This window comes from Oryza brachyantha, chromosome 3 (genome assembly GCF_000231095.2).
Source record: "Oryza brachyantha chromosome 3, ObraRS2, whole genome shotgun sequence".
Lineage (NCBI taxonomy): Eukaryota > Viridiplantae > Streptophyta > Magnoliopsida > Poales > Poaceae > Oryza > Oryza brachyantha.
In genome coordinates this window covers 8,962,574-9,033,302 of record NC_023165.2, presented here as the reverse complement: position 1 = coordinate 9,033,302, position 70,729 = coordinate 8,962,574, and the positions used below count along the sequence as shown (strand labels likewise).

The window sequence follows — 70,729 nt, the reverse complement described above, 5'->3', positions numbered from 1 at the left end:
TCTAATCCGATGGTTACAAGCTACAACGGTTTATCGCTATCCATCATGCATAAGCCCGACTCTGATAGAATGTGGCGATAAACAAGTGAAATCGCAAGGTTATCGTGTTGATTCGTCCTATAATTGTGGGACTCATGGTCGTGCCTTCCTCCGCAACACACCGGCGGCCGCGGTCTTCTCTCCCGTGATTAACTCGGCTTACCGAGCGGCTTTGACACCTGAGCTACTGGAGCGCGGCGAATCTGGTGGCAAAGGAGTTGCGAGAGCAACTTGCGTCCCACAGGCACATCACAGGCTATGGGAACTTTGGGTTTATAGTACCGTTTGACCATTTTTGGCTTGTTACGGTCATGGAAAATATTATCCTCCAAATTGGGTTGTATTGGACCTCATGAACAATGCGACATTTTTTTTCCCAATTAACGCAGGTAAAATCACTTTCCAACCATTTTTCCGAAAATTTTAAATTCGAGCGATATTTGTCAAACCCTAACGCAAAAAATTGTTACTGTGCCATGACGATGGATAAGATTATCACGATAATCATGATTTTGTGAACCTTAGTTGAGCCTCGCACATCCCCAACAAACGCGGAGCCATGCTCGCACCCTCAGCTCTCCCCGGCCGCCCATTTGAACTATCCAAATCCATGTGGAGGAGGAGGTAGCAGTGCTTCATCCCAACGACCATGGTGGTAAGGTCACTAAGGAACAGTGGCATCGATAGTGTATGCAAACATCGTCCATCCTATCCCTTCCACGTACCTTTCATCAAACAAAAAAAATATATATTTCAATAAATTATTTAAACCAAACGAATAGCCGAAACTATCTCATAAAAAATAAAAATAGACCTAACCCACCCCATATCATCACCAAACCAAACACATCCTAAAAGACTTTAAATATCTATGCCAACAACATATTTGGTGGGTGAGCTAATTCCACCTAAAATATCTTACTCCTTAAACATGCTACTTTTTAGATAATGCCTTAAGCAAGCTACTCCCTCTGTTTTTACACCGTCAAATTTTGAGCCTACGTTTGAATATTTATCTTATTTATAAAATATATGATTATTAATTATTTTGTTATTATTTGATTTTCTATCAAAGGAGTTTTAGGATAACTTATAATTTTATATATTTACACGAAAATTTTACTTATATGACACAAACGTTTCCTTTTTTATTCACGTGGTACAATACTCAACAAGTCTATGAAACACGTTGAAAATATATTTATACAGTACCACCACATGATTCCATATACTTCGGCTACTGGTCAGTACTAAACACGGATTACCGAACACGTATCACCGTGCGTGCAGAGATGTCACGTGTGCGGTCGCTTCGTACATCGACGCCAACCGACCATCTGACCTATATACCGCCATCTAGATCTCGTGGTGTCTACAAATGCTGACCTGAAAGCCTCAAGTGTAGCCGCGATTCCTCTGAGCCAGCTTTTTTTTTATGTGTATATTTTTAAATTACCAAATAGTATAATATTTTAAAAATGTTTCTACAATATAATTTTAACTCTAAATTTATTAACTTTATAGTTTGTACATTAAATAACTATGCACACTAATCTGAAAATCCCATCTTTCTTGGGCCACGTTCGGCAGAGCGAGGAGGTAAGTTAATTTATCCGGCACGAAAACGTAGTAATAGATTTATATATGATTAATTAATTATTAAAAATATAAAATAAATTAATATAATTTTTCAAAACAACTTTCCGATAGAAAATTTTTTTTAAAAAAAACATGCGCACGAAAAACAAAGAGTACTGTGGCAGGGCAAGAACAGCCTAACAAACAGGATCAGGATCACATGCAGTAGGCAGTGTGACTGCCAGTCTGCAACTTATGCAGTCCACTCTCAGCCATTGGATTCAAATCCAAAGGTTAAAATTTATTCCGGAACTGCAGCGTGCACAGTGGAGCACTGTAGCAGCATTAATGTGGCTCCTGATCTGGACCATTCATCACAAAATTGGATGGCCAATATGAGGTGCAGTAGCTTAGAGCCTGTTTGGATTAGACTTTTTTTTTAAGTCCCGTCACATTAAATGTTTAGATACTAATTAGAAATATTAAGTATAGACTACCCACGTCATACTTTGGACTATTTCGTGAGATAAATCTATTGAGTCTAATTAGTCTATGATTAGCTAATGTGATGCTACAGTAAACATTTGCTAATCGTGGATTGATTAGGCTTAAAAAATTTGTCTAATGAAATAACATTTATTTATGTAATTAGTTTTGTTATCAGTTTATATTTAATAGTTCTAATTAACATCTAAACATTCAATGTGATAAATGATTTAAAAAAAATCACTGGATCCAAACAGCCACTTAACTTGCAGTTATGTTGGTACTGCATGTGATCCTGATCCTAACAAATGCAACAGCTACCGGCTAATACCGATGCAGACAAAACCGACCTAATTACCGCATTTCAGCAACAAGAAACAGAGACGGTGCCCCATCGGCGACCGACCTCTCCATGCACGCACGATGACAAATGTCAAAAAATTTTTCACCGATCGCAGCTTTTCGGAAACCCGATTTCCCCCTTGTGTGGTGGTGACAAACGCCGCGACACCAACCATCCACCATGTCGGCTCTGCCGCAGTGCTGCTCGATCCAGACCTCCGGCGTAACGTTCTTCAGAGAAAGTGGCGGTTGGTGCGATGCAGACCAACATATGCATTTTCCATTTTGTTTTCTCCGTTCGTTCGACGTCGCCAACGTGGTGACGCCACTGGAAAATTGGAAACGGGAGTGGCCACCCACGATCCAAGGTTAGCACCACCACAAATTAATCTCATCGGCGAGTGATCGCCCCCACGAGTCGTAACAGTTCTTCACCTTAACTGGCTAATGGTTTTGCCTATGGGGCACTTGGCTCTACTCATCTCTGAGCTTTACCTAACAAGCGAAAGCGACGCATGTATACATAAATCTGGCTTGCATGTTCCAGCCCCGGTCACGGACCTAATTACTTTTGCTCGATTAAGCTAGGCCTAATTACTTTTCTTCTCGATTGTGCTAGGCTCCTCGTTAATTATTGGCAGGCAACGAGGCAAGTGAGTAGGCGAGCTTTTGACGAGGCCGTGCGTGCGTGCCTAGACTGCTTATTAGAGCAAGCGATCTAATGCAGATATATGGAGTAGATTAGTGGGAAAAGGACGCGCACTGGCTACATATAAATTGCATATATTGGGATTATCTTCTGCTTCATTCCTAAAAGAACGACAGTGTCAACGTGTCTTGTCTCAACTTTCTTTGCTTTGCTTTTTTCTATTTGTAGCTGACCACTGAATCACTCACTGATCAGTGATTATCTGACCGCACTGATGATCAGTGATGGGATGTTGTTAGTAAAAGGAGTTTCACAAAATGAGATCTGCTGTGTCTGCAGTCTGCATTATGTATGTACAGGGCCGTGGGCAGTTGGTATCGCCACTAGTAGGAACCCATGTCTGCTCGAATCTCTGTTCGTCTTTATGAAATTGGTGATTTTTCCCTCTGAGATTCCTGAGCACCTCTCCGGTGATTCGTAAGATGGTATTTTTGTACTTTGTTAATACTTAATTAGCACTTGTCGGAGTACAAGCTCCTCGAGCGGGAGTTCACTGAACCCCTTTTTGATTCGGCCCCAGGTGCTAGGTCAGGGTCTCTAGGAAAGAAGTAAACACAGTAGGGACTATACAAGTTCGGGCCGTCGGGAGGCGTAACACCCTACTCCCGTCGTTTGGTCACTATATAAAGACTTCTTTGGGAAGGTTTTTCTTGGATCGAGAGAGATTGGATCCCTTTCTAAGTAAGGCAGAGCCTTCTTTTATAGTAGCAAAGGGTCACCATAGCCGCCTCAGTCCTATGAACTACTGGTGGATAGGTCATCATTGTGTTATAGTAGCTGGCTTGCCGCCTCGCCAGGTCGCGGCGACCTGCCATTGTCACGTCGGTCTCGGTCCATCAGAGGGTAGGTGGGCGTATCAGCCGAGCTGTCCTTGTCCGGTCCCATCAGTCAGAAAGATGGCGGAGGGAATGACCATGCCTCTCCTGCCCGGTCCCGTCGGTCAGCGTCTTGACCTTAGGACTAGCACTCATTCAGACCTAGCGGTCCGGATGAGGTAGCCGCCCTTGCTTCTCCGTAGTTGTCCGTCGATTTAATGCGACAGTGACGAAGAGGGGACATGTCATCCTTGCGGTGACAGGGACGTCGCCACGCTGTCAGGGACCCATGTCTCCTTCTTTGCCTCTTTCTCTTTAGGGAGCGAACAGGGGCGCATGCCCATGCCTATCATATGAGCGTCGCGCACCTCAGGCCCCTTCCCATCGCAATAAATGCGGCAGTTGGGTGTCAGGGCTATGCCGGCCATGTGGTGGGCCCCGTGGTGCCTGGGCCGTGCACCGAGGGGGTTAGAGGCACCCCGACCCCTCCGCTTGGTCGACCCTTTCTGGCCCAACCCCCAGGGCCCGACCTCCCTTCCCTCTCGGTCTTGGGAGTTCCTGGGCCCACAGTTGTCTCGTGGCAACCATCAGGGGATAGCCCCAAGCTCATATCTACGATAACGGTATTTGGTAATTTTGTTTTTTGCAATAAAGATCACAATAATAATGACGATATTACCCATTCAAATTTATACTACATCTAATATTATTGATAGTATAATTTAATCATAGTCGTCCGATAAAAATAGATCAATGGTATGGATTAAATTATACTACCAGTAAAATGCATCGGAGTCAACCCTTAAACTATAGTTGAGAACAGTAGTCGATGGGTGTACTGGTGATTGGCTCGACGTGGCTTAGAATGTCTAACTTGTGATTCGGTGCCCTCCTTCACTGGAACTCTGGTATTTATACCGTGGTTAGCCCCTCTTCAACTACAACATGGGCAACCAATTTTGACATGGGTGGAGCAGTTCTTGCCATACCCTAACCGGACTATTATATTTGTTCAAATTCTGGGACAAACTTTTATCCCTATCCATGTTCATACCCCTGTCTAACTATACCGCCTTCTGTATATTCTTACATATACGGTATTTCTAACCCGGTTATACATGTGATAGTAAGGTATATGATATATATTATTCTGATACAGAGTGTGCCCTCTACTTGCTAAACATTGTAGAGATGACAAATAACTTTTAGAAAGTTGCACTAAATTGTATTTTGGGTCATACTTTATTGTTTAAGTTTCAAAAGTTGCACTAAATTGTATTTTGGGTCATATTTTATTGTTTAAGTTTCACTTTGGGTCACAATTGAATATGTCTTTTTACTTTAGATTAGATAAATTTATTGTTGTTGTAACTTGGACCATCCAAACAACTTTTTGAATACACATTAGTGACCTCAAATACATGGGCTCCCTTCTCCACCTATATATTGCCTATATGATTACCAGAGGAAGGCTATACATGTCTAAAAGTGAGAGTTACGTGGCTTAAACCATAAAAACGATAAATATATCTAGTCCAAAATGAAAAAAAAAGGTATAGGAATGGTCCAAAATGAAATTTAAGCAAGGTGACCCAATATGTAATTTACTCAAAAGTTTATCTAAATGAATTTGGGTAGAAAGTTTATAGATAAATCATACTATTTAAAGAGTGGTAGAAATAACCCTAGCTTCTATTATCTGTCCAGAACGCGCCCGTTAAGTAGCATGAACTGCATCCGTTTGAAATTTAGTGTCCGTTTTCCCTTCAGTATATAGATTAGCAGTATCAGAGATTCAGAATAGCACAAAATCTGGAAAATCGATAGCACTTGCGGCGCCTTTGCAAAGGAGGCGTCTGGTGGTGTTGACTGAAAAACTTTGAGCAGCTAGTGGAGAAGCACTTGCATTCTACTCCCACCGTTTCATAACATATTTAATTTTTTTTTACAAATTGTCTGTCTTATTTAAAAGATTATAGAAATATTATTTATTTTGCTTGTGATTACTTTATTATCAAAAGAACTTTAAGCACGATTTATTATTTTTTATATTTGTAATAAATCTTTAAATAAGATAAATAATTAAACGTTACAATAAAAAAATCAAACATCTTATATTATGAAACGGAGACCGTACACTTTTGCATTGCGGAGAAGTGGAAATCTAATCCATTTTGGCCGAGCAGCGAGCAGCCGCCGCTGTTACTGTCGCGATAGACATCGCGTCAAATATCCTGCAAAATTTTTTCTGCCCGTGAGACGATCAGACAAGCGCATGTTGCTGGCTTGACGTGGCTAATTGCATCCAGGTCGGATGCTCGCTCTCTGCCTATCCGCGCCCTGGACAAACCGTAAAGCCTCGAGAGCTCACGGGATAAAAAGGCCAAAAGGTAGCTAGCAAAAGTCCAAAGCAACAAGTGATATTCTGATGGTAAAGTGAAACAACATGTTTTTTTTTGTTTGTTTCATTTACGAAATCGACTTATTTGTATAAAAAGCATAGGAACAATCGTTAAAAAGATAGCATTTGATTCAAAGAATCATCGCGACATTGCCTTTCGCTGTTAACTGATCCCTACTTTGGTTACCACCACTAATATAGCCTACACAATAGAAAACAATTAACGTTATTGTATACTTGAGCAGTGCCAGTCAATACAAGGCAATCAAATTTCGGTAGCAGCCAAAAACAGTCGAGGATCGGCAATTTTTCAGTCAGACATCATGAATATGTTGACAGCTTTTTATCAGAATTTTTCCTAGATTTTAAAGTGACACAATAAAACGAGCTCACAGTGTACAATATACATCCCCCGATCAATTGTTTGTTTTACGCTATCAACACCAGCAGCACGCGAGAACGTTGGGGGGGTTGTACATTTGCACATGCTCCTATAAAACCGGTGAGAGAGACAAACACGGCTAAACAGCCCGGTGCACCGAGAAATTTTTATCCAGCACTACCAATGTTGTTTGAAAAAGATGCCTCGTCTGCTGTACTGCCTCTCAATATATAATTATTGGTTCTCTCTTCGTTGCATTTTATCGGTAAAAAAATTATAAGTCCATCTCCGATGTATTCTACTGGCAGGAGAATTTAATTAATACTATTGATCTATATAATCGGGCGACTATAATTAAATTACAAAATATTACTAATCAATTAATTAATAAATTATAATAATACTTTTTTAATCAATGATAACATTAGTTCTACTGTTAGTATAATACACCGGACAGAGAGCCTATTTATTATGTGTTGGGTATGATAGAGGAAAGAAATATTATACTCTTTAATAAATGACAAATGAATATGATTGAGAAGTGTGTGGAGATAAATAAAAAAATTGAATACAAAAGTGATTGATGAGAAACATAGGAACATAAATAATACTAAAAATAATTAAGTTTTGATACATTTTTTAAATCATATTAAATCTGCGTTTTGAAATGGATGGAGTTTATTAGTAAACTCCACCCGATATAAAATATCGTCCTTCTGAGGCCGCGTATATTTTTCTCCAACGTGCGGGCTTACCAACCAACCAGTGCGAGGGCGCGTGTGTTTTGGATTGGTCCCCTTGCTGGCACCAACCACGAGTGCGTTGCAGCGCAGTGCTCCCGGCCGGTCCAGGGGAAGGGATGGGGATGGCACCGATGCAGCTGCAGCGTGGCCGGGGACGAGGTGCAGCCTCCCCCGGTCGCCACGGGACCAACAGGTGACAAAGCCTTTGTTCTAGTAATATAGGTAGGTCCCATGATAACTTTATTTTTCGTTTTTTCGTGTCTGATCATTCGTTTTATTTAAAAAATTTATGCAAAAAATAAAAAAAATTAGTCACATATAAAATATTATTTATGTTTTATCATCGAGTAAGAATAAAACTATTAATCGCAAAAAAAATTCAAATAAGACGAAGAGTCAAAATAATATATCAAAAAACTGAAAAATAATCTTATTTTAGGACGGATGTAGTATTGTTGTAGTAATATTGAGTACTTTTTGGACATATTTTTTAAACGGTTAAACGGCTTTTTCTTAAAAAATCTCTATAGAAAGATATCATCTTGTTTTTATATTAATTAATTTTATTATTTATATTATTAAATAGCTACAGATAAAAATAAATAATATTTCATCTTTTAAGGGGGAAAAACACCCAGCCAATGAGCCAAACGGAACACCCATGCGCGTGATAGAGATGAGATCGGGCCACGAAACCGGCCCCCGGGGCCGCGTCCGCGGCGTGGGGTGGGGTGTGGGCGCGCGGTGACACGGCGGACTGGGGCCCGAATGAATGCAGACGATGACGCAGCGCGTGATGGCGCCGCGGGGCGGGGGAGGCGTTTGGTCGCGGATCGCTGGGTAGCGACCGCTCCGCTAGCTGCTTTCTCCTGTCCGTTTTAGCGCGCAACAACCGGAGGAGGGCACGCGCACGGGCCCGAGTCACGCCTTCCCCGAAGGGCACTTCCCCGTGACGTGGACTTGCCAAGGACAGTAGTGAGGGGCTGGCGAGTATGGTCGACAACTCATCTAAATTTTATTATATATATATCGCTATTTGAATGAGTATTTAAAAATATATTTTTTATTTGTATCCGTTATCACTCTAACCAAATATCTATATTAGATAATTAATACATATTTTATTAATATCTTATAACAATCTTCTCTTATATTGTTATCGATTTCTTCTCTTGGTGAGATAGAAAGGGAGAAGAGATATTTTGTGAATTATGAGATAGAGTATCTGCTACATTAATATTTTTTTCCTCATATATACTTTATTTTTACGATTTATTTTTAAAATTGACGATGGAATAGATTATCTATTTAGAATGCTCTGCCACCCCAAGCATTACCACACCGCTACAGTACTTCTGCTTAGGTCATGCACAGTGCGCCGACGTGGTGAGTAGCCACAGCCCACCACGTCGGCGCACACATGAAAGATGGCCATACATGTCTCCTCATAGAGCAGCGCGCAGTTTGCAGAAGGCATCGGAGACTTGTCAGACGAGCGTCAGAAGGTGGGACGGAGAAAAGAGGCCGCCAAGGTCGGTTCGTCGCCCGTGTTGCGGCTGTTGCCCGTCGAGGTCGTCGGTCGCCACCCGGACCGTGTCCATTGCCGCCGAGGTCACGGCCGTCGCCCATCGCCCGCCGCTAGCGCCGCCGTGGTCGCCCGGAGCTCGGTGGCCTAGATCCGCCGTCCGGGCCACGTCCGTCGTCGCCGAGGTCACGGCCGTCATCCGCCACCCAGGCCGTGGCCAGATCCGCCGCCGAGGTTGCTCCGAGCTCGGCGGCCCAGATCCGCCGCGCTGCCGCCGAGCTCCGCCACGGGCCGCCGAGGGGATGTGCCGCCGCTCCGAGGGGAGGCGCTGCTGTGCCGGCGTGCCGCCGTGCCGGTCGCCGGAGACAGCCTGGAGAGATCCGCCCCCATCGGGTCCACCGGCCGCCGCCGAGCTCCGTCCGCCGCGGCCGGAATCGATCCGCCGCCCACGCGCTTTGTCTGCCGCATCCCCGCGCCAGAGAGAGAGATAGAAGAGGGGACGGAGAGAGAGTGCGACGGAGAGAGGGGAGTGCACAACAACAGTGAAATAAAAAAGTTTCGGTCCCACCTGAAACCTTGTGCTGCACTGTGGGAATAGTTCTTTTTGAGTGGCTTAGTCCTATGTGAAAGACAGGGCTCCTCCTTACTATGCCTTAACGAAGAAATCCAGCATGTTTCAGTGGTTCACCTGGTATAAAGAGACATACCCGCGTTCAACAGGCCAAAGGTGTCGTCCGGTGATCCTATTTTAACTTAACGCGTTTAACTTGATGTACGGTTAGACAACCGAAGAATCGAGAATCGTACGCTTTGTCAGCTGACTGGCTGCTGGCTGATAGTACTAGTTTAACTGACTGGCTGCTGGCCAGCAATTTACACCGCGCTTAAGAACATAAAGCTATTATTAGGAGTCTTGTTGACTGATAGTACTAGTATTACATATGTCCCATAGCATATATATATCTATAAAATTCAAATTTATCATATAAAATATATTTGTGGAGTACTATTTGTCCTAACCTCATATTCAAATACCATGCCCATTTTGTCCTACTTATATCTCAGAGTATCTCCAATAAACTGGCTATTTGCATATACAAGCTAAAATTTGAAAAGTTTGGTGAAAAAAATATCTTCCAACAGACTTGTCATCTAGATGACCAAACCAAACTGTTCTCCACTTGCCAAACTTGCCAGGCAAACCAAAGGCTGCACTGGTACCCTACCCATCCCAAGCCGAAGAGGAGAGCAAGTCGTCACCGAGACGGGCTATCACAGCGCCGCCTCCCCGGTCGCCACCTGCCTCAGCCAAGAGAAAGAAAAGGAAAAATAAAGAGAAAGAAAGAGAAAAAGACAGAGGGAGGGAGAGAGAGGAAGAGGGAAAGAGAAGAGAGTGACACGTGGGGGAGGCTTTGGAATAAACTATAAATTTGAGTTGATAAATAAAATGAAGAGTGACCAAATAGCCAAATTACGGTGTATGTGTTTGTCCGATATGTTTTACACCTATGTTTATGCATATGTTTATAAGTCGAATGTGATTACTTATATTTTCTAGGTTGATTTTAGGTTTTTCTTTATTTTAGTTTATTTTCTACGTTTGGTTTTAAATAGTTAAAAATATGCATATGAAAATTTTATTCATAAATTTGTTTGCATATATATAATTTGGCTTTTTACGCTATAGTCCCCTTAATTACCCAAGCTTCTCTGAACTTAACGATTTATTGGCAAAGGGTGACAGTATTGGTCAAAGACGACGACGTGGACGTGGACGTGGACATACTGCTCGATGCGGGCAGTAAATAATATGGAGGCGGAGTAGCTAGAGAGCTGTGCGTCCGGCCGTTCGCTGGTTGCTCCGCCCCTATAAAATCCACCCGCGCGGCACCGTCGAACACTCCATCTATCCGCTTCGATCTCTTCCTCTCTCTCGACTTCGTGTCAATCGGTTTGCTCGGCTCGGCTCGCTTCCTCGACTTCGTGCCAAGAACCGCAGGAGCGGGAGGCCGATCGGAGCCTAAGCGGGGCTCGCGCCAGGAGCTGGCTAACCACAAGCAGGGAGCGGCGGCGGCGCGCGAGGCGTCGGCGTCGTCGGCGGAGCTGGCAGAGCTGGACGGTGCCAGGGAGCCAGACGAGCGGGACGCCAACTTCCTGGTGCTGAGGCTGTACGAGGCGCTCAACTTCGGGGACGCGCGCAGGGCGCAGGAGCTGCTCGCGCCGGACCTCGAGTGGTGGTTCCATGGGCCGCCGGCGCACCAGCACATGATGCGCCTCCTCACCGGCGCCGACCGCGGCAAGGCAAGGTTCCTCTTCGTCCCGCGCTCCGTCGAAGCCTTTGGCTCCACCGTCATCGCCGAGGGCACCGACGACTCCCGCCAGCTCTACTGGGTGCACGCCTGGACCGTCGGCCCCGATGGGGTAATCACCCAGCTCAGGGAGTACTTCAACACCGACCTCACCGTCACCCGTCTCTCCGCCTCCGCCGCCAAGAACACCGCCATTTCCTCCTCCGCCGCCCCGGCGCCGGCGAAGCCCAAGTGCCTGTGGCAGAGCCGCCGCGCCGACAGCGCGCACAAGTCGCTGCCGGGCCTCGTCCTCGCCATCTAAGACCAAATCCCAGAACGCATCAAGAACTCACGCGCAAGCTTCCCTAAAATTAATCACATAAAAAAACACTTATCATAGTGATTAGCTAAATAAATAAACCGGAAGCGCACGCACTGAGTGAAGTTCGCTAGCTAGTTTATTGCTTTTATGGGCTGAGTTGCATCGGGTTTGCGCGATTAATCCCACTACCTCCTCCGCCGCACTAGCCAGTTAAGTAGTGTTGCTTACTTGCTTTGCCTGCTTGTCTAAAATCTGAATCAGCAGTGTGACCAGTAGCAGCAGTTAGCTTTGGTCCAAGTCATTATGGGATATGGTGTGTACTACCTCTTCCACGGTAAAGCTAAACCGTGGCTGAATATGAATTATTGTCTGTTGTGGTTTCATAAAAAGCAGCTTGTGTTGTTGGACTCTCAAATCAACATGTGTGATTCTCGTCTTTTGTCCTATTTTATTATTACTGGCTATTGGATGTCTAATGAACCGAGCAATGAACTTACAGTATAATAATCTGACCAGAACAAGTTTTAATCTGACCATCAGACCACGAACTGGAACAAGTTTGAGCAAGTAACACATCTGCTTGCGTGAAGAAAGGTGCTGGACTAATTCGCCTCTTCCTTACGGAAGTCACGAGCTGAACGGCACCTCCGGAATTAATGATTAGGAAATGCATGGTTTAGAAAAACCACAGCGAAATCCAAGTTTAATTTGGATAAGCTATGAAGGATAAGTTGTCCATCCGCTCCGGAGAACCCCCAAATCTGAGGACAAGAATCTCTGAAATCCAAGGGGACAAGTTCAGGATGTTGCTTTCCAACATGGCAATGATAGCCCTCTTGATGTGAAGTTCCCTTCCGGCCTTCCCTATGGGATTCCCGGTAGCTCCGGAAGAAAAATTATAAATCACAAGTTTGGAATTTCTTCGCTCTCAAGCGATTGTCATTTCCTAGCCTTTGTTCTGTCTTCTGAGCTATCTTTTTTCCGAACGAACTGTCCCTGTCCCAATTTTCTTTGTGGCGGAAAAAAAGGGAGTTCTAGCCGTATTTCAGTCGACGTCCAGCCGGCCACACGTTCGCATTCTCACTGTATTGTATACTTGAATCTGAGTCAGCCGTAAAATGTTACCGGACTGTAGGCTTAACTGATTTGGCCTTAGCCATTCCTTCTGGCAGGTTAAGCCTCATCAGTTACCACAAAGCCATCACAATCGTGAACTCCGTCAGAATTTGCATGCGACTTCTATAATTTCTTCAGAAAGGCTCAAGATAACCGCTTAAAGTGTTTCAGAAGGAAAAAAAAAATGGTGACGCGAGATCATCGTCAGTAGCTTCTCTGATTGCTGCTCCCCTTCGCGCGCATGCATGCCACGTGACATGGAGGAGAACCAGGACGCAGCAGATCAGCAGAAAACTAACACGACAGCTAATTTCTCCACCAAGAGATTGACGTGGATTTCAGTAACTTTCAAATATAGCAGCTGGTCTGAAATGTGCAATGGTGCCAATGAATCACGGTGTATAGCTTAGGAATTGTCAGGACTTTCAGCATCAATCTGTACTCGTAGACATCTGTAGCATGAAGAAAATGTCGTTGCAAGTATGACACTACTAGTCCTATTAGGAAATGACCTTTTTATTTAACAACCTGTAAAGAAAGTTTATAAAAAAAAATGAAAAGTATTCATCTGCGGCGAACGGGTCCCTCCGAGGTTTAAGGCCTTTTGTTCTTTTCCTCTTTCTAAAGGAAAAGGAAACTAGCAAGTTTGGGATCCTAATAAATCCTACATGTTGTAATTTCTTAAAGACGAGCTCATGATTTCGGTGGTTTCCCTTGAAGCTCCCTCAAGGCCTCAAACAGGGGTTGTTTTCCCAACTAACAATGGAGTACTCCGTAACAGCTTCACGCATCCGGCAAATCGGCATGGCGAAAACTGTTGTGGCAGCTGGAATCTTCCTCATCCCCAAGCCACGAGTTTGGCGAGTGATGTCCAAGATAACAAAGCCTGAAACACGTGCAGAGTGTAGGGTACCAGCGTAGTGACGTGGAGCAGAGCAGCTTTGAACACTGCTTGGCATCGCCAACAGAAGCCCATGGTGACTGGTGCGACTGAACTTTCTCAGCGTCCAATCAAGCTAGCTCGGGTACTGTACTCTGTACTGGTACTCCGTAGCAATAGAAATTGTTATCGCCGCCGCGGGCATGAAAAAGCCATACCTTTTTCCAAGCCGAACGACGATGTGCATGAACTTTTTATTAGTAAGGCCTTCGTACCTGGGGCTGGACAGCTCCCTCTCTTATCTGATCCTGTGGCTGCGATGCTTGATTCAGCCAGTACCACCACCATGAGTCCATGACCAGTCGTGCTGTTCGAAGCTGACCTTTCACGCAGGAGTAGTAAATACTATCTAGGCAGACTAAAATCAAAGGTGGCTGCAGATATGAGAGCAATTAGACGTTGCCATGCCAAGCCAAAGCTTTGAAACGGCAAGTTCAGTTAATCAGTTCACTTGCGTCAGGTATCACGGTCTGTATGCACGCGTCAGGTTGATGTGGGGTGTCACTCCCGCAGCCTTACACCTGCCCACACACTTTGCATGCGAGCTGGGCATACAGACTCGGAGCAACAGACTGAAGATGTTAGCAGTATCCTTTCGTCCTGAATCATGTCCAAAACTACAAAAGTTTCAGAGTAGAAATATTTTCTTTACCTGACAGGACAAGTGATACCATTCCAAAAGATTGTTCGGCATATTAATTGATTCTCTTATCAGGGGCTGAAGGTTCTATGATCGAGTTGACAGTTTAGTGCAGCTCATTTATAGGGGTATCGCATAGCATAGCATAGCACGGTGCCACGATAAAGGACCTAGCATATGCCATGGTCAGCTCATAATGCTTGCATGTGTGTAAAGAAAATTTTCTCATCTTGCTTGATCCGTTGCTGATCAACTGGAAAAGGTTCTCGTGCAGGCGGTGACGAGAAAGGGAGTAAACGAACTGACCTGTCCACGAGTGGCGACAAGATCATCCAGCAGGCATCCGAAACTATTCCCTATATATCTCTGCTGGATTTGGCAGTGAAGGTTGCAACTAGCACATTCCAAGTGTAACCTTAGCCAAAAAAGGTTTAGCAGCAGCAGCAGCTCGATCAACACAGTGATAGAACCTGATACTGCTAACAGTGGAACATTCTTCTATACAATCTGCAGCTCACACAGGACGATCTCAATTTGCAACATCAGAAAATCTGGCATGTGAGAGCAGCGCATTATCAGAATGCTCCTTCTGAAACGTATGGTCAGAGTACATGCCCATGGAGCATAGTACTCTCATCTGTAATAAGTTACCAATAATGCTATAAAGATAGAAGCAAAAAAAAAAAATGAAGATCTGCAAATTATGTACGATTGATCTAATATGCATGTGATTCTCTGTAGCAATAGTGTTTAAAGGAGGAGCAATTTTTCCTTCTTTGAGATTTGGTAACTCTTGTTATCTTAGAGCAGGTACAATAGCAGACTATAAGCCAGCTATAAGCATATTTTAAAGAGATAAAAGAGGAGAGAAGAGAGATGAGCTACTAATTTATAGCCAGTTACACACGGACTCCAAAACATAGTGTGTGTATGATATGTGGGATCATGTACTAATGTTTTATAGGTAACTATTGTATGAATTGATTATTAGATTGACTATAGATAAATTGGAGCTAGTAGTTGGCTATACTAGTGAAGTTGCTCTTAGATACTAGAAGGTATCAAATTTTACATAGAAAACAGTGATACTTTCCTCAAGGACGAAAAAATGCTCAAACTTTTATATATGTATTCTTAATGATCTAAAAGCCAAAACTAAAATATAAAAGCATTTTTTTCATCCTTGAATAGGTAACATGAGATATCACTGTTTTCTATGTAAAAAACAGTGGTACTTTCTGGTACCTCCTCAAGGATGATAAAATTGCTCAAAATATAAACTTTAGCAAAAAACACTTCCAAATCAACCTAAATTAAAAATTAAAAATTTAAATTGTGACGTATAAACATAAGCAGAAATGAAAAGATGGAAATGTTGATTCAGTTCTTGTGTCGAATAAAGAAGGATTCATGGCATGTTTGCTTTGAAGAATTTTCAAAGGAAATTTAAAGTAATTAAACTATTTTCTCTAAAAATCTTGCAAATTTCATGTGTTGAAGATGCCCTGAGCGTAGAGTGTACTACTCCCTCAGACGATGATCCATCCATCCATTGTCTCCACGGATGCAAGGATCGACCCACCCATGAAGGAGCTCGTTGCCCCTTCGCCGGAGAAGCATCCATGACGCCGCCATCTAGACGAGCCTACCGGCTACGTGCGCCGGCGCCGCCCGGAGACAACAAGCTAATCTGTCTACTGGTCTGGGCCCTTTTCTTCAAGGCCCTCACCTTGTCTGTTGGGCCTAACCCAACGTTCGGGCCTAAAAACTTTAATGGGTCTAACCCAGGTCTCCGTGTTGGTCGCGATCCGCAGTTCCTCACGTTGGCGTTAACCAGTTTTTACTGTGTACCGCAGAACGAGTCGCTACGCCGAGACATGGTACTGTATCTGCGGTCCTGTCCGGTCGTGACACGAGGCAGTTGGAAGCGAGTGTGCAGCCGGCCGGCCGGCAGCGAGGAGCTAGTCACATGCTCTTGCCATGCATGCTACCTATGCCACCCCTGCTCTGATCTGAAGTCTCGTCGGCCATGCAGGCATGCACAAACTACAAGGCTATACTAGCAGGCGTCGTACTCCTGCACAGGGTACTCCGCACCGGGTAGGAGTACTCGGTCCAGAACGCAACTACTGGAGCAGTACACGGCGCACAAATGCAAGCGACCAAAAGACACAGAGTACAGTACTACTACTACAACTACAGGCTACACACAGCTAGCTGAGGCGATGCTCGTGTCCACTTCTGAATCCTTTTTTTTATCAAGAGGTCAGGAGCACTCTCCTCTTTCTGTCACGGTGTCACCCATCGCTGAATCGGATGGAGGGGGTACGACTAGCCATGCACGGTGTCTGATGAGTTTGCCGTCCTTTGCCTGGCCATGCTTGCGGCTGCGCCCACTCCGAACCACGTACGTGTAGGCGTCTCGCGTACGTGTCGCGTGGCGCTTCGGCATGCGGCAGGTACGTCCGTACGACACCACAAACCAGGGTCTTGCATTGGTCAATTTACAACCCAAGTGAATCCAGGCAGTCCCGGCCAGCTCGATCTGAATGCGTGTGTGCTCAGACAACGGCGAGCTAGCTGTAAGGGTATGGCTCATCGTGTCGTCGTGACTGCGTGCGAGCCAAAAGAGTGAGCTGTAAGTTGCCTGTAACCGGGTATACGTATGAGTACTGTACGTACGCACCACATGCATTTGGCTTTCTGGTCTGACCTTCCCTCCCAAATTAACTTCATATTTTTTGAGCATCCATGATCCATCGAGAAGTCTCAGGTTCATAAAAAGAGTTCCTCTCGTCTAACTACGTGATCAGCGAGGGGGGCTAGCTTCAATATTAAGTATACCAGCACCGTATCAGTTAAACAGGCGATGCCTCGCTGCTGGAACGCTCATCATCATCCATAGCCTCTCGTACTACTGCTAATGCTGATAGGCGTGCACAAGCGGACGAAACAGGAGTCCATCAAATCATCGTGACAATAGATGAAGCCAAGACACGCATATGATGCAGTGCCCAGTGCCAAGCGAGACGCGGACAAAAAAAGGAGCGCGCGATAGTCATCACAGCGACGCGCTCCCATCTTTTCGGCGGCGGCGGCAGCAGAAAAAGGCCCCTCCTGCCTCTGTACCGTGCGGTGCTTGCTGTACTTGTGCTCGCCTGCACCCCGAGCCCGAGGGTGCCGGCTCCGATTCGACGGAAGAACCTGGCGGCACTGCACATGACCCCCCCCCCCCCCCCCCTCTTCCCTCCCTCCCTGCGTGCCAGCACATCAGCTAACAGCTGTAAAGCACAGCTCCGTGGCAGTACTGTCTGCACTGTGTCTCGTTGCAATTGTTAATAGCGCGCGTGTACCGTCAAGTGTGCATTAGTACGAGCTAAAACAACATTGTTATAGTAGTACTACTATAGACTATCCTTCAGTGTGGCTGGCTACACGTACGAGAGACAGAGAAGAGAGAGACGAGCAATCTGGGGACAGACAGGAGCCAAGATCCCGGCATTACCAGACACGAACAAACAGAGTTGTAAGGCGACGCCCTTTTGGTCCGTCCAGATCAGATCACCCTAACCAAAGCAACCAAAACGCGCGCCCCGGCGCCCGTAGCTCGAGCGAGCGAGCGGAGGCGTCGTCTCGTCCCGCTCCGCGCGCCCCCGGCCGGAGCGGCTGCGACAGCGGGTTCAGGGATTCGGGGGGAGCTGCCCGCCGGCCGGGTGCTACTTAGCTTGAGATATGCTCCCCGCTAAGGCAGCCGATGACTGATGAATGATTCTTGCGGGAACTGGAAGCACGGATGCACACGTACGCAAACTGGATTAATTCTCTACTCCCCGATGGGGGTAGTACGTGCGTGGTGCCTGGCACGAGAAATCATTCTAAAAGCCTTCAGGATTACGTACTCGGTCGCTCAGGGCTCACGATCTCATAACATGTCAAAAACTACTCGCTACCCGTATATTTGTAAGCAGCACGCTGACCCACACATATTACACGGCTGATATTTTTATAAATTATATCTATATATATGATTTCTTATCTTGATAATAATTATTTTATATTTTTAATTCAAATTTAATTTTTTTTCTAAATTATATATTTACATGCACCTCATTTGTATGTATTCTAAACTATACTCGTACGTAAACTCTTTTTTTATAATATTTAATTTGTAATTCAAAGTTTAGATAACATTTTTATATGTTGACTCTTTCTCTTAATTTTGCTTATTTTTAACCAGAATTTACACGTTTCCAAATTGTATACGTAGATGGACTCTTCCCTCGGTATCAATTATTCTAAAAATTTTATTCCGAAATTTGGTTTTTCTCTAAACTGTATTTACAAATGGATATTTTTTATTATTTTCTTTAGTTTTAATTTCAAAATTATATTTCTAATAAGAATCTTTTTAACCAGAATTTTAGATGTTTCCATATTGTATTTATAGATGTATTGTTCCCTCAATATCAATTATTTTAAAATTATTATGCTGGGATTTGGATTTTTCTAAACTGTATTTACACGTGGACTATTTTTTATTATTTTTCTTTATTTTCAATTCTGAAATTGTATTTCTATTAGGATTCTTTTTTATTACACATTGATTATTTTTTATTATTATTATTTATTTTTAATTCTGAAAGTGTATTTCTAATCGGATTCTTTTTTCAATTAATGTGGAATTTTATAACTTATGAGAGTGAATGTTGTGGCTTTGTTTCCTATTACTTTATATATAATAGATTCGTGAAAACCATCAATAAGCCGAGACAAATTAAAATAATCAACAAAATTCAGACATATTTTTGTTAAACTCTTAAAATTCACTTTGAATTTAAAAACTTGAGCGAAAAATCAGTCAGTTTGTGTCATCAATTAGGTCCAAGAAGTCCTGATTTTGCAAAATTTAGAGTAGTTTTCGTTGGTTTGTAAACCCTGCCACTACTGCATATAAATTGACATATGGCCCGTTAACATATGAGAACCACGGTTAGTGAGCAATATTGCAACAATGGATCACCGCTATCATAAGTAGACGTATTAGGATGATTATTACCGTTCAGACGTGTTAGAGCAGGTATAATAGCAGGCTATAAGTTAACTATAAACATATTTTAATAAGGTAAGAGAGAAGAGATAATAGCAGTGAGCTATAGATTTATAGCCAGCTACAGCACGAACTCCAAGACACAATGTGTGTGTAACATGTGAGACATGACAGTATATGTTTTGTAGATTGCTATTGTATGAATTGATTATTAGATTAACTATAGATAAATTAGAGCTAGGAGTTGGCTATACTTGAACTTGCTCTTAGTATAAACTACTCTAAAACAAACGATCCCCATTATCCGTGTTAGTAAACCGGACTATCTGTTCCAAAATATAACTATTTAGATGATTTCTTAATTCGTTACACAATTTTTAGTATATAGCTTGTTCTATCGATTACACTTCCCGTTTTAATTTCCTCCAATCTTGCCGCTTACCACTCTCTCACCCCACCCCCCAAAAAAATTTCCTTTATATAACGAGTTACAATTTTTACTTCCCAACTTTCATCCTCGTTGAAAAATAGAAATAGTTAGGGGTGATTTAAAAAATCAAACGGTATATTTGCAAAAAAAATAATTTATTAAAAAACTTTTATATACTTATTTTTAGCGATCTAAAAGCCAAACCTGAAAATAAACTACATGGAAAAACCCTAAAGTCCACTTGAAATTTAAGGTTCAAAAATTAAATTTTGGCTTATATGCATAAGCATAAACGGAAATATGTGAGTGCTATAGTTCTGAATGGACGGAGTCTGTGTACTCTGAAATTTGTCAAGGCAAGAGGGAAATTTTCTGAAAACCTGGCTGTTATGTTAGCTAAGGGTTAGATGCATATTTGTGGGAGTGGAGGATATGTTCTTCGCTAGTAGATTAAGAATTATACAACGATTTGGAAAGACGCCATTAGACGTATTAAACTTTGGGTCTATTTTCAATGAAAAACACGAGGGAGGCGAATGTATATATATCCCGTACTAGAAAAGCATACGAACAGCTTCGAGGAAATACCCGCGCTTTCACGTACAAAAGCCAGTTTTCAGCACCAGAAAGCATAAAGATTTAGGCTAAAACTAACAAAAGGCTATCAATTAGAAATGGAATACTACCATTTGGCCGGTCCCAAAAGAACATTTTATTTATCGTGATAATATGCAGCGGTCTGCTGCGTCGAGCCTGCAGTGCTGCGTCGTCGTCGTCGTCGTCTTTTTCTCGGCATCATGCCGTTGTTTATCAGCACGCATGGACAGCCGTTGGTGGCTTTCTATGCTCTCTCAAGCTTTCTTCAGTCACCAATGGAAGTATATATTCCCCAATCTCCCACTAAATACAAGTTTATTTCGGCCTCAATTGTCGCACACCCGTTTTGATTTGCATGCTCATTTACTCATTTACACATTGGTTCGTTTTTTGTTTTATCAGGAGAACCGAATTCATCCCCCTTTCTTTTGCTACTATGTTTAACATTGGGACATTTTTCAGGTGCTCCTAAGTTTGTTTGGATGGTTCATTGGATCTTAATCTAATGGTTGGTGTAATCCATTACCTCAGGGGCGGCGCTGCATCGAGGAGGGTTTCCTGGAACCCCCATAAAAAAATTTAGCTAGAGTTTATCAATTTTCGCTATAGATGCATTTTATCAATCCAAATTCAAGCACCCGTAGTAGATCCAAATTCAAGTACCCGTAGTAGTCTAAATCTAGTTCAAAGCACTAAAAAAATTAGTGGTAAGACCAATATTAAGCGAAGTGTTACTTTATTTGCATGTGCTAACTCTCTTCGCAAGGAAGATGCAATTGTCACCACAAAATGATGTCACTTAATATGTTATAAAAATTTAAAATATGCTGTGCAAATCATATTTCATATTCTGAATGCAAAATTTGAAATCATATTTAAATCGTATTTAAATTCTGAAATCAACACATCAATGAAAATTTTTGAATCAAATACAAAAACAACAATACATGGACACTAAAATCCAATGTGTATTTTCTTATAGAAAAATAAATCCATATAAAATGTTTTTGTGATGTCCAATTGTTTGAATTTCTTTGTGTAGCTTCACATATTCCAAATTTGAAATTATGTTGGCCTGCATGTCTCCGTACAAAGGTTGCATGCAAGCATTACATGCGTGATTAAGTTTAGAATGGCTAATTATGACCGTTATATTTAGGTGCACCTAGTGATCGAACGTTTGAAAATTTTAATTTCATCAATCAAATCTGTTCACTACCGTTGGATATAATCTGAAGACGTGTACGCAAGTCAAAAAACTCATATACGCCTCCCCCAGCCTCCATGCTTTGCACGCGTGTTTGGCATAAGAAAAAAAATCAAATGTTTGATCAATAACAAAAGTGATATCTTTTCTTTTTGTGCTGTGGTGCATTAACTGGAATCAGCAAATTATATTTTCATTAGAAAATTTGAATGGAATAACCGATGGGTAGGATTTGCGTTCAATTTTTTCCCTGACAAAAGAATACATTATTTCATTCCATCCCATTTTGATCTCCCTTGATGAAGGAATGAATGCACAAGTCCATCGAGTGAATTTGCAGAGGTTCCATCTAAAAAGGAGCATAGCTTCACCTGATGAACCTGAAGAGTATCTTCAGTGACGAGCATGGACTGACTGAAGGACACAGAATTGCCAGCATAGCAGCATACTGTCTGCAAAGAGATGAGATGCACGATGCTACCTTTGTTTATACTGTAGTCTAATGCTAGTACTGGTACTCGTGGACTACACCCTCTCGACTTCTCCTAACACTTCACTTGTTTTTTACTCCACTGCAGGGTGGTAGCAAACTAGCAATGGAATTGCAGATGGTTCGATGGCGATGACATGGCATGCACATGGCACCCTCGGCCCAAATGGAGGCCTTGAGCCGAGTAATAAGCAGCCGCCGCCGCAAGTTGGAGCGATTTCTCAACGCTGGTGTGAAACTCGCGACGCTGAGTGGTCGCCTCTCCCGCTATATCTGCGACTCCGGATGCACCCAGATCAGCATCAGCCACCCAGCTCTCAGTCCCAGTCTTTCTTCAGATCAGTAATTCAGTATCTGATCTCTGAATTTTGTATTTCCTGCTTAATTGCTTTGGTGATCCTGGCTGTTTGCCTGATGAGGACTTGAGGTCCCTGGCTAGCAACGGCGACGGGCGGCTTCAAAATCTAAGGCCCTATTTAGATCCTTTAAATGACAAAAGTTTTGTTATTTTAGAATATTTTTTGGTAAAATGGATCTAAACACTAGGGTAAGAAAATGATAACTTTGCATTTGGCATTTGACAGTCTAGAGTAGTAAATTTCGTCGAAAAACACATACGGATGCGGACCACCTCTCACTTTTACCCAAAAAATGGCAACTTTTGCATGCCTCTAAACACCACCAAGTTACAAAAATACAATGCCAAAACTTTTGTTACCAAAACTTTTGTCATTTGCCATTTGCTATTCCAAATGATCTAAACATGCCCTAAGCCAAAAATCGACCTTTTTGTCCAAAGTTTCTGTTATGTCGACTGACTGGCTTTTCAGTTTTGAACTCGGTGATGTGGAATCTGTTGTGCAAATGTTTTTTTTCCCTGATCTTGCCATCATAGCGGGTGGACCACACGTAACTCTCGGCTACTGTTCATAGAGTATGATTTTGTACTTGATCGATCGTACTTGCCAGGTTTATTTTTTAACTTTCGCTTTGGACCATGGCGATTATTCAAGCAAGTAGCAAGCATCCTTGGACAGTGACACGAAACAACCAATGAGATGACCAAGGCGAAATGTTAATGCAACACGAAAGCGGCAATGCTCACTTGCCCAAGTCCAATTAACTAACCCATTGAATCAAGAGATTAACAAAATGAGATGAAGCTGAGTACACTTGCGTTGCGTCACATTGACAAATCTTTTTAGCTGTGTTCTAACTATCGCGTTCGTCTAGGGAGGAGAAGAGTCAAAGGCCAATTAGGTTTCTGGAGGTGGTGACGCCGCCGTCGACGACGAGGTTGTGGCCGGAAATGTATCTGGAGTCGTCGCTGGCAAGGAAGAGCGCCGCCTCGGCGATGTCCCTGGGTCTCAGCGTCGGGCCCTTGAGCGTAGCGAGGCCCCTGACCACCTCCTCCATCTTCTCCACCTCCTCGTCGCTGGGGACGGCGATGTCGAGGTCGATGTCGGCGTCGGCGTCATCGGCGGTGGAGGCGTCGTGGCCCTGGCGCCAGGCGTTGATGAGCATCGGGGTGGCGACGCCGAAGGGGGAGATGCAGTTCACGCGGATGCCGTGGGCGCCGAGCTCGCAGGCGGCGTTCTTGGTGAGCCCCACGATGGCGTGCTTGGAGGCGGTGTAGGCGTGTGGGCCGAGCCCGCCGAGCACGCCGGCGACGCTGGCGACGGAGATGATGCTGCCGGCGCGGCGCGGGGTCATGGCGAGCGCCGCGTGCTTCATGCCGAGCGCGGCGCCCAGCGCGTTGACGCGGAGCACGCGGTCGAACTCGCCGGCGTCGAACGACAGTATGCTCTTGGCGGCGCGCGTCTGGCGGCCCAGCACCCCGGCGTTGTTGCACAGCACGTCCAGCCGCCCGTACCGCGCCACGGCGCGCTCGACGGCGCGCTCCACGTCCTCCTCCACCGACACGTCGCACCGCACGAAGCCGACGTGCGGGCCCAGCGCCGCCGCCAGCGCCTCCCCGGCCGCCTCGTCGATGTCCGCGATCACCACCTTCGCCCCGTGCTTCACGAACAGCCTCACAATCGCCTCCCCGATCCCCCGCGCGCCGCCGGTGACAATGGCCACCTTCCCTTCCAGCCTGCACGACAAAGAAATCCAACCACCATTTAAAACACAAACGACCTCACACACAAATCAATCCGCAAACCCGACCAAAAAGCAAGCGCCTCCTACCTCCTGGGCATGGGGGTGGGTGCGCCATTGGCGGCGTCCCAGCCGTGGAGCGACGGCGCCATGGACGACTGGTGCGCCTTGTCCGGGAGGAGCTCGAGTGCAGCGGCAGGCATGGCGAGATCCTGGGCGTAGGAGGCGAGGGTAGCGTGCATGTAGTACGGGGTACGACCCTGTGTGTCCTCCTTGCCACGGCGAGTGATGAAGTGTGTGCGCCTCTGCAGGGGGAGACCAGCCACGCCTTATATAGCCGCGCGGCCGCGCCTGCCTGCCTGCCTGGGCGACCTGCGCGCGGCTTCCCCTCCCCCATCGAAAGCGACACCGCGGCTTCCATCACCGCGACTCCGCGACGTGTTTAGCTCGAGAGAGAAGCCAAAAAAAAAAAAAACGCGAAAAGCTCTGAGCCCCTCTCGGTCTCTCGGCTCAAGGCCCAGCTGCCGCGTGAGCATTCGTGGAACGCAGCGCGCGAGCGCGACTGTGCGAGGCACCGCAGGGGAGTCGCTTCGGTTTCGGACGGAGCGACGCGACGCGCCGCGCCGCACATGGTTGGAGCCGGTCGTGTTGACCGCGGGTGCACGGTTTTTGTTCCGGTCAGGACCCGTGGACCTGGCGCCGGTGAAGAGTTCACTTCCTAGTAAGCCTTTAAAAATTGCGTAAGTTCTACCGAAAGAATTTCAGTCAATTCAGTTTCGAAAATATGAAACAAGAAAAAACAAATTGTGCAACATGTATTTGGAAACAAATTTAGAGAACACGAGCAATTTTATAGTACTTGAGTAGGTACTGAGATGTACCAATTTTACCGTAAAACTAGTATTATGGTCCACGCAGACTGCGCGGTTAACTTCGTTATGAAATTTCTTATATAATATCAAATATAATTTCATATTATTTATAAAATATAAATATTAAAAGTTATAATATAGTTTTAAACTCGGACCTAAGTTAGATCAAACTTTTACATTTCATGCTCTACGCAATGTAAAAACAATGACTCCATTTATATTATCTTACTAACAAAATAGATCTAAAAATAATATTATAATAGATCAAACTTGTACAAAATTTATGTCATAATATCTCTTCTTCCCTACATCTTTATACTGATATTGTCACTTTCTCTTCATATATATTACTTCGTTATGAAATTTCTTATACATATGTCCGATTGATCTTTTTTCTCTCTTTTTAATTGTTATTGATCTGATCTGATCTGTCTTTACATACGGAGAAAATAGAAATATGATATGTCGACCTGATTTTTCTGTTATTCGTCATCTTTTATCCGATTGAAAATATGATTTGTTGACCTGATCTTTTCTATTATAGCAAATAATTCGTCTGATTTATCTTTTCTCTTATTTTTCTTCGATTAATCTTAGAATTTCTAGCATATATATAATAGATCCTTGTCTGATTCCACACAAACACATTTTTCTTCTTTTCTCTTATTTCACGTAGTTTTTTTTAAAAAAAATTCCTAGTCCGATTCCAAAAATCCACGGTTGTAATAAAGTTTTCCTTTTTAAAAAAATCACGTTCTTTTTTAGTAGTTGCACGTTTCTTTTTAAGAGTTGTCCGATCAAAAAAATTTCCTCTTATTTTCCACGGCTGTAACAAACTGTGTGGGCAGTTTTGCTTCTAAAAAAATCATGTTCTTTTTTAGAGTTATCCGATCAAAAAAAAATCCTTATCTTTTCTTTTTCTCTTATTTTCCTTCAATTAATGTGGGATTTTCTAGCCCGTAAGAGTAAACGTGGTGGCTTCTTGTCCTATTACTTTTTATATATAATAGATTTGGTACTTCTGGTACCTCGATATCAAGAGGTACTAAAATTTTACATTAAAAATTTGGTACCTCAGTGTACCTGCTCAAGTACCGTAAAATTGCTCGGAACACATATATACATTGGAAATATTTGCGCGGAGGTGATCGGTAGGTTGGAATGGCGCATGGCTTAGGCCCGTTGATGAGATACTGTATATCGATTTTTATTATCATATTTCTCACGCTGCTAAACGATATATATATTTTCATATATCAATTTTCTAATTGTATATTCTTAGCTAAGTGCTTAATAATCACGCACTGACGACGCATCCCGTTTCATGTGTCGCAATTAACTTTATGCATGTCTGATTTTGCCAACGGGGCCTTCGACTGAGGATTGAACCGGTGCGGTTGGTTGCGGCAGAACGGATCAATACTTTTCTGGATGTTTGTTTGGGACCTGCAGGAGATGTGGTGGTCTCGGTCAACCTCACCGTAAGACTCGATAGGGTGTATCATCTTTCGGCCCCGGAGATTTCCAGCTGTAGTGGTTGCCGACCGGAGGCGATCGAGTTCAACTCTTCAACCTAAATACAGGCGGGTACATTTGTTCCCAAGAGAGAGATTAATCAGTTTTAGTGCTCCCACCATCCACGCTTTGGGTTCTTTAGTTGATGCCATTGATTGTTAGATATACACTTAACCGCTTAAATTGTTTAGATTTTTTATATAAATATGCAAAATTATAAATTATATTTAAAGTTCATGTGGTAATGAATCAAATCATAACAAAATAATTATTAAATATGATAAATGTTCAAACATAGGAGTAAAAAATAAACTGTGTCAAATAAAAAAGCAGGAAAGTAATTGCTTTACTGGACTAGAGGTAATGTGCCTAATTTTTTTTTATAAAATTTATGGGTTCAGGTCCAAAATATGTTAGCATATCAAGCTAAAAAAATATTTACGGTTTTAGTAAAGTTGTGATACCCAAGAAATTAGCCATGCTATCACCCCTTCACAGAACAAATCAGATTCATGTTTTTCACCAAGTTGTCACCAAACACGTACGTGCCCAGGTCGATATGACCGTGCCTTTTTCTTCCCTAATTGTTTATTTGAGCTATGACTTATAGAACTTGCTGCTTTTAGAACAGATCCTTTTTAATATCTCTATCAGTCAATCTTGCCTTTTATTTTATAAAGTATTGAGAATACAAGTGTAAAAGGTTTATTCTGGATTTATTTATGGTTACTCTCTCAGAATCAATTTCATTTGGCTTATAAGTCGTAGAAAGAGAATTGCCTTCGCCTGATTATAACTGTGGTCGATCACGTTTAATAGATATGCTTAAATTTTGGATGGCTACCAGACTTTGTTAGTGTGTCTGCTTTTCACACTGCCTTTTGTCCTTAATTTTGCCCAAAGTTTTGTTATACTATAAACTAAGGATATGGTTTTATAGCCTTTCATTTTTATATATTATGCTGCATCATCCTGCATCTCTCACATATAGAAACCACAAACCAATTAATCGCATCACCTTTATGTCCAAAATTGAGCACAAATAATTGATCCATACAAGTACCTCAATTAGCATTGAGCAGTGTGCTTCCAAGACCTAACAGTGCCATCATATATCCTCTCAAGCATATGATAGTGGGATTAGACACCAGGATGGATTAAACTGTACTCTCGTCTGTTTACTTTTGTAAGGTGCATAGATATTTTAGTGAGTCAAACTATGTAGTCTGGAAAACTGGTAGTCATATAGTATATATTTTATATACGTGTAGTTTTCAAAGACGAAATACCCGTAGATTCAGAGTTGTCCTTGGAAAAGAATGTCATACTGGACAAGAATGTCATAGCAGTATTTTTAATTTAACGTGAAGAGCGTATTAGCTAAAAGTGTAAAACCATGTCTCATACATTTGAACACCGGGAACATACGGTCGCAAAAGAATGTCATACTGCAATTGTTGTTTTTAATGTAGGTTTCAGATGTATGTACTAAAATGTCAGCGAAGTTTGTGATAATAAATGATTTCACGGGGTGATTGTCTGGCTTTTACTATAAAAACTCAAACGATATATTTGCATAAAAATAATTTGTGAATAAAAATTGTATATATGTATTCTTAAATATTAAAAGCCAAGTCTGCAAAATAAACTTCGGTGAGAAAAAAATCAAAATAAACTCTAAAAGCAAAAAATGTTAATAAACTTCGATGAGAAAACCTTAAAATAAACTCCAAATTTAAGGTTAAAAATTCAATTTTTATCTTATAAGTATAAATATAAACGAAAATACAACAATGTATCATGAAACTTTGTCTTTTTTTTCTTTTTTTTGAAAAACATATTTATATCTTACCGGATATATATAACCATAAGGACCTTAGAGTGTTACTGAGTTCGTTGCAACCATTAGGCTATGTGACCTTTTACTTATTTAGGCAACATAATTGTGTGATTGAAGCAGTAGCGTATCTCGTTGATTTTGAAAAGTAAACAGCAACGACTTATTTTTTTGACAGAAGAGTGTAGGAATGAAATATCTCAGTAAATTAAGCGGATAGTCTTCGTCGAGAGAGAGAAAGCGAGAGTAAGGCTGTGTTCGGTGAAGGAAGGGATAAGTTAATTTATCCGGTGTGAAAAACGTAACAATAGATTAGTACATGATTAATTAATTATTAATTATTAAAAAAATATAAAATAGATTAATATGATTTTTTAAAACAACTTTTTTATAGAATTTTTTTGCAAAAAATACACCGTTTAGCAGTTTGGGATGCGTGCGCACGGAAATCGATGGAGATAAGTTAACTTGTTTGCTTGCCGAACGCAGCCTAAGTAGCTGTTTGAATCCATTGACTTTTTTTACTCCCTTGTCACATAGGATGTTTGAACATTAATTAGGAGTATTAAATATAAACTGATAGCAAAACTAATTGCATAAATAAAGGCTATTTCATTAGACAAAAATTTAAGCTTAATTAATCCATAATTAGCAAATGTTTACTGTAGCATCAATCATGGACTAATTAGGCTCAATAAATTTGTCTCATGAAATAGTCCAGAGTATGAGGTGGATTTTATTAATAGTCTATATTTAATACTTCTAATTAGTGTTTAAATATTCGATATGACATAGACTTAAAAAAAATTCTAGGAAGCCAAACACCCCTAAAGCATGTAACGAACGAACAAGTCAAGCCCATAGCAATCCGTAGTGTTAACTTCTCCGAAAGTCAATTAGGAAAAGGCTACACTCGGAGGAGCCACGAAGCCCCCTCCTCTCCTGGATTCGCCTTTCTTTGGGTACAGTCGTACAGACGACCTAAACAATTGACCAAACCATGTATGCACCTAAACACTTTTGAAGAAGCAAGCAAATCGACCGATCAATCGAATGGCTTGTTCAGCCATTTCCACCTCGTCCTTTTCATTTCTAATTATGCTCGTAAGCTAAAATTTATAGTTAATTTTAATAGTTTTTATCGTATTTTATTTTTTAAACTTTACTTTTCAGTAGCTAAAAACATGTATATAGTTTTTCTATAATTTATTTTTTCCTTTCGGAATATACCTTTGACTTTTTTAATTAAAAAAAGACGACCCCTCGTCTCACTTGGTTGGTCGTAGTCGTTGTACAGCCGAAAGCAACGAGTCGTCCTCTTCCTTGCGTTTGCACTTACATATGCACAGCTCCTTTATACTATCTTTATTATATATATTTCTAGCTAGAAGAAATGATAAGAAATGGATGTATTTCCTCATTGGATTTGTGCAATCACGTTGTATTTAAATCTTACGAATTATACCATCTTTGGATATACAAAAGCTGTTTGAGCAAATATATCTTTTAAAATATTTTTCATAACTCAACATTTTTTTTGAAAAATATTCAAAATTGTTTATGTTTCCAGCAGAAAGAAACTGCATGAAAAACATGAGATTTCTAGGAATCAATGTGGCGATTTTGTCAAAATTTTGGATAAGTTTCAAGACTTTTAAATTTTAAATAATAGAACTTTGTGGGTAATCTTTGGACTTTTTAAAAGAAAAAAATAAATGGTACATTTGTAAACGAAAAATAATTTATGAACAAAACTTTTATATGCATATTCACGGTGATTCAAAAGCCAAGCCTAAAAAATATTCTTATAATAAACAATATTAAAATTAACTCTAAATTTAACATTAAAATTTTAAATAAGTATAAATAAATGCCAACAGAAGAGGTCTTAACTGAAATTTGACAAAAAACCGTCGTACCGCTGGGGTCAGATCCGGCAGTCCATTTTACAATGGTATATAGTTCTCCATGGACAATTTTTTCCATTTATTGAAACAAACATGACTTTTTTTTTTCTCCGGAGGGTTTTATTTTCAGCGAGTCCACATGGCAGTTTCTGCGATATCGAGTACTACGTTACAAATTAACAGTACAACTGTTTTTCAGTCGACTTTTCGCCGTCGATCGTCGCAGCTGTATGTATATTCGCTCGGAATAATGTGGGACTGGGAATCGGTGTTAGTTAGGGACGCGGGCGTTTGCCGACGAATCTGTTACCACTACTACTGTTCTTCCAATCTCCACTGACTTTCGTCTTAAACTAATCCTTCTCCTCACAGTCAGCATCAAGCTAGGCTAGGCTAGCTAATTAACCTAAAAGCTACAGGCCTACGGCCGAGAGCTTAGCCATGTTCTGAAGAACGCAACATGGCGATCGAGCTACCTAGCCTAGCTGCAGCTAAGAGCAAGTATAATATCACGCTATAAGCTGGCTTATAGCTAAATGCTAAATTAAAGAAAAGATACAAACAGAGAGAAGAAACGAGCTATAAACTTATAACTAACTCGGGGACTAAAACAAAAAAAAACTTTGTAAGACAGACAAGTGAATCATGTATTAGGACAATACCAATGTATTTGGTAAAGCAATCCATAGATGTAGGACCCATATCTAGGAGTCCATAGTTTAGAAACTACCACAATATGTGCAATTAAGATGGATCCCACTAAAGACAAAAAAAGTCAGCCGCATCCATAGTGCTACTTGTGTAACGGTTACAAGTTCTTTTGTTTAATATTTATGAAAAATGCCACTATACAAATATGCTTTTTTATTGTCTTCTTGCTTAACCATAGTGCTATGGACAGCTTTTGTTATTTGCTTGCTATAGACTAGTTGCACAATGTGTAAAGGTAGCTGAACGGAATTTTTTATTTCCTATGGACTGCTTTTCAAGCACACCGTGGATACCCTTATTAATGAAGAACTAATTACTATATGAATGAGCCATGAAAAAACCAAAAAAATCTTACCACCAGCTTACTGACTATATTATTAGCCTTCTCTAACAGGAGATTACCACGATTAGCTATCTAGGCAAAGGATGAAAGGATCGAAAGCAATGCTGGCTGGTGGGTGGGAGCTCGGGGGTCAATGTCAGTGCATAATTGATGGTCGATCGAGAGGACAAACAAAACGACTAGACGAGGAGGTTTAACAGGAGATGAAGCAAGATCAGGCAGGTGAAATTTGCTGTTTAGCTAGCTAGCTAGGAACAGCGTGGGCGTCATCGAAGAGTACCCAATTCACGTGACGTGTGTGGGTTAGGCCGGCGTATACATGTTGACATGGACAAAACCAGTCACATCTAATACTTCTCCATTTCGATATCCCATGGCATAAAGTTTAGTCGATGGCAGAAACTGCCTGCATAAAACTATGATCTTTTTTTTCAATCCTTAAGAGGTATCACGAGGTATCACTGTTTTCTATATAAAATTTGGTACTTGTATCGAGATACCAAGATGTACTGAATTTTACGTAAAAAACAGTTCTGATAGCTTTTCAAGAATAGTAAAATTGTTCTAAAAATATACATATATATAATTATCGTTTACAACTTAGGATTGCGATAACTTAGGTATATATAATTTTTCTATAGGATTATTATAGGATCATATAGGAAAAATCTCCAAATCTTCCTCCCTTAAGCAATTCCATAGGACTAATTTGTTTCACGAGATCAAATGGATATTATTTCTATAGGGTTCATATCTTACAAGTTTCCTATATTTTCAGAGCCCATAAACTCGTTCCATATTTATTGCTATTTTGTTGTGATTTATTGACGTGTTTCTTTATGCAGTATTACTCCGCATAGAATATTTAAGACCAATTAACATTGTAATTCGATCCTACATTTGTTACTGTTCCAATTAATAACATATCTTATATTATAAAATAAACACCATATAATTATAAACACGGCAAAAATACAAACACTAACATATACACACATACATTCACATTTGTAAACACATATACACATGCCCCCTCATCTTTATGAGCCCCTTCGAAAAACTAAGACATGATATTTTGAGATTGATTAAGCCACCATAGAGATACTATAATTATCTTTTCACTTATACTTATACTTATATGTTAAAATTTAAACTTTTAACTTTAACTTTGAAGTTAATTTTGTTTTTTCGCTGAAGTTTATTTTTCACCATTGACTTTTTGTCGCTAAGAATACATATATAAAAGTTTTATTTATAAACTATTTTTTTTGTTAATGTGTCATTTGGTCGGCCATAAATAGAAAAAAGACCTATGCTAAACTGGGCACTCAAACCTATGGGTCATGTTCCATTACATGAAACCAACGACACCATCTTTTGGCTCTTACTTATACTTATAGTCAAAATTTAAAATTTCAACCTTAAATTTAGAGTTTATCTTGTGATTTTTTTATCGTAGTTTAATTTTCAACCTGCTTTTAGATTGATAAAAACATGTATATAAAAGTTTTGTTCAGAAATTATTTTTATTTATAAATGTGTCGTTTGGCTTTTCAAGGAAAAAACAAACAATCACCCCTATACCAATTGATAACTCAATTTTCATTTAGATTTATATTCTATGATATTACCTAAATAAGTACTCCCTCCCTTGCAAAATATAAGTATCACTAGCATTTGAATTTGAATCCAAAATATAAGCATTTAGAAAGAAATACTGGTTCTATTAACCATCCTTTATTTTTTTTTATATCTTACCCCTTGCCACCCTCTCACCTTTAACTCTCCCTTATTTTAGTGAAATGTATCATAATGTTTTCTATTCAGTTTTATTTTTTGCTTAAATTTATAGAGTGTTTATAGTTTGAAACAGGGAAATGGTAAGTGCAGTAAAAAGAAAAGTCAATCTACCAAACCCGAAGCAAGGTTGAAAAGCCTACATTAATCACGTAAGGGGTGGTTTTTTTTTTTGGGCTTTTCTTAAGAAAAAGGTCAAACTGCATATTTACAAATTAAAAATAATTTTTGAATAAAACTTTTATATATGTGTTCATAGTGATCCAAAAGCAAAGGCCAAAAATAAAATACGACGAAAAACTCTAATATCAATGTTAAATTTAAGTAGAAAATTTAAATTTTGGCGTATAAGGATAAGGAGAAGCGAAAAGATGAAGCTGATAATTTTTTGGATGGTTTGCTGGTTTCAACATTAATCGTGCCCAATGATGAGTGTCATAGCCAGAAATTTTACCCCCGTTTTTTCGCTTTTATTTATGTTTATAAGTCTAAATTTGAATTTCCAACCTTAAATTTAGAGATAATTTTTAGGTTTTTATCGTATTTATTTTCCACCCTTACCTTTTAGATCAATAAGAATATGTATATAAAATTTTTACTTATAAAATATTTCCTGTTTGTAACGTGCCGTTTGCCTTTTTCCTTCAAGAAGTGAAAAAAAATTGACCCGTTACATTGTGTCTATTGCCATTTTTTTCTTATTTCAATTGGGTTGTCTCTCTAAACTTCTAAATATTTAGACGTTAAAACAAACTTAGGAGGTGTTCGTAAAAACCAAATTGGGTCAGCTGACCCACAACTTGTATGCGGCACTCCCATCAATTTCATGGCATATTACCATATATATCAACTGTCTCTTTAGTTTGTTGCGTTAATGTTTGTTTTTTTAATGCAATTTGAATATGACTTTAGTGAGTTGTAACCTTCACAGCTGTGACAACACTAGCAACTGTCTGCCGCTCTTTTATAAATGTCCTTTTCTTATTATACACTCTGTTTTATAACCCCAGTATGATGGCATGTTATACACACCACGTATTTGGATTGTTGGCTTAATACATATATAGATCTTTTCTGTGATTTGAATATGACTATTGCTTGCAACATTCCTCACAAAAAAACTACATTAACAACTAAACCACTCTTTTGGGAAAACAATTGCATCTTGTATTTTATTCCTTTGTGGACTAACAGACTGCATTATTGTCATTTTTCTTTGTTAGTCAATATATAACTTGGCACCTCTTTTTCCAAAGAATAATACTGCAATTGTTCTCATTTCGGTTGCAACCCCGAGTTAATTTCCTGATGGATACATACAGGCCGGAAGCTTCCTGCTTGGCGATAATTAATCCATCACGGGACATCGTAGCAGCCAGCTCTGTACACAATATTGATCGGCGACGTCGTGATGAACAACAACTTACTACTAAAAAAGCGACCTTTGCCTGCATCATTAGGTGCAGGATTGCGCAACATATCTAAACCTGTCATATCATATTAACACTTAAACGTGAGTCACGACGGAATTAACAAGTCCGTCTTTTGGAGGATCTGTATCGTCCAGGATTTTATTCCCCTCCCTCTTTGTTATTATGGCACTGCAATCCAATCTAAACACTTCTGTGTGTACATCGGCACACATAGTTTGCTAGCTCAAAAAGATAGGCCCATTTGTTAATGCAATGAATCCCATCATAATTAGGGTGCAATTAAGCAGGGGCGAATTGAATAATCAAAGTAGATGACCGAGAGCCGTACTACATGATCGCCAAATCACCAGTCTCCTTTCAGATCTCTGAATAAACGCTGTTCATCTGCTACGTTAATTTGGACTATAGAGGGAACACTAAAGCCCGACGATTGATTCGATTCGGGGCAGTCAAATTATTCTACCCTTTTTCTCCATTCACGTTGCAGAATCCCTTTTCTTTGGGTGATCTTCCAAAAGAGAACCAAAAGAAACGAACATTGCGAGTGTTTCAGCTTTGAATGAGCAAGCTGTGGCTGCTACGCCATGCACATTTATCAGGTATTAGGATGGATGATGGATCGATCCAATCCCGGGGGGCATCCAGCTACCGCCCGGTTTGGAAGTCATGGCTGCTCCACTATCTGCAAGTGCCGGGGTCATCTCTACGGTTAATTGATGAAAAAAAAATCCAAAAGATATATTTATAAATAAAAAATAATTTATAAATAAAACTTTTATATACACGTTCGTATCGAGTTAAAAACCAAAACTAAAAATAAACTTTGATAAAAAAACCTCAAAATCAATTTCAAATTTAAGGTTAAAAATTTAATTTTTGGGTTATAGCCCCAACCCCAACCAAAAAAATGAGGGTTGCAAGTGCTACTGCTAAGCAAATCATTTGTTGCAAAATATAAATATTTATAAGATTTTAATCTTATACTAAAATATAAATATTTCTGATACTCGTCTCTGGTTACTCGTTTTACTTTCAACATTCTTTCTATTTATTATGCTATATCATTCCTCCACATTTATTCCTCTTATATTTGGGGCATAATTTTTCTCTCAATTATAATCCTTTCTAAATAGCTCAAAAAATAACGACAGATGTGATAGTACTTGACTGGTTGACTGGTTGGCTAGCTTGGGCGGTAAGTTTGGGGGGCCGTTTGTTCTGTGCGCTCGTGCAGGAGGCTGACCCGGCCGTGTGGAATTGTGTGGATTGGGCAGGCAGGTCAATCTCGGCGAAGCCCAGAAGGGGCGTACCGGCTGGCGTGGCGTGGTCCGGGAGGTGGAAACTGGAAAGGCGTTTTGACCCGGCCTACCCCAGCGATCGCTGCCGGTAGGCTGGCTCGCGGATTGACCGCGGTGGCCGCCCGGGTGGCCGTGCAGCCGCGCGTGCGCTGCGCTGCTGCTGCTGCTGCTGCTGCCTTTTTCCGGTGAAAAGGAGGCAGTTTTGCTTGCCGGCTCAGTTGGTCACATCAGGTCGGAGGGGCCGGCCGCGCGCGCGGCGGCGTATCCTGCTCCCCTTCCCGTGATCGGTTTGGTAGACACAGGCGTCGACCTGGCCTGGCCTGGCCAGTCAGAATTCAGAGGGGCGGCCGCATACTTGTTTTCAGGAAAGAAGAATTTCCACTGATCTTGCGAACCGTATCAATTCTCATTTCTCTTCTCTGGAATGCTCTATGGTATACATACACACTTGAGTCCTCTTTAGTTCCTAAAATCTTTTCCAGAACCATCACATCGATTCTTTGGAAACCTAAATAAAGTATTAAATATGCATAAACATTAAAACAAATTATACGGTTATGGCGAAAATCCTAAGACAAATCTTTTGAGCCTAACTAGTGCATGATTAGCCATAAATGCTTCAGTAACCAATATGAGCTAATGACAGATTAATTAGACTCAAAAGATTAGTCTCGCGGTTTCCATACGAGCTGTGAAATTCGTTTTTTTATTTGTGTCCGAAAATCCCCGACATCCGGTCAAAAATTCGACGTGATCCTTTTGCCAATTTTTTTGGCAACTAAACAATGTCTTATCTTTTCACTTCTATTTACACTTATAAGCAAAGGTTTTAAATTGTAAACCTTAAATTTAAGGCCTTCTTTTTTTACCATTATTAAGAAATACCTTGAGGTCCCAAAAATTTTATTGCAAAATTCTGGTATACCAGAAAATATAGTGTCTCGAGATATTTTTCAAGAATTGTAAAAAAACTTTAAATTTAAAGTTAACTTTAAGATATTTTTATCATAATTTATTTTTTAATCTTTCTTTTTAGATTGCTAAGAATACGTATATAAAAATTTTGTTTATAAATTGTTTTTTGTTTATAAATACATCGCTTGCAATTTCTTTTCCTAAGAAACCAAACAACCACCTCCGTATCAGGGTTCCCCTTACTGTTTTTCCCGTGAAAACCATGGTACCGTGCTCCCGCGGATCTCGTAAGGTAACCGCAACGAATTTAAAAAAAATTGAATTCAAAACCGCGCAGTAAACATGGTTATCGCATGGTTTTGCACGTTTACCGCGCGGTTTCGCACGGTAAACGCGGTAAGTACGAGCTGAAACGATGAATGAGAGCGGCGGGAGCCGTGGTTTTCCGCGCGTTTTTTTGCAGCCGAAAAAGTGGTTACCGTGAGGAAACCGTGGGTGTGATGTCAAATGCAAAAAAATATTAAAAAATCTTAAAAAATACATGAAAGATAGGAAAATAATTTGTGACTATATTTGTGAGTTGTTACCAAGGAAAATATAATATGTTTTAGGCAAAACAAGAAAATTTGCATATGACCTTTTTTTAATTCTTGATATTGCAACATACAAATATACACCGTCATATGACTCATATCACCCTTCACCAAATAATTCACACCAATAACAAGTAACAATTTTATTTTGATTGCTGCGTCACAACTATACCTACTACCAATTATTACTAACATGCACGTATAATTTTTCCCCATACATATTTTCCATATATCCATCATTGCATATTTGTATTTCAACAGTATGTACCCTAGTGTCTAGTGTAAATTAATAATAACTTAACAACAAAATATTCTTAACCATCTTCCTATGAAATATTATTTGCAATGGGCTATTTTTTAATTTTGTTTACCGGAATTCTCATTTATGATTTTTAATTACGCCGAAAATACATTTTTTTCATAAATTTCTTTGACAAAACTACACTGTATATCAACATATATAACATATATTTTTTTATTAAATTTCCTCAAATTTTTTAAATTCTTCTCAGATTTAAACTTGGTTACCGCGGCTTACCGTAACCGTGCCTCCGCGGAGGGCGCGGTTACCGCGGCAACCACGGTTTCGGTATCCCTGCTCCGTATACTCCTACATCATACATGCGTCAGAATTGAGAATGAACAGATAGCAAGAACTGTGGCCCAGCCAAAGCTATACTAGCATAGAGCACATAGAACCGAAGGCACACGCTTGGAGTTTCACATCAAGTGCATCCACGGTAATCCAAAGGAATAGTAGGACCGTAGTGAGTCCTATCAGCAACCAGTTTTACCCTGGCCAGATGTATGCTCAGCAAATGGTTTAATTTGTTCGAGGAGCACCAACTTAAAGTGGGTAGTGACAGAAACACAACAGTAGCAACATTAGCCTGCATCTAGCGGCAACTTGCCCCTAATCAAAGAGGGTGCTAATCTATCCAAGAATCTATAAAACCAAAGAGACTTTTGAAGATCATTATGGACACATTATCCTGGATTAAAACGGAGAGCCCACTAGGGCTGGCCACTTGCCGGGTGGCTGCAAGGGGGAGCATTTTTCTGCTGCTTTTGCTACAATGGGAAGTGGGTAAGTGACCTGCCCCCCCGGAGGTCAAGATCTTGCTCAGGCTTAACCTTAGCTTCTTCTCCCGACAGCTCAGGCTAATTAACTATATATAACTACGTGTATCTATACGGTCCTTAAGAAAAAAAGACACTGCCATTAATCAAGCAGCAACTTGACCACTAAATCATGCGACGGAAAGGGATCGCCACGAGCTAGCGCCATCCACTGGGAACGAAATGCATATTTGCGCAGTGCAGAGACCACTGTCTTGTTGTATGTACCATGAGCATTTTTCTCATTCATGAGGATGTACCACTATTTTTTATATAAAATTTAGTATTCTCTTGTATTTAAGGTGCCGAGAGGTATCAAATTTTATATAGAAAATAATAGTATCCTATGATACCTTCTCAAAAATAATAAAATTGCTCATATACAATTGTACTGGCTGCTCCAAGAGTGATAGTACATGGGAGAGTGGAGTATACAATTCTCTCTCCGGCTCCGAGAGAGAGTGAGAGAGAAAAAAAAAAAGGCCAAAAAGAGTGGAGTATGAAGCTAGCTAGCTCGACAGATCCATTAATATGGTCTTGACATGAATCGATTGGTTCCAAGTGGAAGAAAAAGAAAGCCTCTCCAGTGATCCGGGATATATGGAAGGGTGGAACGGGGCTCTCGAGAAGGCAACTTGGATTCATGGCGATCGAGTTGACGCCGCGAGTTTACCGGGAAGGTGAAGGGTCGTCGCACTCAGCTCGCGGTCGCAGCCGATGCATTCGTTGTGCTTAGCTTAATTACTTGTGCATTTCGAATTGGAGTTACTAAAACCGGGAACGGCAAGGTTGCTGGCTTGCAGGTTTGCAGCATCTGGTTTGCTCGTTCTGTTTCGGAGGTCACTGTTCAACTGTGCTATTTTTCAACAGAGCTTAATTACTTGTGCCTTTCGAATTAGAGGTGCCAATACAGGAGTAACTTTCACGTTTTATTAATATCAGAGTGCAGCGAGCAAGCACAATCACACTCAACACATATTGAACTATAGAATGATATGAGAAAAAAAGAGAAAATTTTTCTTACACAAACAGGGACTACCAATATATTACTCGATAAATTTCTTCACTAAAATCACACAAATATAAGTATAGTACAAATATGATGTGATTATAATATATCTAGTGCTTAAATAACTAATACTCTCTCCGTTTCATAATGTAAAACTTTCTAGTTTTGGCTAGATTTATATGGATGCTAATGAATCTAGACATATATATAAATTATACACATTCATCAATTAATGAATTTAGACAAGACGATAAAGTCTTACAATATGAAACAGAGATATTACGTAACTTCCATATAGATGCACAAAGACATCCACAACTTAGGGATAAATACTTGTGCGTTGATGGCTTGAGTCCTAGTAGAAAACAACACCAATATAGGTGTTTATCTAACCGTCAGCACAAATCTTGGCACATGTCGAGTGGCATGAAAAATAGGTCAATTCCGAGTGTGACTAAAATCATATGGGAGGTATTTTAGTAAATCCCAAACAAATAAAAGAAGGAAAAAAGAAAGCAAGCAAGCAAGCAAACTCCACACAGAATCTACCACCACCCCTACTCTCGTATTATTTTAATAATTTACCCCCTTAATTTTGTAATATTAAAAATCAACCAATTCTAGAGATATACACATAAAATTAAATTGATATGAATATTTTCTATATAAAAAAGATGGTCACATATTTTGTGAAAAATATTTTCCTATTTATTTTAAGAATAACATAATATTTTTATTATTTACAAAGCACGGACACTCAATTAGTCTTCTAAAAACTTATAGCCCATAGCTATACAAAAGCAGGCTTAGCCATGGGCTTACCGCAAACTTAGGTGGAGGGCCCAACAAGAATTCGGCCCATTAGTATTTTACACGGCCCAATTACGTGGCCAATCCCGAGGGCCGAAGCGAGAAGCGAAGTAGGAGAGGAGACCATCACCCCTTCACCCTCTCGCGCTCGTCTCCCTTCCTCCTCGTCTTCGGCGGCGGCGGCGGCGCGGCGCGGCGGAGATGTTGTCCGGTGACATACCCCCGAACCAGACGGTCTACCTCAGGAACCTCAACGAGAAGGTCAAGAAAGAAGGTGTGTCCTCTTCCCCGGGCTACCTAGCCTCGCGGCCGCTGCTGGCCAAATCCCTCGTAAAACCCTAGCTTCCCGATCTGTGGCGCTGCTCGATGTCGCCTAACTGCCTCTCGTTGTTCGGTTTGGTCAGGTAGTCTCTGGAGGTTTAAGACGTTGGAAGTGTTGGGGATTTTTTTTTTGTGCCACAGCAGCTGATGAAGCTGCCAGATGTTGGAGTTGCTCCATGTTTTCGCTAGAGGCTGATGGGGAATGGCCATCTTGATTTCGTTTACCATGTTCAGCATGAAATCATAAATAACCTGTCATTTGTGAAAAATCTCTCTTACGTTCTCTGTCATATAAATTCGAGTGTGTAAGACCCAAAGACGCCATTACCATCGGGGGCGGCTCTAGCCTTATGAAAAGAAATAGTGTTCTTTTCTGTTTAGTCGCTAAGCTGACCAGATATTTCCATGCAAATATAGCCTGCATAGCTCAGAGATGTCAATCTTTCCTGCAGAATTAAAGAGATCACTCTATGCGTTGTGCTCCCAGTATGGGAGGATACTGGATGTGGTGGCCTTAAAAACTCCTAAACTGAGGGGGCAGGCGTGGGTGGTCTTTAGCGAAATTACAGCTGCCACAAATGCCTTCCGCGGACTGCAGGACTTTGATTTTTATGGCAAAAGAATGGTAACCACTTTCACTTTGATTGATAGATTGATGCTTTAGTTCCCATTCTGATTTTTTATGATGCATATGTTTTGCCGTAGAGAAGCATTACATTGCTATTTTTTCATGTCGTCTGTTTAGTATTTGCAAAGTTTAGTTTCGTGTCATGTGTTGGGCTTTAAATTTTGTTCAACCAAGTTCTAAGTTTAGTGTGAAATTTTATACATCGTCCATTCAATTTTTAGTGTGAATTTATGAAAATAATTTACAGTTAAACATGGATTCATTTATTGATAGTCTAAAACCTTGGCCTGGCTGGAAAGTATCGTTTGTATTCTACAATGTCTTGCAGGATGCTTACTTTAATGAAGTAACATAGACATGCATTCTTCACATTATAGGTCTTACATTCATTATGTTCTGTTTCTTTAGTAAACATTCTCTCTTTTGTTTTAGAATAACATGTCAGGATAATCTATCTAGATGCTGAAAAACATGTTACTTAACTAGTGTAGAGTCAATTGCTTCTAGAACAATCTCTTGTTTGTATACTGTGCAAGTGAAGATAAATGATTTATATTAGCGGCCCATTACATCACAATCAGAAGAAAATAGGCCAGGCATAACAGTTCACTCCATTTGTTTGACAGGGGTAGTTACACTTACAACTTAATTTGTTTCTTTTCCCTGTGCAGCGAGTGCAATATGCAAAAACAAAATCTGACTGTCTTTTAACCGAAGATGGTTCTTCTGCTCCAAAAGAGAAAAGGAAAAAGCAAGAGGAGAAAGGTATTTCTAATTGCACTTTCATATATGGATGTTGACCATTCTCTGTACAAACTGTTCTGTGCGATCCAATCAGATTCCTTGAGGCAGTACAGGAGTGGCTAAAGTGCTAAGAAATTCTGTACTGCAAGTTAAAACTTGCATTATTCAATACTTCAAAATCAGAGCATCAGCCTTTCAAACATCTGTAGTAGAGTATAATACTCCCTCACATAAACATGTCATCTCGGACATACATCAAGTTGAATTTCAAAATCTTGAGCACTGATGTCTTTTTAAATATTTCAATTGGATATATCAATATCTGCTGGTTTGTTTTAAAATGTAATTCTGCAGTATTCTCACCTTATTGGGTTTTACGCAGATATCATAAAAGAAAATTTTTGACCAAAGTTGCAACCAGAGTTATCACTGATGTCCAAAAAAACATTTTCTCATGGATGGATGTTTTAGTGGCTAGAGAAATAGAAAGATTTCTTTCTCTATCTCTTCTTCTGGTAGGAATGTGATGAAATGGTTAATGTGCTACTCACTGTATCAAAACATACTCCTTTTCATTTTGAATTTTGAGGTACTCGTAAGCTCCTTTCAATATGAGAATGCATTAATGATATCCGGAAGTTAACTTCCATGATGATAGGTACTTCCATATGTTATTTGTTCATGAAGATAGGTAATTCCATGTGTAATATTTTCAAATCGGAAAGTCGAGTCTACTCGCCTTAGTACCAATTAGGCTGGCTAATCTTGACTAATCACAACTAACGCATGACTTTCTCACTAATTGCGATTAGAATCAAGTCGCTATAGTAACGACTAGGATGATTAACCATGACTAATCACGATTGGTCAGACGACTTGAAAACATTGATTCTCATACTTTCATGATGATTCACCTATGTCTATGAACTTGAAAGCCCAATGTTTTGTTTTAGTTTGTGATTTGCCTAAACTGCATTTCACTTCATCCTAGACATCCTCGAATGCCTTATTCCACGTTAGGTACACAAATCATTTTATGTTGTTTTGTGGGGAATATTGTCTTCAGTTTTTTCCACTATAAAATTAAATTTTAGAAATGCCTGAAGTGTCTGCTAAGCATCATGAGCATTCTATGAACACCATTAGCTGTATTCAATTTCGGATGAGCAAGCTACATTTCTAATAAGTTCTTCTGTTGGTACTTCTGTCATCAGTCATAACATATGAAACTTGATTTATCTGCTTGTTGGTTATCTATGTCTTGGTTCTACTCTTTAGTTAGGGAATTACTGACTCACCGTTTAAGTCTTCATTTTATTTTTATTTTCGCTGTTTGATTATTGAAGAGCATGCATTCATATGTTTTACATTTGTTTTTTCTCTCTCCTTTAGCAGCTGAGAAAAAACGACGAGCTGAAGAGGCACAACAATCTGGTCCTAATGCTGCTGCTGCCCAGAGCAATGGGACTGTAAGTTCTTTTACTGGTTTAGAATCCATGATCTTGGTTTTTTTATGCCATTTTATTTTTAATCATTTCTATGCCACCTTGTCTGTATAACAGTTTTCTCATTGTGTTGCGGGATTATGTTCATTGCACTAGTTTATTCTCTTCAAGCCTAGGTTTTCTTTGGTTGATGCATTCTTCACATACGTAGTGTGAAATCTGTTGCTTAGGTTCATCTTTTCTGATTAGAGATGCTACTTCCGTTCCAAAATATAAACATTTCCAGGTTGTTTTAGCATAGACTAAGAAGATGCCAAAAGATTCCCTTTTAGTCACCTCAGTGGTTAATTTTGAATTTATTAGACTTTCTTTCTAAGCATCTGATTGGCTCTGGAACATTGGAAATTTGGAATGATTGAAATAATGAGAATCAGTGCAAAAATCCTTATATTGTGGTACAAAATTTGAATCCTAGAAATGCTTACATTTTAGCATAGACTAAGAAGATGCCAAAAGATTCCCTTTTAGTCACCTCAGTGGTTAATTTTGAATTGATTAGAGTTTCTTTCTAAGCATCTGATTGGCTCTGGAACATTAGAAATTTGGAATGATTGAAATAATGAGAATCAGTGCAGAAATCCTTATATTGTGGTACAAAATTTGAATCCTAGAAATGCTTACATTTTGGAACGGAGGGAGTAATAGATATCCATGCTGTTTCTCTGTATGCCAGTATTATCTTATTTTACACATATATGGAAATGGTATATGTATGTTATCCAGGGCGTGTTTTTTCTAGTTTCAAGGTGAGTATTGATCTTAGTGTTAAAATATTTGAGGTACCATAGGAAATTAATGAATTATTGTGTGTGCATGTGCTGCTTGTTCAACTTGACTTGTATGGAAAAACTATTGCTGCTCAATTCGTTAAATTGAAGCATTTTTAGATTATTCTGAAAGTAGGAAGATAGTCTTATAGTGCTACATGTTTTTTTTTTTTTTTGCCCACCAATCTATATTGTCGGAAGCTCTGCTATAACTAATTTTTCCTTGTCTATCCCAAAAGGAACCAACTCTGCTATAACTGATTTCTTCCTGGTACTATCTTAGTGTTGTCCATCTTCCATGACATTGATTAAGTGGGGAGCAGTTAATAAGATATAATATCTTCATATTGCTCCATTAATCTATCCTGAATGTATCACCATCGTCAATTAGATTATGTGGACAAAACAAGCACCTGTTTACTTACTACTTTCATATTATCATTTGTAATGAAGCAAATTTCATATACTCAACTACTATGCAACAGTATCTTTTTGAGTTTCTTCAAGTATTTTGAGTTTCTTTGTTGACTTTTGTGCAGGGTTATCAAGCTTCTCGCCTGGGCAAGACGTCGCAAGAGCCACCTGCACCCCCAAACAATATCCTTTTCATCCAGAACTTACCAGCTGAGACCACAAGCATGATGCTCCAGATCCTGTTCCAGCAGTACCCTGGTTTCAGGGAAGTCCGAATCATTGAAGCCAAGCCAGGCATTGCTTTTGTGGAATACGAGGATGATAGCCAGTCTATGGTTGCAATGCAAGCTCTGCATGGTTTCAAGATCACCCCATACAACCCAATGGCTGTATCTTACGCAAAGAAGTGAGCAATCCATGGGATCCCACAAATTGGCGAAAAAAAAACTCTGTACTTGTAAGACTTTCCACCCTAGCTTTCAAACTGCTGTATCAGTTTTCTAATGTATTTTTGGAAAGCACTTGCTTAGTTTAGAAGTCTTTGTTGCTTAAATCAGATTTGGTCTTCATTCTTTTCTTAACTCTGCTTTTGATTTTGGCAAGTCTGGTATTGTGGCCTTGGTAGGCTACATTATCTTTCTCCTATATACTGGTGGTAGAAGTTAGAATACATGGGTGTATCCTCCCTTAAAAGCCAAGAGAAAATCATGCCCCTATATTCCCCCTCCCTTTCTCCTTGGTCAGAGATGAATGAGGTGTATGTGCAATTCTATATTGCCAAAAATCAGAAGTGTCACCTCAGTAGTTGCAGGCATGATGATTGTTGAACAAGTATTTAAGTGGTGGGATGGTAGGTTTCGTGGCCTGTTTTTTTTAATATAAAAACAATATAAAGTGTGCGGCCTTCTACTACTATTTGGCTATTATGGGATTCTTGTTGCATTCGTGGCCCTCATATTAGGTGTATGCCTGTCCATTCTCTACCTATGATTAACCTTGAAGTCCAAGAACGTATATGTGCATGCTTACCGATGCATTGGCATGTTTCTAGTGGAAAAGCGGTCGCCTAGATAGCCACCACAGCTAGCCAAGGCTAGTTGATGCGGCTGTGCTCACTCGTGCAACCTATGTGTGCTGTCCTCTCTTATACGGAATAATTAACTATTTATCACTCTTATACTTGTTACTTTTATATGTGGTATTTAATCAATGTGTCTATGATATTTGGATCCAGGGTGGTAAATATGTAAACTTGTTATTGTAGGAGTGACAAAAAAGTTAAATACCTCTTATGTGGTCGCTACAGGTTACCGTAGCCGGTAGCTTGGAATCTGTAGGGGCGTTGTGTTGTCGCTGGACGCCGTTCGTTCGGGCAAATCACACGAGAAATCTTGTAACGTAGTGCCCTTGTGAGTGTTTTTGTCGTGTGAGATGGGGGGGCCTGGGGAAAAACATGTGACATGTTAAAAGACGTTGCTTTGTTTGGGCCTTTTCAACTGAGAGCTGTGTTAATGTTGGATGTAGATGGCCTCTTTTCTTGGGTTTTACTTTAACTGAATTTTACCTGGGGTTGTTTAGAATGGTAGTATAACTGTGATTTGTTGTTTTCCAGCAATTCATACAAAGGAGTAGTAGGTTTTAACGTTCGTCTCTGGCTGCAGCCCGTGATATTCCTTGTGCTACGAAACAAAGCAGCGAAGACAATTTCATGGTCGTTTTCTTATCCCTGCCGAAAGAAAGAAAAGATTATATGATCGAGCGATGACGGATGGTCCGGCATTACAAAATTGCTGCAGATATATAATGAAGTGACGACGACAACATTTGGATGTTCTGTCCACACACCGAAAAGAAAAAAAAAACGCAAATGTGCAGATCGTTTCAACAGAGCAATTTACCTTTCGATCCCAAATTTCTCACCCATTTTCTGATTTCACGTACTTATATATCAGTAGAGTTCACATGTTTCATGTATATGAGCAGCAACATATTTGTAAACAAAAAATAATTTACGAATAAAATTTTTTATATACATATTCATAATAATCTAAAAACAAAGATGGTAAAATAAATTTTAGTAAAAAAAACTTTAAAATCAACTCTAAATTCTAAATTTAAGATATCTTACGTATAAGTAAAATAAGGGGCAAACAACGTTAACATGATCACATGTATTCCGCCGCTGGCGGGTGGGACCCATATGGTAGAGTCACCACCGGTGGGTCCCGCTTGACCTCACCCCGGGAGAATGGAGGGAGAATTTAATTAAGGGTCCCTTTGGTTCCGTCGTCGGGTCTCCCCAGGCCCAGCCAGTAATAATAAGATATTTCTCGCCCCGAATGACTACTAGTTCGCCAGCTTATTTTTACTGATGTCAAACAGCTAGTGGTAGAATGTCCTTTTGCCGAGGAACACACAATTCGCTCTTCCCTCCCAGCTGATGTGTTGTGCTTATTATTACTACTCCTAACTACGAGAAGCAGAAGGCCGCGCCCGACCCGACGGAGGAGACGAAGACGAAGCCGCAGTGCAGGTCAAGAGCGTAAAGGCGCCAGAGATCTGTGCTCTTCTTCTCTCCGGGAGCCATCTGAATTGGGAGCGGCACAAGGCGCGCACCGGTGGCGGCAGCAGGAGAGGAGAGAAGGGGAGCAGGAGCAGGAGGAGGAGGCGGAGGGCAATGCCCCTGACGCGGCACAAGGTCGCCAACGAGTACTCGCTCGGCGGCCGCGACCTCTACCGCCGGGCCGACCAGCACGACCCCGAGGCCCTCCTCGATGGCGTCGCCATGGCCGGCCTCGTCGGCGCCCTCCGCCAGCTCGGCGACCTCGCAGAGTACGAGCCCTCCCGTCCTCACGTGTCTTCTTCTTTTTGGGGGGTTCACTCCCAATTGAATTTGGGTTAATTGCACTCATGGCATTGTAAATTCTTCGGTTTTGAAATATACCATTATAATTTGTGAAATTTAAGCCGTCTTCTTCCTTGGTCTCCTCCCCTTTCTCCCGTTCATCGCATCCCATCCGTTCTTCATCCAGTCATCCCCTGTGATGGTCATAAGGAGCAGGACACTGCCATCTCTCCCTCCCATACGGCTCTTCTATTCTTCCTCGACTTTGATGTCTTTCTTTTTTTGTTTGAAAGATAGTGATGTTTTTTTCGCTGTTGCTCGAATCTTCCCCCCTTCTCCTCCCGGACCTCCCTGCGGTTGAGTTAGCTATGTCCGTACCTCGAAGCTGCTCGATCCACCGTGTCCGGGCAAGAGTTTGTTGGCTTCCTGCCCCCACCCCCATCTGCCCGCTGTTTGATCTGCCACACCTGAGCAATGGGGGCGCTTCGCCGCTTTGTCCTTTTCGTCTGTCGTGAGGGAAACGATGAAGATAATGGCGTGCCTGATCACCTGTGCCTGCTCACACGCCGCCGCTAGTCGCCAGGGAAGGAAAGGAGAAGACGAAGGAGGAAGACGGGGACAAATTGGTCCAAAAATTTGATAAATGAATGCATCGATTGGGTAAGCAATGGAATATCGTGAATTATAATGGTATATTTCAAAACTGGAGAATTAACAATGGTATGGATCCAATTAAAAACCCATTGCATTACCTCCTCTTGAACTTGGATTGTAGCTTTTTCCGATTATATTTTTGAAGTTTGAGCATTTTCTTCCTCCCGTATGAATTGTTTGGTAAAATTCCTGGGATTGTTGCGTCATTATTCGCTGGGGTCAATGGTGCTGGATGTTGATTGCAGTAGATCACCTAATGACCTAATGCTTTTGTTACGAACAAACACCGGAGGCTTCAGTGATCCTTTTTCTTTGATCAGGTAGGTGATTGATGTGTTAGCCATTTGACTTCTAGGTAGTTAACTCTGGTAATGGCCGGCCTTGTCCTTAGCTCAGCAACTCCAACAAAAAATATATATCTTTTCTCCTTTCTCTCCTGATTGTGATCGAGCACGTACTGGTCATCATGTACTAGTACGTTATGTCCCATTTTTTTAATTCTCAGGTTTGCTTTCATCTATTGAGGAATGCTCTGATTAGTTTCTAGAGAGGTTGAAGCAAAGAAAAACAGAGAAATGCACCAAGGCAGCCATAGACCATAGTTTTACCTGGATTCTTACTTTAGCTGTTCCTTATCAACGTTGGATTCAGTTGGCACAAGTCCAAAAAAATGCACCTTAGCTATAATGGCTTGAAAAATTCAGATACTATTGAGTTCCATAAATAGGACACATTTTGTTGAGTGATTTCTTTTCTCTTTGTGAACAATAACAATGTGGCTGCTTTTGGATGCACCAACTAATTGAAAACCCCAAGTGGAGCCAAAACTAATTTATTTTGCTATAATCAAGATTCCGCGTCAGGACACAGCAACATGACTAGAACTTCAGACTGATGTATCATCATGTCATAATGCAAATCATGATGCCATTGAGTTGTCCCAATGCATGCGTGCAGATTTGCTGCACAGGTGTTCCATGGTCTATCCGATGAGGTGATGACAGTGTCTGCACGAGGGCATGGGCTCATGCTCCGGGTGCAGCAGCTGGAGGCAGAGTTGCCACTCGTGGAGAAAGACTCTTGTCATGCAGACTATCTGTATATTGCATCTAACAGGGGTATGCAATGCAGCACACAACACAAGCTTCTCCTCTGAAGGAAACATCATCTTTCACCTCTACCTGTTTCTGCTAACAGAAGCATTTTATATTGCTCTCTTTCGCATGAAATTGGCTGATTTTCTTTGTAGGAATATATTGGCATTCGAATCTGAGGTTGGACAATGGGGTTGTGACAAAAGGAGACACTCCTCGCTTCATCATGGACTCCATCAAGCAGTGTCACGGGCCTCCCAAATTGTTCATGCTTGATAAGTATGATAATTTTAACTTCTTTCTGCTCTTTTATGAGTTGAGCTTGCGCCTACTGAAGACTGAATATGATCATGCATTTTCGTAGGTATGACATTGGTGGTGAGGGAGCTTGCTTGAAGAGATACACTGACCCATCCTTCTTCAAAACAGATTCTGCGTGTTCTAGCATGCTAGAGCAAGGAATTCAAAGAGAAAGAAGACCTCTTAGAGCTATGGTATTGAAACTGCAATCAGTAGATTTCTTCAGCCAACTACTAGTATCATATTTTTCCTTGCAGTTGTCGATGATTCAATCCACTATAAAATAGAACGATTATACTTGATCGAACCTTACAGATTGTTTGCTTGGCATTTGTTTTCCATTTCTTCCAGGAGATCAGGCCCATTCTGCAGAATTCTGAGATTTTCAGACCTCCTAATGCAGCCAATAATGACTCCAAGTATCCTCCCCACTATAATCATCTCAGTGTCTAGCATTCTCTCTCTTCTATTTTCTTCTCAGACAAACGGCAATTCCTTTTTGTAGATTGGAGACAGATTTGTCTGGTAAAGCTCTGGACAAAGTCCCAACAGGGCGCCGTCAACTGAAGTACCGACAACTAAATGGATCTCTGTCCCAAAGCTTCAGACAACAGGTGCAGAATCTTTACAGAGAAACTTCACCAGATGAGAAACCCTGCTCCATGAACCATTCAGAAGTGCAGATATCTTTCACTGACTCACCTGACACTAACACTGAAGAAAGGGATATCATGGTAGACACTTTCAGTAGCATGGACAAAAGCAGAGAAGACAACTACGTGATGCATGGCAACAACAGATCAATCCCTGAAGAAGCACTGTCTCGTTCTTCAGATGCTAGGTCAACAGGAAGGAGCAAGGGATACAACTCTGAAGTTGACATCTACGTGGACGCTCTCACCACAATGGATTCTGAGGTGGAGACAGACACAGAGAACAGAGATCATGGACATGTCTTTGAACCTGTTGAGTCCAGCAAATCGTGCTCCGATGTTCATGTTGTTGTGGTTTCGGGGTCTATTAGCTTCAGGAACAATGGCTCAACGGTGCCTAACTCTGAAGATGTTGTTCCAGCAAAGGAAGAAAAAGATGATCACCATCAAGAATATGTCTGTATCCCTTCACCACAGGCCAAACCTGTGTCTGGTGAACATGAGAGGAGAAGCTCGCTGGAGGAATTGTTTGCGCAAGAAAGGCCAGTATATTGTGAGCATGAGAGAACTAGTTCTGTGGAGGAATTGCTCGTTGGAGATGTTCATGCTTCGGAGCCTAACATGAGGACGTCAGCTACTGAATCAAACACTAATGGCTCTGTCAGCAGTGCTGCAACAAATGATGCACTTGGCACTATAAAGAAAGAAAAGGATAACCTCAGCATTGCAGCCATTTCCTTCAAGAAGACAGCGAGTAAGCAATCAAAGTATGTGGGCGGCATGGAACTTATTGCTTCAAAAGTGGGCATTTTGCCGAGGAAACTCTCCAAGAAGCAGGATCTGTTCTCTGATTCCCTCCGGAACATGGCCAAGCAGTTGCTGGAGCTGAAGATTAATAGCACCGAAGAGACTGAGTTATATGAATTTGAAGCAAATGGTGATGGATGTGATATGAAGTGTTTGGAAATATCTCGCCCTCCTATTAAAATTATGGAGAATGCCATGCAAACTTTTCCTTCTGATTCACCTCAAGATAATATTGATTCAAGAAAATGCAAAGCAGAAGAAGTGAACCAAGAATATGACCATGATGTTCCACCAAGTGATAGTCCCCAAGATTCAGTTGATGGACATGCATTTCAGGACATTGCATTGCTGAGTTCTCAAGAGGAACAACAATGTGCAGGTGCTGTAACTGATAACAAATTGTTGGATCATACACCAGAACATACTCAAGATAAGATTGAAAATATTTATACTGAAGTTGTTCCTGAAAATGCCTCTGATGTAAGTGAAGAATTGAAAGAGGGCAGTATTTCTGAAGGGAATGTGAATGAGGAAGATGCCGAGGAAAGCAACAAATTGTTGGATCATACACCAGAACATACTCAAGATAAGATTGGGGAACATCTTTATAGGGAAGTGACTGAAAATATTTATACTGAAGTTGTACCTGAAAATGCCTCTAATGTAAGTGAAGAATTGAAAGAGGGCAGTATTTCTGAAGGGAATGTGAATGAGGAAGATGCCGAGGAAAGCAACAAATTGTTGGATCATACACCAGAACATACTCAAGATAAGATTGGGGAACATCTTTATAGGGAAGTGACTGAAAATATTTATACTGAAGTTGTTCCAGAAAATGCCTCTGATGTAAGTGAAGAATTGAAAGAGGGCAGTATTTCTGAAGGGAATGTGAATGAAGAAGATGTCGAGGAAAGCAACAAATTGTTGGATCGTACACCAGAACATACTCAAGATAAGATTGGGGAACATCTTCATAAGGAAGTGACTGAAAATATTTATACTGAAGTTGTTCCAGAAAATGTCTCTGATATAGGTGAAGAATTGAAAGAGGGCAGTATTTCTGAAGGGAATGTGAATGAAGAAGATGTCGAGGAAAGCAACAAATTGTTGGATCGTACACCAGAACATACTCAAGATAAGATTGGGGAACATCTTCATAGGGAAGTGACTGAAAATATTTATACTGAAGTTGTTCCAGAAAATGTCTCTGATATAGGAGAATTGAAAGAGGGCAGTATTTCTGAAGGGAATGTGAATGAAGAAGATGCTGAGGAAAGCAACAAATTGTTGGATCATACACCAGAACATACTCAAGATAAGATTGGGGAACATCTTCATAGGGAAGTGACTGAAAATATTTATACTGAAGTTGTTCCAGAAAATGCCTCTGATATAGGTGAAGAATTGAAAGAGGGCAGTATTTCTGAAGGGAATGTGAATGAGGAAGATGCCGAGGAAAGCAACGAGTCCGATATATATGCATTGGATGAAGAAACTGAGTACATAGAAGGGCAAGTGGTTTCAGATGATTTGGTTTCCTCACCAATTTCATCCAATCAATCTGACGATCCTTGCCAGATAACACCACTCGCTCTTTCAGATGCAGATGATACAGTGGCAGGTAAAAGCGCAGACAATGACATCTCTGGAATGCATATAACATTGTCAGGAACAATCACAGAATCCGATGTATCTACAGTGGTTGTTGAATCAGTTACAACAAATGATGTGGCCATGCATCATAATGAACAGTGGTGTTTACATCCAGAAACTACACTGCCACAAGATTTAACTCCTGTCAACAACTGTGAGGTTGTAGGCCAGAATGAGCCATTACCACTGTGCAGCTCATCCATGGTGGGTGGAACTCCAGATCTGTCTGTAGACAGTGAGGAAATGCATGAAAATCCCAATATGTGCAATGACAACAGTACTAATTTGTTCAGAGATGCACTAGCTCCAGACTCTAAAGATGTACCATTACCAAACATCTCAAGTTTTGATTGGATGCTTAATGGTGTAATGCAGAAGTCGTTGAATGTGCTTCCTGCTAAAACACATATTGAAATTTTACATGAAAATTATTCTTCTGAAGATACTGAAGATGCACCACCACCGCTTCCACCTCTCCCGCCGATGCAATGGAGAGCAACAAAGCTTCAGCGAGGGTCCGCACCTTTATCTGCAAAATTTGGAAAACCACCAAGACCAAAACCTCCAGTTAAGTGCCAAGAAAATGAGAGTTACTCCTCACAGGACAAAAGAAATCAAGATCTTCAGGAAGTAAGTCTGCAGAATGGTTTGACTCCCGTCACTTTAGAGGAGGAAATGGTAGTGGCAACTGTTTCTAATGAGGTTCAGAAAAATACAATCACTGGTGGAGATTCGGAAGAAAGCCACCTCAAAAGACTCAATGAGTATGATGTGCAGGTTTCTAATCCATTTTCTGCATCAGAATACAAGAGCGTGGGAGTTCCTTCAGTAGAAGGTGACAGTCTGGAAACTTCGCAGTTATCTGAGCTTATAGTAATTCCAGAAGAGACATGGTCTGAGCTTGTGGATGTAAAATCAATACCTGGACAAGAGAAAGGAGCAAAACACCAGCTTAGCACTGGAGTTTTTGATTGCTATGGCATGCATGCTAATAGTTTGTCAACAGAAAATAGAGATCAGTACAAAGGATATGATCAAAAGAAAAAGGAATTTTCAGCTGAGGAAAGCAATACAATCGCAGATTCATTGGAAAAGAAACCAAATGGAGTTACTCCTGATACACAGAATCCTGACTTTTCAGTCCAAAAGGAAGACAGAGAATATGGTAGTTATGGCACGGCAAGGGAGTTGTCTTCATCAGAAGAGGCAGTAGCAAAATTATCGCCACACAGAGTGCCAGAACCACCTAAATATCCCCAACTCCAAGTTACTTCTCATGATAGAAGCATGGTACAGCTATTTTCACGTTATTATTTGTATCACTTTATGACATTCAGATTCTCATCTGAACAAATATCAATATTTTCCCCTCATGTTTTAGCTAAAAAAGGCCCCCACTTTGGTTCCTTCTATTAAGCTTTTAGACGAGAAGAGCACAATATGGGGCCAGATAAAGAACAAGGTAAGTATTCACGAATGCACCTTAAAATATTGGCATTGAGTTCAATTTTTACAATGCAAATCTTCCATGCTTTCTTCAGTCTTTCAACTTGAAGCCGGTTCTTGCAAAGAGACCAAACGTGATGGGTGCTCCAAGAACCAACTTGCAAGTAGTGGCTATCCTGGAGAGGGCTAACGCGATTCGCCAGGTTTGTTATATAGTACATCTCCCGCAACATCATCACATATCTCTAAAATTTCAGCTGATCATAACTTTATTGTCATCTATGGCCATGTGATTATTCTCTCCTGTAAACCAAACAGGCTGTTGCTGATGACGATGATGAGGATAGCTGGAGTGAGTAGCTGATTCCTCAGAGCATGCAGTTCGCCCCATGATGTTTCTTCACATGGTCTGTGGTGTTCATGCCATCATGGACTTGTGTGTTCTGCTCTAGCAAACTGTGGAATGAACTACAGGGTATCGTCTGATCAAGAAGCTTAATCTCTCCTATGAAGTTCATGCCAGGAAGATGCAGCATGTACATAGTGTATCTACTTTTTGTCGCTTTCCGGCCCATCATGTGTTTATGCTGCCCCATTTGGAACAGGAATTTCATAGGGATTTCACTTAGAACAATTGGAATTCCGTTGAAATCCAGAGAAATTCCCTCCTTCCAAACATGTTATTGTCTTTGTCGATGAGCCTCCAGCTGCAATTTGATGCACGGTTAGGTTAGGATTGTATATGCCTGATGAGTTCTTTAAGGTGCTCCATCTTACCTCTGTAGACCATTGATTATTAATGATACTTTTGTAATATAAATATGCCTTAATAATTAGGAAAGACCAACACACAAGGAATGCCCTTTCTGAAAATAATTCTCGCATGACTGAAATTAAGGGGAACTAGTTTAGTCTTACCTAGTCTATAATTAAAGTTTTGCATGTCTATTTGAATTATCAAACTCATAGCGTGCAGGATTCAAATAGATACGATTCAAATATATGAGAGTTCTTAAACATTTCAAGTGTAGTTTTAAAATTAGAAATAATTGGTTTTAGTATTTTGTAAATTTTCTTTTGATGTCAAATTTGAAATTTTATTAGATATATAAGATTTTTACAATATGTTACACTGGTTTGTAAAATATGTTTTTGAAAAATGATATGTGTATTATGACACAGAAAGCATATATGCCAAAGATTTGATCTTCTAAATTCTGACTTCTGGAGCCTGGAAAGGACCCCTTTTTTTATTATTCTGAGAAAACATTCTGGACAAAACATTCTGGAAGTCACCATCACATGTGAGTGAGTTTCAGATAGCGCAGGGAATGGATTAGGATGACGGGTTACATAGTATTATACCTCTTAACTACTTGTCAAGGTTTTGTTGTTTTCTTCAACCCATAATCCAAAAGATAATTCAAACGAACTCTTAAGTACAAGAAATATCATCAATAAATATGAGTCCTATAAAATGACTTTATTTTTTAGCTAGGCTGGCCCAAGAGCAGCCAACCAAATTTTGTTAAGAATTGAAAGAAAAAAATTACAAGACATAGTAGAAACCGAATCAAAAGAATGTTGTTGACGCACCTCGAAGACCTACAAAATTACAAGAAGACAGTTCTTGTGCATCGTACAAAAACCTACAAAATTGTACAACCTCATCACGCACCTCGAAGAACAGTGGCCAGACTAAGAGCAAGTTCAATAATATATAATAATAGTCAATCTAATAGTCAATTCATACAATAGTTACCTATAAAATATCAATACATGTCCCACATGTCATACATATATTTTGTCAGCCCGTGTGCAAGCTGGCTACAAATTAGTAGTCCGTCTTCTTTCTCTCTCTCCTCTTATTTTTTTTAAATATACTTATAGTTGGCTTATAGCCTGCTATTGTACCTGCTCTATGCATTGTCAATTTCGAAGATTCTTGCATTCACTTAATGATGGGCTTTTAAGAGCATCTTCAACAGACAGTTCAAATTAGACTCTCCAAATACCAATTTAGCCACTCTTCATTTTATTTGGCTATTTAAATTTGGTTTTTACTCTAATAGTCTCCCCATCAACTCTCTCCCTTTTAAGTCTACGACAGCTGGGTCCCACCTGTCATCCTCTCTTTTCCTATCCCTCTCCCTCTCCCTCTCCCTCTCCCTCTCCCTCTCCTTCTCTTTCCGTCTCTCTCTTCTTTCTTTCCCCAGGCGACGGCAGAGGCAGGCCGCGCCAACGCCAGCGCGGAGGCGGCACGACGGCGGGGAGGCCGCGCGGGGCGGTGCGGCAGCGAGAAGGCTGCGCTGGAGGCAGCGCGGGGAGGGAAGGCCGGGCAGCGCGGTGGCGGGGAGGCCCCGCGGCGTTGCGCCGGTGCGGAGGCGGCGAGCCGGCGACAGCGACGGATAGATCTAGCGACGAGCCGGCGACGGCGATGGCTAGATCTGTCGACGAGTCAGCGGCCCCGGACGCGGCGGTGGCTCCCGGCGATGACCCTCCCAGCGGCAGCGGCGGCGGCTCCCGGCGATGACCCTCCTGGCGGCGGCGGCGGCGGCGAACCCCCGATGGCGGCTCCCCGGCGGCGACCCACTATTGTTGTAGTAGTACAGTACTAAGAATAGTATAGTACTGTGTGTGAACCCACGCGTGGGCCATGGCTCGTTAAATTTGGCCAGTTGCAGGGTGGATTGGCCGGACGGATAGCTTACCATCCGGTTGGTTGGTCAGTCTATTGGAAGACGTTTTTTAGGCTAAATCTTCAGATTTTAATTTAGATTTTAATTTGGAGAGTCATTTGGTAACTCTATTAGAGATTCTCTAATAGAATTGACGATGACATTTTAAAATCGATGGTAAGATGTATGGAACTCACACTCATCAATGATATTTTATTAGAGGATTGCCACATGTTTGTGCAGAGATGGGCGGGCGGGGCGGAGGCGGATGAATGTGGAGCGGACACGCGGAATACCGTCCCGTAGGTTTTCTCTTATTATTATCGTTCAAACTATATTTTTTAAAATATCTTTTTAAAGCTATTTAAAAGTATTTTTAAGAGTGAAGTGCACCGCGGTCCCTAAACTTGTGTGTATGTGTCATCTAGGTCCTTGAATTTCTAAAATGCATTTTTGGATCCTCGAATTTGTCCGTAGGTGTCATATAGGTTCAAACGGGCTTTGACCTACTCCATCCGCTGACGTGGCATGCCACGGTGACGCCTACGAGACTAGGGAGTGAAAAGAATAAGGAGGAGAGAGATACTGACATATGGGACCCACGTGACCCCACCAACACGTAGACGCCACTGTGACATGTCACGTCAGCGGATGGAGTGGGTTAGAGCCCGTTTGAACCTATATGACACCCTCGGACAAGTTCGAGGACCCAAAAATGTATTTTGAGAGTTTAGGGACCTAGATGACACATACACACTAGTTTAGAGACCGTTGGTGCACTTCACTCTATTTTTTGATAAATCTCTTAATATCATTTTTATATTAAATCATAGCCTTTTTATATAATGGTGATTTATGGCATCAAGGCAGTCTAGAGCCCTAGACTTGTAACTCATCGCTATAACAAATTCTACCATTCAAGGTTTATCCCAAAAACATAATAGCTTCTGAGCCCTAATATTCTTTTTTTTAACCAATCATAAACTTTATCACTAAAATTTCTTACATAAATTCTCTTCTCAACTCATCACAATATTTCTCCATTTAATTTCACCAACTTTATTAATATATATTCTACCTTTAAAAATCATTATATACTAGAACTAACATAGCAGTATAAATCCAAATCCGAGAAGAAAAGAGCAATGACCATGCTCTTATTCCAGCTCTTCCGTTACACGCCACCAACTTTTCCACCTTTCACAAACGAGGACGCCTCGTCGCCCGCCTTTTCGCACAAAAGCCCCCGCTTTCCCCACGAATCCGCTTCCGCTCCCCTCCCCTCCCGAGAGAAAACCCCCACCTTGCATGGCCAAGCGCCTCCCGGCCGACGGCCTCGCCGCCATCCGCGCCGCGCTCCGCCCCTCCGCCCGCAGCCCCCGATCCCGCCCCGCCGAAGGCAAGGCACCGAAGCCGCACGCCGCCCCGCTGGATACGCCCAGGAACGCCGCCGGCCCCGGGGCCAGCTCCGGCGGGCGCGCGGAGGTGAGGGATTTGGCGGCGGCGTGCGGGCTGCAGGAGGACGAGCGCGTGCCGCTCTCCGAGGTGGTGCTTGACTGCACGAGGAGGTGGTTCCAGGACACGCTCAAGGAGGCACGCGCCGGCGACGCCGCCATGCAGGTGCTCGTCGGCCAGATGTACCGCAGCGGATACGGCGTCAACAAGAACGAGCACAAGGTGAGACCTTCCATCGCCTTATCTGGAGTCTTCGGTCGGCTCTGAATATGAGAGCTGATAATATTGAGTCGCTTCCCTATGGATCGATCAGTCAATCAGCGTATTTACGTCTTACTTCTGTATTTGCATCTGTTTGTTAGAATAAAATTCGATATGAATTTCATAGACTCCTTGTCATAATCCTGATACAACCCCAGCCTGCATCTGCCCTTTACTCGCTTGCAGACTTCGTTTTGTTTTTTTTCCTTTGTAAGAATCTTGTATGTTTTTGTCTGGGCTTTCTCAAAGTCGGGTAATGGATTTACCTGTTCTATAAAAAAAAATAACCCTGATACAATATAGCTGATAAAACTTCTTCAGCCGATAGCTAATTAGTGAGCTTCTTTTCTAAGCACTGCCACTGGAGAAAAAATCAGTTCAATTGTGCTTGTAATCTACTCGTAAACATGCTTACCGGTACATTTGCAACCGTTACACCGATGAATTGAACTTATTAAGTGGGAACAACAGGATTAATCATAAATCGTCTTCTTACAATTGTGTTATCATGGTTAAGACTATAATGGAAATATGTCTGGTAATAATTTTCCAGTCTTCCCATGAATGTGGATATGCCAGTTTCAGCTATCTCACATTCACATTGAGTACAACATAGATTAGAGTTTTCTTAACATTGAGTTAAAACTTCAGACCAAACTTCATCCCACTAAGCACATCAATTGAAAATGTGGCACCCTTTCTTTGGTTGTGAAGGACCCTTTGATAGAAAAATGATAACTGGTAGCATGTATGGATTCCTAGGAAAAGAGAATGAAGTTTTAAACAGATAAGATTGGATAGTAGCATAAGCATGCCTATTCTGTATTTTGCACTGGAGCTTGATAGTAGTTTTGTTAACATAGGGTTTGTAACTGTGCCTGATAGTAGTTTTATTAACATAGGGCTTGTAACTGAGCATTCTTACTGTTTCTGTCTTTTGGATTTCATGCATTATGTTCTTACTGTTGTTTTGCTAAAGATCTTTATTGGCTCAGGAATGACATTTTTATTATATAGGCTCAAATTTGGATGGAGAAAGCATCACGATACCGATCTACAGTCTGGAAAGTTAGCAGCAAACGCCCAGGTTAACAACCTGCTCTCAAATATCCTGCCTATGATTAAGGCCATTCAGTATTCCCTTTTCTAGTAGAATTCGAGGACCCTTCAGTACTCCCTTTTCCCAGTACCTCTGGCTTGCCTTTTCTGATGTGTGTTTTTCATTTTTCTTCAGTATCTTTGGTCTGTGAAGGTAAAAAAATAAAATAAAAAACCACCGTTTGTACTGTTTATGGACCTTACATATTGTCTTGTTGCAGGATACAATGCTAGTGACTCAGATTCAGATGATTCTAAGGAAACAGGCAAATAAGCACATGCTACTAGAAAGGTAACTTTCATGTCCTATGTGCCATTAAGATTCACAACTTTCTCCTTTCTGGTATCTCCTACTTTACCATTATAGTTCCAGATATTGAACAGATTCATGGATGTCCAAATCCAACACATTTAGTCTAGCTGACTGACTAGCATAGAATGGGCTTCAGACGTTTCACACTAAAGAATTTTAGAAATCATGTACTCCATCCATTTCATATTGTAAGAATTTTTAGCTATGCCTAATTCATCTATTGATCAAATGTATATTATTCATATATGTATTAATTAGCATCCATATGAATCTAGGCAATACTAGAAAGTTGTTATGAAACGGAGGTATTAATTGATCTCTTGGTATAGGATATATACTATTTTTATGTATTCATACAACTAAATAGATGGAACTCCTCAGAGTCGGTTTTTTTCTCAAGGACTGTATACTATTATTTCACCTTAGACTTAACATTCTGTTGATTTCGTTTTGTACTACATAAAAGCAGGGTTATATAATAATTTGATCTTAAAACATGTGCGAAAATGACACTGCTTTTGTGCTCTTTGTATAGCGAAGTATATATTCTTTGAAACACCTATGTACTACTGCTTGTTCCATTTCAAATGATTCAGGCAAGTTTAAGAAGTCAATTTTACTTTTCAGTAACTACAAAACTAGCAAGGCGAGACAAGTTCCTCATGATGCTTCAAACACACGGTTCTATCAAGGAGATTGTTTTCGTGCCCCATAGTTTAAAGCATCTACGATGCTCTATTCTCGTTTGTGGGTGTGGTTTACAAATTTGATTATCATTTCAAATGTAAAATTCTCAGGATGGCTATCACACTTTCACTGAGCATGTGAGGCATCAGCAGGTATTTGATTATTTTGTGTTGTCACCTACTCCCTCCAGGCGTAATTATATGTCGTTTAGGACAATTAAATTAGGAAGGGAATAGACCTAATCATTTATCTGAAACGACAAATAAAATTGATTGGAGGCAGTATGCATTCTCATTTCGTCCTGCAACCTGAATCCAAGGATCTTGCTTGTGCCCAATCTATATACATATAAAAAGTAGTGGGGATGGTGGGTGCTGAATGACTTTGGGATCACTTGTCAACGAATATATGTGGTAGTTAACATACGATATATACACAAAGTGATGGTAATAATATATTAATGATAATTTTCTTTAATTATGAACACGTAAGAAATACGTACAATTTTAAAATATCAACATGTAGGAAATCAGAAAAATATTTTTAAAAGGTAAGATGTCCAATTACAAAACATAAAAAACTTGAACCGTGCAATAAGCATACTTGTTAAATATAAGCTTGTACTAAAAAACCTATAAAGGAAGAAAGCAACGATGTACAAGAGTTCAGAATGTTGTATGGACATACTAATGTACCTGTGTACCATCCAAGAGAACCAATATCCGTACTCATCAATTTCGCCCAATATTTGTGCTCATCAAATTCGATGACTGTTTTTCTTTTTATAAAGAGAATGACTACGACACGTAAACCAGTTGATAGGTACTTTATGTTGCTAACCTCAAGTGCGCCTCATTTTCCTTTTCGCTAGTCCACGTCTTTGACCTGTCCTCCTTAATTATTTTAGTGACTAATGATAATTAATTGCGATGACTAATGTCTATGTGAGTTAGACGAAGGAAAAGATTAGTACCCGTGATGGTGAAGTTATTGCAATGTCCGTGTTGAAAAGAGAAGGGAATCGATAAAATTATGTTGTAGTGTGTGAGTACTCATTTTGAGCCATTAGTAATGTTGTACTATACAAAGATGTGTTGTAATAAAATTTAAGAATGAGTTAGGTGCTGAGAAATATTTTTAAAGTTTCCCTCTTTCTATATTTTTAAAGTTGTAATGTGCTCACTGGAAGTTTCGAAGACAGCTCCAAAAACTTCCAACGAGGTCTTTTGCACTTGGTTTTCACTTGTATAAAATCGCTGGAAGTTCTAAAGAGTTATGTGCATCTGAGTTTCGGTTCTGTAAAATCACCATACGTTCTAAACGTTTCCTTTGGAAGTTCTGAGTAGTAGTCAGCCACTGATTTCAGTTCAGCAAAATCGTCGGAAGTTCCAAGGTTCTCTTCGGAAGTTCCGAATGATTTTGGTCCCTTCGGTTTTGTAAAATGGCAATAAGTTTTGAGAAGTTTTTCCAGAAATTGCTTAGATTTCTAAGTTTTGGGTGGTTGTTCTAACTTCATTGTTTAGAAGTTCCGAAGGTGCCTTCGAAAGTTTCGTAGAGAACATATTTTGCCTCCAACGACCATATTTAGAGAGGGACCCTCCATCCCTCCAAGCTACGTTGACTGGTTTTTTCGTTGAGCGCTCATTTGACTATTGGTTTGATTTCTTGATATTCACTTTGAGCCTTGCTTTCTTACTTTCCCTCTCCACATATATGAAATTTGGATTTGTGTGTGAAAGTAGTTGGTTTGAGCGTTTGGTATTAACTTTTACTCTTGGCGGTTGAGGACACCTAGACATCACTCCTTAAGCCACCAAGTTATGTGTGGTGTGTCAAGAGAAGTTTGTAAAGGTTGGGTCTCAAATTTGAAAGGAAATGCATTTGTGCAACCCCGAGGATAGTGTTTATGGAAACCAGACTCTCGTGAGCTCCTCTACAGATAGTACAATTCCCTCAAGGATCGGAACTTCGATAAAACATTGTCTTGAAATATTTCTATGATAGCATCTCTTTTACTCTCTAGCTTGTTTTTGATGCCGTAAGTACTCTAGCTACGCTTGTGCCTTCTATTTTATGTTTATTTTCCTTAGTTGTGATTTGTAAGTTCTTCGTAGCTACTATTGCTTGTGGCATTGCTACATTCGAAAGTTTCAAAGGGAATTTCCGAATGTTACAACTTCCGCTTTAGCTTAGCAAAAAGTTTTATCGTCTATTTGACCCTCCTTTAGGCCTTGATTAACTCTTTCACCCTAAGCCTTGCGCTTGCCCACATGCCTTAAAGAAACCATTAACTAACGCATGAAGCACGATAACAACATTCGTAGGAGACTAAGAACGCCAGCCACAATAGCAGCAGAGAAGAATGGTTGGAGCCGAGGAGAGGAGGGAAAGGAAGAAGAGGAGATGGGGTGTTGACGTAGATGGCTTGTTGACCAATCAAGAGGTCACAACACATGCCCTCTTCCCTATACCTTGGTACTAGGCTAGACATGATACCCACAGGTGCTGGCCATAGTACCATAGGTATCCATCGGTACTAATAAGTACCAGTTGAGACTCATATATATTAGGCTTGGTACTTGATACCTATGGTAGCGGCTGATGTATTTAGGTATCAATGATACCTTCGAGTATCAGCGACAATACCATAGGTATTAAACCTAGTATATATGGATACGACAAGGATGATACATTGCACAAATTACCTATACACAACATCGGTGAGCAGCATAATGACTACACCATGTCAAGTATCAATCGAAGGTCCAGATCTGACATCCCTGCTAGCCTTCCTCTCCATCTATGTCAATAGCGGCCTAAGAATAGCAGCCATAGGAGGGCCACATCTGGCGAGCACTGCCATGCCGTGAACATTAGACGGAGGAGGAAGCCATGAGTTCGGTGCTGACCACCGTCCTTCTCGTTAATATGCGGGAGTTGCAGGATGGGGAAGAATGCGAGGAAGAGGAAATGTGTGGTACAGCCATGTCGGGTGAGGACAAGTGAGTGGTCGAGGAAAACACTTTGGATAGATGAGGAGTACACCAATGACATTTCGTTAAGTATCCTGTCCCGGATTCTGTAGACTAATATTTCCCTTTTATAAACCGTACGTGTGTTTGGATGCTGGGTACGGCGACCCCAACACCAACCAACAATCAAGTGAAACTAGTTTTTTTTCCTGTTGCCAACAAGTTGAGATGGCAATCAACTCTTACACGACTTCTATTGCCAACAAGTTCACAATTAAGAGAAACGAGTTTTCCTATTGACAACAATTGATATGAGCATCGTCTAAACGAACATTTCTATTGACAAAATAGATAACCGAGAATGTACTGACAGAAGTTGAGATGGCCGAGTTGGTCTAAGGCGCCAGATTAAGGTTCTGGTCCGAAAGGGCGTGGGTTCAAATCCCACTCTCAACAAAACAACTTTTGTTGAATTTTCTTGCCACCGGAATATTAATGTAGATGTTTCAAGAATGTCCCTTAATATTAATCGATAGTCCACCACTCGCCAAAACTACACATTTTTTTTTTGGAAGTGTTTGGTCGATTGCTGTATCTGTGGCAAGCCACAGTCCACATGTCATGTGCTCAACTCTGAGCCAAACTTTGGCAAAAATGTGGCCAACAAATTGTTGACCACACTTTGTGTGTCTTGCCACATTTTTGGCAAGCTGAGTCATGGCAAAGTTAACCATATACCACGAATCCTCACTTTTACCAATCCAGGTGGCAGTAAGTTCTAATTAACCAGCAATTAACATTGAACCGTGGCTGCATGCATTCCAGGAAGTCATACATTGTTCAGGGGATTGGGGTTTCTTTAGTTGGTTATTGCTGAATAAGGATGTAAACAAACATTCTCAGAGCATTTAACCAAGCACCAGTTCTCCTCTATAACACTGAACCTCGTCCTGGAGGTAATTCTGGTGCTGATGAGTGGTGGACATCTCACATGTAAAGTCCTTCCGGTACACCTTCCTTCTTCTTGAACATGACCTTCTCTTTGGCCTTCTTGAAGTCGGCATGTGTCACCTAAAGCAGCAGCACATCAGAAGAACAGGAAATGTAAAACGGAAAAGTACAACAAAGACTTGCATTCCATGCAAATATGTTTTGTGTGTAACTCAAACTAAGATCTGAAAGGACTGGGATGCTAGTCTGCTTGACAGGTTAATATTAACGGCACTAGATGAGTAAAGGGGTCTGGCTGAGAGAACAAAGCTGGGCTACCTTCATCCTGCGCTCTCTTAAAGCGAGCAATCCAGCCTCCGTACATATTGCTTTGATATCAGCACCAGAAAACTCATCCTTGGTCATCACAAACTCTTCTAGGTTCACATCATCTGCTAATGTCATCTTAGAAGTGTGTATCTGCACCCAAAGCACTGGTGATAAGAAGGCAGGTTTCCAATGATAGAGAGGGTAATATATTATAGAAAAGCACCTGGAAGATTCGTCTCCTGGTTTTAATATCTGGTAAAGGAAATTCAATCTTTCTGTCTATCCGACCAGGTCGAAGCAATGCCGGGTCAAGACTTTCAATGCGATTTGTTGCTAGAATAACTTTAACATCTCCCCTTGAATCAAAACCATCCAGCTGATTTAGCAACTCCAACATAGTTCTCTGAATTTCACGCTCTCCACCTGAATGAGCATCATACCTATAAGAAGGTAAAAAAGATCATCAATACCCACAACAGCTACTTCATGGGAAATTTCACCTAATTTTTCCCTACATATACAAACAACATTCGTATTTCCATTTTAAGTATGCTCTACCTCTTTGTTCCGACTGCATCAATCTCATCAATAAAGACAATTGACGGAGAAAGGTCATCAGCCACCCTAAATAGTTCTCTTACAAGTTTGGGGCCATCACCAAGGTACTTTTGGATCAACTCACTCCCAACAACACGTAAAAATGTTGCTGATGTAGAATTAGCAACCGCCTGCAGTAGTTGCAGGAAAAGATATTAGTGTTCTTTTAGGAAAAATCTATACTAATATACTACCAAACTTGCACCTTTTTCAATCTTATGCAAAAGCTGAACACAAATTTCTACTCCCTCCATTTCATATTAGCGTTATAAGACTTTCTATGAATATAGACATATATTCAAATTATAGCATTCATCAATGGATAAATCTAGACAAGGCTAGAAAATCTTACAATATGAAATGGGTGGAGTAGCACTTAGTAGGTTCACTAGTTTATTAATGAATAAAAGTGAAATGTTGTCAAACATGGAAACTCGAGCCTTCAATGCCCTAAGAAAAGAGACAGACCTTTGCAAGTAGAGTTTTGCCCGTGCCAGGTTCCCCATATAGGATTACTCCCTTGGGAGGCCTGATTCCAATGTCCTCATATAGCTCAGGATGAGTCAAAGGAAGCTCAACTGCCTCTTTAATTTCTTGAATTTGAGCATCCAGACCACCAATGTCAGCATAAGACTCCAGAGGTGCCTTTTCAACTTTCATGACAGAAACCATAGGATCAACTTCATCTTGCAAAATTCCAACCACAGAGAGAACCTGAAGAAATGATTTATCAAGTGTGGGTTTAAGAATATAAAAAAAAATCTCACAGGAAATGCATAAAGCTTAAGTTCATCATATCAAAACAGCGCCATAATAATTTTCACCGCCGAATAAAGATATATCAAGAGTTATTCATATTAATCACTCTTTTCCAAGATGTTCAATCTCAATTTACTGACTCTTAGTCATACAGAGCCCCCCGACATTCCAGACTAAGGCAGCAAGAGTCACATATGGCCACTCAGCCACTGCTATCAAGGATCTAGAGCTTAAAGTTGGTGGTCAGTCATTAGCCACTGTTCAGAACATTATTTTGGTGGACCCTAATAATATGTTTACCTAGATCTTTGCAGACTTGAAGTGTGGCAACTTCACATACAAGGTACTCCCTTTGTTCCAAAATAACTTTATTTTTCACTCATCACACATCTATCAATACAAAAGCTAAAAGACTAAAATACCCTTCACTTTATCAAATCCCAATACAATAATTCCCTAGTTTATCTATTCCCAATGCATTTATTCCTTACTTTCACAAACTCCAATGCAATGATTACTAAAAAATGAACTTATTTTGGAACAAACTACAATGGCTAAAAATGGTCTTATTTTGGGACAGAGGTAGTAGATAATAAAAACATGTATGGGCAGCACAGTTCCACAGCCAATTAAACAAACAAATGTGAATTTAAGATGGTCCTTCAAGTAAGTTTGGTGGTTTTATTGCAAGCCTGAAATCAGTCTACATCACATATATAAACCAATACTACAATAGACAAACACAGCATCATCTTTTCGTTTAAAATAAGCATAAGCAAAATGACTTATTAGTGAATTAAAAATAATTTGTTGATAAAACTTTTATGCACATGTTCTTAGCAAGTTAAAAGCAAAGGTTGTAAAATAAAGTACAATGAAAAAACCTCAGAATCAACTACAAATTTAAGTTTTAAAATTCAAATTTTGGCACATAAGCATGAGCATAAGCTACATTTAGTTTCTTCTGAAGAAATCCACGAGACATTGAAATTTATTCTTACCAAGTTTGCTGATACTGAATATGCACCACATGCCTATCTTACAACAAAAGTAAAACATAGATTACTGATTACCTTAACGCTACTAGATTGCTGAACACAGCATGTTTAAATTAAAATAGCTCTGAACGATTTCCACCACCACCACAAACATTATACATTTTAAAGTGAACGTAACATGATGGGGCCAATCCGCCAAACTTTTCAACCCAATTGCCAAACAATAAACTTGAATGAGCGCTGCATTTTTCACAGTACTGCTGCCTTATTCCTGTGCATCCAATCCACTAACCAATCCATCATGAGAAGGGAAAATTTTACAGAATCATACCTTGTTATGCATCAGAATAGCACACCCCGGTTCGAGTTGGTCCTTGTCAACGAAGGACAGTATGCCAACATAGTACTCCGGCCCGACAGAAGACGACACTATGGCATGGCTCTCATCGATGATCTCCTCAAGCGAGCCAACGCTCATGGGGGTACCACGGAGGTCATCAACCTTGGATCGGTCCTCCTCCGTCTTATCCTCGCTGGGCCGCAGCCGCTCTTGGCTAACAACGAACTCCTCCTCCATGAGGAGGTAGTCCTTGACGCGCTCCAGCTTGAGCAAGCGGAGGCGGCACTTGGAGAGCGGCGCCACGGCGGGGAGGCGCGCCGCCGCCTCGGGGCCCTTTTGTTTCCTCTGCTTCCGGCCGACGCGGGACGGCGCGGCGGGGGGCTCGAACTTGCGGTCCTTCTTGTCCCCAGCGCCGCCGTCGCCCGGCTTGCGATCGCCGGGGAGGCCGCCCTGCTTCCCCATCCCGCCCGGAGTGCCCTGCCCCATCGCCGCCGGTGGGTTAGCTTCGCTACAAGGGTTAGGGTTTGGGCGTTGCGGGGATCGGAGAGGGAGGGTGGAAATAAAAGTGTCTTGGTGCCAGGGTGAGAGTGATAATTGGGACTTTGGGAGTGTCTGTCATCTCTAGCTACGATAGTTCTAGGGACTCGCTCAGTTTCAATATATGTATATTTCTGGCAGTAAAAACAAATTAGCTATCAAAAGAAAAGATTAAAAAATAGAGAATTAAATAAGAAATGATAGATGGCATAACTAGTATTTCAATAATACATTCTTTGTCAAACAAATTTGAATTCCAAAATGAGTATATGTCACTCCTTCCGGAGTGAATTGTATTTTGGATCATCCTTTATGATATTGTTGTTGTTTGGGTCACCCAAAATATTTTTTAGTATACATCAACAGTCTGCTTTGATACACTAGTGAACTCTTATGTAAGTGCAGTCTATATATTTGTCAAAACAGAGGCTAGACTTAGACATATATAGAAAATTGTCCGTTTGGTCTTAAACCGTAACAATGCCAAAATAACTCAGTCTAAAGTGAAAATTAGGTAATAAAAGTTGACCCAAAGTGCAATTTAATATAAAACTTTTATGCTTAAGTAGAGATGGAAGCAAATGAAAAGTTTCCTTGTATTTCTTTTCATATTTTTTTAGAAATTGTTAGAATTAGAATTGAAAGCTCTGATAAAAATGGAATTGAATATTATCGAAGATATATGTGCACAGTACGTTGAATTTGAACCAAAATATCACTATCTCTCCCTCCCCATATATTTTTCTTACCATCTCATCTACTGAGCACTTGTTGTCTATATAAAATACTATTATTTTAATTTCACCTATCTGAAAGGTATAATAATTGTTTTGTACCCCTTATTATTTCAAACAAAAAGTTATTAACCATAAAGTTTATTTTGGTGTAGATCATGTCTTTATCAGAGATTGTTTGGATTATGTATCCGAGATTTTTTTAAAAAAAATAGATATGAGATTTTGTAATAAATATTTGGACCTCTAAACAATCTCAAATAAAAATGATATGAACTACAGAGTTATCGACCCTACCGTTTTATATAAAGTTTGTCTTTCATTCAATCATATCATAAAGCAAGGTATATATACATATTTTTTTTCTAAAAATTGATTTCTCTTACCTGATATCCAAATAGAACTCCATATAATTTTCAACTCTTTCCGATTTCCGCCCGATAATTGTCTTACCATATTCATTTCCATTCCCAAACAAATTATCCATATTCGTATCCATATCCGATCCTATCCAAAAAATATCTGTGTGAGACTCCTTTCCTAAACTTATCCCGATGACATAAACTATCTGAACCGTTTTCATCTGTACCTTGCAACTTATAAGATTCAACAGAAATTTGAATTTCAAAACTTACTTTTGGACTTAATTTGGGTTTTTTCATCGTAGTTTATTTTTAAAATAATTTATTTATCGTTAAGACCACGCATATAAAGTTTTTACTTAAATTATTTTTAATCATTAATAAGTCGTTACAGTTTATAATTAGCCTAAGCAAGACGATGTCAGGTAGCAACTATTCAAACACCACTCCGCCGGTTGTCCCTAATATTTTACCAGGATGATATAAAATGTCCATTAGGTAGCGTAGGGGCGGGTGACTGCCAGCTGGGATAGGGTAGATATTACGAAAATGTTTCTCCCCGAGCGCCTGATTTGAGCAAATAGATTGTTTCGCCACACTACTCCGCTATAGTCACAGTTCTCCTCGCCCGCTGCTTGTCTCACCGTCCTTGTGCTGTTGTGTAGCCACGTCCCACTTCAGCCATGCCTCACAATCTTTCTCGCTCGGTTCCACTATCCTCGCCCACCAAGCCCTACTCTGCCGTGACTCGTTGCCCTCATCGTTCGCCTGGCCTCGACGAACTTCTCGCCAGCTCGTCCGCTCCGCTGCTGCATTGGAGCGTTACTCCGCCACTGTGTTGGCATGCACCGTGCTTGCTCAACATGAACGCAAGTAGAGTTTCATCGAGTACGTCGATGTTTCGGCCAATGTATTTCAATGATTCTTTGGGTTGGTTGAGATGTTTCATTGGGCACTTTGTTGTTGTTTCATAGCCATCGAACAGAAGGAAGAGTCAGATCTAAAATATACTCCTTTTTTGTAATTTTTAATGTTTCAGTTAATATTTTTAATGTTCGTTTGTGTTAAATTAAAATGTTGCAATGGTTTTTTATGTTTCTTATTTTTATCTTTGATGAATAAGCCATGTTGTTATCGAAAAATTTTCATATTGTGTTTTTAACCATTTCGGTAGCTGAAACATTCTTTTTCAACGAACAATAAAACATTTCTTCCTATGTGATGAAACAGTGCCCGACCTGATTTGCAAGGGATCTGGTAGATTTAGTGGCAAACCTACGTGTATCCTTCCAGGACCCCGGTAGATTATCTAATTGTTACTAAATTATATCATATTAATTAGTATATAAGTAAAAAATTAGATAATTAGTACGTATTAGACCCCTGGTAATTTCTGTTCTGAGTTCGCCACTGGGTAGATTGACGATGGTCCCAACATCGTTACCTTGCGCCTGATTTCCTCAGTCTTCTTGTCCATATCCAGTACAGAGG

General features: G+C 40.7%; 6 protein-coding genes and 1 non-coding gene across 9 annotated transcripts; 5 read left to right on the top strand and 2 right to left on the bottom strand.

Moving 5' to 3' along the window:
- Positions 1–10,910: 10,910 nt before the first annotated feature.
- On the top strand, positions 10,911–12,045 carry LOC102719942 (senescence associated gene 20). The gene has a single exon (XM_015834243.2). It carries the CDS (start codon positions 11,286–11,288, stop codon positions 11,628–11,630), a length of 345 nt encoding a protein of 114 aa, XP_015689729.1. The 5' UTR covers positions 10,911–11,285; the 3' UTR covers positions 11,631–12,045.
- An 11,164-nt stretch (positions 12,046–23,209) lies between these two features.
- On the bottom strand, positions 23,210–24,492 carry LOC102719659 (sex determination protein tasselseed-2-like). The gene is made up of 2 exons (XM_040522220.1): positions 24,288–24,492; positions 23,210–24,192 (listed from the first exon to the last, which is right to left on the bottom strand). The coding sequence occupies exons 1-2, from the start codon at positions 24,437–24,439 to the stop codon at positions 23,343–23,345; spliced, it is 1,002 nt and encodes a 333-aa protein (XP_040378154.1). The 5' UTR covers positions 24,440–24,492; the 3' UTR covers positions 23,210–23,342.
- Positions 24,493–40,475: 15,983 nt separating this feature from the next.
- Positions 40,476–45,311, top strand: LOC102716022 (U2 small nuclear ribonucleoprotein B''). 2 transcript variants are annotated; one of them, XM_006649876.3, is made up of 5 exons: positions 40,476–40,630; positions 41,130–41,302; positions 41,977–42,070; positions 43,445–43,518; positions 44,861–45,311. In XM_006649876.3, exons 1-5 carry the CDS (start codon positions 40,558–40,560, stop codon positions 45,143–45,145), a joined length of 699 nt encoding a protein of 232 aa, XP_006649939.1. In that variant the 5' UTR covers positions 40,476–40,557; the 3' UTR covers positions 45,146–45,311. The 2 variants fall into 2 exon arrangements, with proteins under 2 accessions (XP_006649939.1, XP_006649938.1); XM_006649875.3 differs by having other exon boundaries at positions 43,442–43,518.
- Positions 45,312–47,115: 1,804 nt separating this feature from the next.
- On the top strand, positions 47,116–55,003 carry LOC102719370 (protein SCAR2-like). Its single transcript, XM_040521643.1, has 9 exons — positions 47,116–47,567; positions 49,192–49,352; positions 49,484–49,607; positions 49,693–49,822; positions 49,980–50,047; positions 50,134–54,031; positions 54,123–54,203; positions 54,283–54,390; positions 54,506–55,003. Exons 1-9 carry the CDS (start codon positions 47,413–47,415, stop codon positions 54,545–54,547), a joined length of 4,767 nt encoding a protein of 1,588 aa, XP_040377577.1. The 5' UTR covers positions 47,116–47,412; the 3' UTR covers positions 54,548–55,003.
- A 3,127-nt stretch (positions 55,004–58,130) lies between these two features.
- Positions 58,131–61,003, top strand: LOC102719095. Of its 2 annotated transcripts, XM_015834372.2 has the most exons (4): positions 58,132–58,542; positions 59,599–59,668; positions 59,901–59,971; positions 60,620–61,003. In XM_015834372.2, exons 1-3 carry the CDS (start codon positions 58,174–58,176, stop codon positions 59,951–59,953), a joined length of 492 nt encoding a protein of 163 aa, XP_015689858.2. In that variant the 5' UTR covers positions 58,132–58,173; the 3' UTR covers positions 59,954–59,971; positions 60,620–61,003. The 2 variants fall into 2 exon arrangements, with proteins under 2 accessions (XP_040378177.1, XP_015689858.2); XM_040522243.1 differs by lacking the exon at positions 60,620–61,003 and having other exon boundaries at positions 58,131–58,542; positions 59,901–59,977.
- A 3,023-nt stretch (positions 61,004–64,026) lies between these two features.
- On the top strand, positions 64,027–64,107 carry TRNAL-AAG. The gene has a single exon. It is a non-coding gene; the product is annotated as a tRNA-Leu (tRNA).
- A 325-nt stretch (positions 64,108–64,432) lies between these two features.
- LOC102715742 (26S proteasome regulatory subunit 4 homolog) lies at positions 64,433–68,226 on the bottom strand. The gene is made up of 6 exons (XM_006649874.3): positions 67,597–68,226; positions 65,977–66,222; positions 65,470–65,639; positions 65,135–65,351; positions 64,921–65,061; positions 64,433–64,722 (listed from the first exon to the last, which is right to left on the bottom strand). The coding sequence occupies exons 1-6, from the start codon at positions 68,089–68,091 to the stop codon at positions 64,639–64,641; spliced, it is 1,353 nt and encodes a 450-aa protein (XP_006649937.1). The 5' UTR covers positions 68,092–68,226; the 3' UTR covers positions 64,433–64,638.
- Positions 68,227–70,729: the final 2,503 nt, after the last annotated feature.

Excerpts from the sequence above, each read along its gene's own strand:
- LOC102719942 (XM_015834243.2), top strand. The coding sequence starts at position 11,286 with ATGATGCGCCTCCTCACCGGCGCCGACCGCGGCAAGGCAAGGTTCCTC.
- LOC102719659 (XM_040522220.1), bottom strand. The coding sequence starts at position 24,439 with ATGCACGCTACCCTCGCCTCCTACGCCCAGGATCTCGCCATGCCTGCC. Across the intron at positions 24,193-24,287 it reads CCCACCCCCATGCCCAGGAG|GCTGGAAGGGAAGGTGGCCA; the intron begins GTAGGAGGCGCT and ends TTTGTCGTGCAG.
- LOC102716022 (XM_006649875.3), top strand. The coding sequence starts at position 40,558 with ATGTTGTCCGGTGACATACCCCCGAACCAGACGGTCTACCTCAGGAAC. Across the intron at positions 42,071-43,441 it reads GAAAAAGCAAGAGGAGAAAG|CAGCTGAGAAAAAACGACGA; the intron begins GTATTTCTAATT and ends TCTCTCCTTTAG. Across the intron at positions 43,519-44,860 it reads CTGCCCAGAGCAATGGGACT|GGTTATCAAGCTTCTCGCCT; the intron begins GTAAGTTCTTTT and ends ACTTTTGTGCAG.
- LOC102719370 (XM_040521643.1), top strand. The coding sequence starts at position 47,413 with ATGCCCCTGACGCGGCACAAGGTCGCCAACGAGTACTCGCTCGGCGGC. Across the intron at positions 49,608-49,692 it reads AAATTGTTCATGCTTGATAA|GTATGACATTGGTGGTGAGG; the intron begins GTATGATAATTT and ends GCATTTTCGTAG. Across the intron at positions 50,048-50,133 it reads GCAGCCAATAATGACTCCAA|ATTGGAGACAGATTTGTCTG; the intron begins GTATCCTCCCCA and ends TCCTTTTTGTAG.
- LOC102719095 (XM_015834372.2), top strand. The coding sequence starts at position 58,174 with ATGGCCAAGCGCCTCCCGGCCGACGGCCTCGCCGCCATCCGCGCCGCG. Across the intron at positions 58,543-59,598 it reads TCAACAAGAACGAGCACAAG|GCTCAAATTTGGATGGAGAA; the intron begins GTGAGACCTTCC and ends TTTATTATATAG. Across the intron at positions 59,669-59,900 it reads AGTTAGCAGCAAACGCCCAG|GATACAATGCTAGTGACTCA; the intron begins GTTAACAACCTG and ends GTCTTGTTGCAG.
- LOC102715742 (XM_006649874.3), bottom strand. The coding sequence starts at position 68,091 with ATGGGGCAGGGCACTCCGGGCGGGATGGGGAAGCAGGGCGGCCTCCCC. Across the intron at positions 66,223-67,596 it reads CTATTCTGATGCATAACAAG|GTTCTCTCTGTGGTTGGAAT; the intron begins GTATGATTCTGT and ends TCATTTCTTCAG. Across the intron at positions 64,723-64,920 it reads TAAGAGAGCGCAGGATGAAG|GTGACACATGCCGACTTCAA; the intron begins GTAGCCCAGCTT and ends CTGCTGCTTTAG.